Source organism: Elephantulus edwardii, unplaced genomic scaffold (genome assembly GCF_000299155.1).
Source record: "Elephantulus edwardii isolate Elephantulus edwardi_28Jun2011 unplaced genomic scaffold, EleEdw1.0 scaffold00077, whole genome shotgun sequence".
NCBI lineage: Eukaryota > Metazoa > Chordata > Mammalia > Macroscelidea > Macroscelididae > Elephantulus > Elephantulus edwardii.
The window spans coordinates 11,561,919-11,626,765 of NW_006399827.1; the positions used below are offsets into that span (position 1 = coordinate 11,561,919).

The window sequence follows — 64,847 nt, forward strand, 5'->3', positions numbered from 1 at the left end:
GGGAAACCTTGCTACTCTGGTAACTCCTCTCCCTCGATGGGCTCAGAGGACACACACAGCCACCAATGTTTCTCCACTTCCCAGGAATGCCATTCCTGTTCTGTTCCTGACTCGTCAACTCAGCCTTTCTGGTCTCTCTTCCCAGGCTGATGTCTGACCACTAGCTGCAACAGAATCTTCCAGCAAAGACATTCCAGTTCCGTCTATTCTACCTCATTGGGTTATTTCTTTTTCCCTGGTTCTATTTGCCCCAAATCTCCTGAGGTGGAGCATGACTACTCTGGAAGGAGGGGCAGATCGTGAAGAAAGAATCTCTACGGACGGATGATGCTGGTGCTTCCTAAACTTAGTCTATAACCACCAGGGGGCGCCCAAGGCATTTCTAAAGGCAACTACTCAGTTTTAATCTTGTCGTATGGAAGGCAAGTTGGGAAATTCAGTTTAACAAGCATTTATAGAAGGTCTACTGTTTGTTTGCGAGGCACATGCCCTGCTTAAGCTGGAGACTGAAAGTACCTCCAAAGCCTCTACAAAGAGGCTTCTTGAGAATAGCCATTTGTGGGTAATCCTTGTCTACAAATGATTGGAAAAAAAAAATCAGAGATTTGTAAACGTTCATGCAAAGAAAATAGATTACAATTTTTTTAATAAAATAAAATAACCATTTACCCTTTCCAGGAATCTATTTCCAGCCTTTAACTACATGCTCCCCTTACTTCCTCTGTCACCACAGGCTTCCTCCACCCCAGCCTGTCTCCCCATTCCCCAGCCCCTTCCCACACCTTCCATAAGGGCTCTGGAGTGCACATTCTGTTCATTCTCCTATCTGCAGCCTGGAAGTGTCCCCAAGGACTAAGAGACTGTGAACTTCCCTGGGTGGACACTGCCTTCCTCTCTTTTCTGGGTCCCTGGTATCCTTCAGTTAAAGTCCCATGTTGATCCTCAAACACCCAGGGTATAGAGGTTTAGAGTCAGTGAAGCCATGGGATGGAAGCAGAGGCCCTGCCAGGGCTGCTGGATTCAAGAGTATAACTTCCTTCCCCTGGAAGCACCAACCCTGCTGGCAGAGACTCGGGAAGTGGGCGATGGCAGTGATAACAACAATAACAATAATAATATTAATAATAGCACTGGGGCCCACAAAACGGCTGTGAAATACCCTCTAATGATCCCTTATATTTATAGATTGCCTTCTCTTCCTAGACACTTCAGAGCCAGAGCCCAATTAACCCTCTTAGCTTCCCTAGGAGGGACAATTAACCCCATATTTTATGACCAGGGGAAACCAAGGCTCTGAGAAGGTGATGGAGTTGGCCAAGGTCACACAGTGCATTCGTGACAGTCAGAATTTGTATCCCTGTCCCTTTGAGCAGGACCTTCTCCTTTTCCTCTGAATCGACATATCTAAGAGTGTCTAACTGTATACACACACACACACACACACTATCCCAACTCTGGCCTGTAAGAGACCATATTGAGGGCCTAACTGAAGCAAAGGATGGCTGTGTGGGGTTAACAGAGGGGATGTCCCACTTACTACTGAGGAGGGCTCCTCAGCGTCTTGGCTAGAATCGGCCAAGACTTTAAGAAAATCTTTGTTTCGTTGGCCATGCCTCACAGGAGGGGCAGGACCATCTTCACTCTCATGTCCAGATTTCATGAGGAGATGAGGAAAGGAATGTGAGATTGTAGAGGCCCTAACTATGTGGCCCCTGTCCCCTCCCATACCTGCTGTAAGATCTGATCTCAGCACACGGCTATCTTCACAGTTCTGGGCAGGTGCACTCAGAAAATGTGAAAGTAGAATCCCATCAACCATGCAGGAGAGGGCAAGGGAACTCCCAGCAAGTGAAGAGATGTGGCATCCAGAGGGAGGGAGAAAGGAAGGAGCAGGTGAAGGCTAGAAAAAAATGGCAACTGTTTGGTCCCCTGAAGCTGAAGCCGAGGACATTAACAAGAGAACGAAATGAGAGATGTGCCTGGAGCATGAGGTCTTTATCAGGAAAGTGCAAGAAAAAGGAAGAAGCTTATTTCTTCATTAAATGCAAACCTAGAAAGAGAGTTTGTAAGAGGATGCAGGGTCATTTGGTTCAAAACCTGCTTATACCAAGCTTTGCACTGGAGCAGGCTTTGTGCTGGAGCAAGTGATTGAAATAAATGGAGCAGAAGATGAATTGCATTGACACTGCGGGCCTGCAGAGAGAGTGCCACTTAACCTGGAATCTGGGTCTGGGGAAGTTATACAAAGGTGGCTTGGGAGTCAGGAGAGAATATGCGGATGGTCTGTAAGGATCCTTGTTTTGAGGTGCCCTCGATGAAAACCAAGGTAACCACAGATGGACTGGATTCTTCAATTCACTACTTCTTGGCTTTAGCCCCAGCTCCACTCCCGTCACGCCCCTGACCCTTCCAACCAGCACTGGCCTGTTTCCACCCCCAACTCCTGGTTTCACCTGGGCAACTCCAAGGCTCCACATTGCTGAGATTTTACTAGGACTCCCAGCTGGTCCCACCTTTGATCTGGCTTCAAAAAATAAAAAGCAGTCACAGGAGAGCAATTTGCCCGACCTGCTGGGGAAGAAGGCAGGCTGGAGGCAGGTCCTGACCAGCCCAGCCCACTCCTCCTCCAGCCTGCAGTCAGAGGTGGTGGCAGGGGTGTCCAGGGAGTAAAGCCATTCTCCTTTGCTGACACCCTTTGCTCCCCTCTAGAGCACACACCTCCAGGACCAGCGGAAGAAAGGCCGGGGCTGCCACTGCTGGGCTTCCTCGTCCACCACTCAAGCTGCCTTCCTCAACCTCTGATCTATTGGGCTGCCTGATAGCTAGCTGTGTCCTTGTAAAGGACAGTAGCCTGGCCTTCTCCTCCTGAGCCTCTGGCCTGTCCCTGAGGAGCCGTGACCATTCAGGGTGGGGCCTGGCAGGGGGCAAGTCTGTGCCCACCTGGCTGGGCACCCGAGACATTACTCAGTGGGTTGTGTCAGCACCAGCTTCTGGTCTTGGTCTCAGGAAGGCTGGACTGGAGGAAGGGTGGGTCAGTCTCTATGAGGCTTCCTCCCTCCCTTCCCCCCTAAGCTGAAAGCCCTGGCCCAGGATTTCCATCTTCCTGCAGTGTGCCCACACCCCCCTCCAGGTTCAAAGACTTTCTGACTGCTCACCTGTTCTTGGGATGCTTACCTGGGCCTTTTAAGTGTTTAATAGTGTACACTACCACCATGGAGCTGGGGTTCAGGGCTTCTCTATGCTGGTGAAAGGGACATGGTGGGGGCAGGGTATGGGCTGCAGTCTGGAAGGAGGCAAAACACAGTATCCCTAAAACAGTTGAGAAGCCCTCAGTGGTGATAAGCCCTAAATACAAGGACCACTTACTGCTAGATAGCCCCTCCATGGGTGGGGAAGGAGTCTGCAGTGTTTTGGTGGGCAGCAGCTGAGGGCATGGGGCTGGGGCCTGCACCATCCTTTCAGAAGGTTCTCAGCCCAGTGTGGAGTTCTTTAAGGGATGGGGTGCAGTGGAGGGTGCCCTGGGCTTTCTGTGTCTCTGGGTCTACATTGTGCATCCTTGTCTCCTTTTGGGAAACTCTGAAGGCTTAGTGGGTCAAGAGTCATCCCAGCAGCAGGCCGTTTAAATCGACCACCTGCTCCATAGGACGAAGATGGGCAATAGCCTCGTGGGGAACGTACGGCCTCTAAAAACCCGCTGGAGAATGGCACTGAGTTTCATTGATTTTTGTCTCCCTTTCGAGTGCTTGGATGTCACAGCTGATTAAGACAATGACTAACAGGGTCAGGATTCTGAATCTGCCTAAAGATTCTTTGGCATAAAGGACTGGCCTTCTAATGCTGAAATGTCAGATATTAAAATTCTGTGGAACACTGTTCTTCCTTGGCACTCATCAGGTCACCATGACTTGGATTCGTGTAAGAAGCTGTGCTGCAGTCCCGAAGGTATGAGGTTTAAATCCCCCAGCTGTTCCAGGGGAGAAGGATGGGCAATCTCCCATGTGATTAAGTGCTTCTGAAAACTCACTGTAGGGTCAGCCATGATTCAGTTCCAACTCAACAAACACATAACAACAACAAGTCCGCAGACAAGCTCTGAAAATATTCTCTAAACAATGGAACTCTCCTGGAATTGGGTACCCCGCCCTACTCTCAGGCCTTGGGGCTTTGCCTGAGAAAGGGGTCAGAGAGCATGAGCCCCACTGTCTCCACAGGGGGCCCTTCTAGAAGGTGTTCCCCTGGCCCCAGGCACCTCTCCCTAACCAGGGGCTGAGAGAGGAGTTCCAGGAGGGGGAGGAAGTGGGGAGTCACCTAGTCTCAGGTCCCTGCTGGGGCGGGTCCTTAATGATAACCATCTTTCCGGCAGCTCCAACCTGTTCTATTGGTGAGTAATTTTTTTTTCCTAGAGGAGAAAGGTGAAGGTCTTGGTGGGGAGTTATTCTGGCTGTGAAGTGTCTTAGCAGCTCCCTGGGCACCCCCAGACCTTGTGCAAGAGTTGTAAATATTTCACCACCCAGAGGCCTAAGAGGGGGCAGGGGCTGCTGCAGCCAACTTTCATGTTGGGAGGTTTTATGCATTTGCTCCTTGGTCTGGCTCCACAGCTCCTGCCTGGGGCCTCTCCCCAGCCTGTAAAAATCCAGGCCCATAAATCTCCGCTGCCCCCCTAAGGGCCAGGCAGCGTTCCTCCTACTCCTCCCCTCCCCCCACCTGTAAGCATCTCTTCCCCTTTGAGACAGCAGGGAGGAGAACAGCAGCCATTGGGTGGGACCTGAGGGGCTTCCCTCCCCTTCTCTCCACTGGCAGCCCTAGCCTCAGCCTTGCTGGGTTTGGACGTTTCACATGAAGTCTGCTGCAGGCTGCCTCCAACGCTGAAGGGAGCCTCGGGGGCGGGGTCCCTGGTGGAGGCTCTTTGCCTTCACTACCCCAGCATCCACCTGAGCCTCCTGAGACAGGTGGCTGTCTGTCTGCCAAGTCTCTAGGTGCAGCTGGAGGTGGCAGGCAGCCCAGTGACTATGCAGATGCTGTTTGCATCCCTGAACCAAAAAGGGGAACCTGAGGGGTGGGCAAAGGGGCAGTAGTAGCTGAGGCCAGATGGGTCACAGATGATTTGATCAGTTCCATGGATGCCCATGGTGAAATATACTTCTCAATCTGGTAGAGGACACTGGGTACTCAGTGGAAATGGGACAGAGAGAAGGCGGAGTTGGTTGAAGGCAGGGGATGGTCTCAGGGCTGGGGCAGGAGAAGGAGCTATAGGGATATCTGGGGAAGGAGGGTACAAAACAGCTAACCAAGGAGGAAGAGGTGTGGGCTGAGAGGGAAGAGCAGGTCCTCCAGGGAGGAAACTCTGTTCAGGTTCCCAGAGGGAGAATGAGCTCTGGGGAGGGCAAGGGGAGCAGGTTTGCCAGGAATGGTGGGATCCCATGGCAAGGCGGGCACTGGGATAGCATAGTGGAGGTGTCAGGCCTTGGGGGATTGGGCTGGCTCTCAGACAGAGACCTTCTCATCCAAAAGTATCAGTCACCCTCCTGGCTTAGCAGCGGTCTCACTAGCAGAGGAAGGGATGAGAGCAAACCCAGATGCCCTGCCCCAGAAGTCACCTGCTTCTTCTCAGATTAGCCTGATTTACATTCCATCTCCCCACCACACACACATACTTCTAGGCATTTATTGAGTGCTTACTATGTGCACTTACTCTGGCACTGCTGTGAGCATTGCATGCATTTCACTCCTCATATATACCCTGTGCTTTGACTACGTAGTGAGCCCTTCTTTATACACAGTGAGATATGGGAATTTGTTCAAGGACACACAGCAGTATAATGGCATAGTCAGGATTTGAACTCAGGCGATCTGACTCAAAGCATGGTTCTTCACCACTGCACCCTACAACAGAAGGAAGAGGTGCTGTGGTAGAGGTGAAAGGCTGTCCTGGAATCCAGGGAAAGCCTGCCCTGCTGTCCTCTTCCTTCAGACAGAGAGCATAGATGGGCTCAAAGTCTAGCCCCTTCTGTGCCATACCTGGGGTCCATTGCCTCTCAGGTTGCCCACCTTAGAGGCAACATGAGGGACTGGCTCCTGGCACCCACTGGGTGCCCAGCTTCCGCCTTCCGCTAGCACCCAGCAACCATTGGGGAAACTGGGCAATCACAAAAGTGAAACTGACTCAGCCGGTTTCCGCCCCCGCCGAGGGAAACGGGGAGCAGCCTCAGCTGGACAACAACCAATTAGGCACTTTTTATTGCCCACGCCGTCATAATCCTCTGCGCTTGGCCAGGAGGATGAAGAGGAAATGGGATACAATGGTATTCCAAGATGCCTTCAGAGCGCAGCCCTGCCACCCTGCTGCTCCAGGCACGACAGTGCAATGCTGTGCACGAGAACTGTCTGTCTTCCAAGCAAGGTCCTGGGCGCCAGAAGTCAATAGGACTTTGTATCTAATAAGAGTCCTTCAGTTATGGGAGGGGCTTTTGAGCCAACAGCTTTGTCCTTGTCTGTTGTCTTTGAGCCAACAGCTCAGTGGAGAGGGACCCCATCTCCATTTACTCCCTACTGGAGTGAAAGCTCCTCAAGTTGTCTTCCAAAGCAGAGTCATGCCTCCTTTGACCTCTGTCCGGTCCCTCTGCTGCCCCATGTAGAGCTCTGTCCCCAGTAGCCAGTCTTATCACCCACAGAAGGGGAATGTGGCTTTGGCATGAAAAGGGCTGCATTCTGGTTAGAAAGTAGAACCACAATCAGTGTTCTATCCTCATCTGTGAAGCGAGTCAATAATAGGACCTATATCATGTTACGATGATTTAAAAAGAAAATGTAAATGGCTGGCCCATAGCTTTGGGGACAACTGGCAACAGGAGAGAGATTCCTTCCCGACCCGGATGAAGGAGGCCAGCAGGCTAGGCTCAGAACACCAACCTTCCGAGTGGGAGGAACTAGGTACCCTGGCATTTGAGGGGAAAAGGGGCAGGTCTGCAGGAGGCCCAAGAGGACATATCTGGCCCATTGCGTCCAGGAGGCAGCAAGGAGAGCTGTGGCATAAGCAACCCCAGGGGCTCGGAACAGCAAGGGCAACAGTGAATATGGATTTCAAGTTGGGACCCAACTGTCAAGGCAGAGAGGAGAGGGAGGTGGTGCATGTCACTGCCTCAGGGATGGTGGTTGTCATTCCAAAACCTCCATAGACACTTGTCTAGGATGTTTGGGGTCGAGATGTGGGCAGGGAGATGGACACAATGACCTCTCTCAGAGAATGAATTTCCAAATCACCTGAAGGAGGGGACAGGACACAGAGAGGTGCACACTCCACTGACCACACACTCATCTTCCCTGTGCTGGCTAGAGAGACATGTGCCTGGGTTCAGAGTGGTCCACAAGCTGTTCACATGTTGCTATGCCTTCCCTAGGGTGAGGAAGGCTGAGGCAGCTGCTGAGAGGAAGAGGTGACACTGCTTCCCCAGCCGGTTCTGTCCTGAGTAAGGACCCTGGGTGTGGCTGAGCATGGTGACACTTGGCATGATGCCATGGCCTTGGGTGGGGCAGACAGGTGACAGGAGGAAGAAGGAGCGCCATGACATTATGAAAGAGATGAGAAAGATCCCATTGCCTCCTGGGCCTCTGAGGAATAAGCAAATGGGAATGTGAAGAGGGCAGGAGGACTCTGCAACTCTCGGGGCCAATTGATTTCTTTCCTTTTGTCTTTCTTCCCTCTTTTCCCACTTTTAACTTCGAAGCCGCTGCCTCTGAGAAGCCTTACCTGTTTGTTCCCATTGCGCCTCTGAGAAACCTTACCTGTTTGTTCCCATTGCACCTGAGCTTATTCGTGCTAAACGCTCACAGCTCTCTGTTGGAACAATCTGTTAAGCATGTAAAAATCTAAAGTGCTAAGGCAGCAGCACTCAAAAGCAAAAATCTATTTTTACAAATCTTTCACGAGTGAAGAAAGCGATGTTTCCCTCTGCCTGACCTCTCCTAGTTCACCTCCAGTGGCAGAAGCCGGGGTTCAGTGCTGGGTGTAGATCCAGAAGCGAACAAACGCTTTCAGAAAGCTGCTCTTCGGGTGGGGGAGACATAGTTCTTGACCACAGAGATTTCCCAGTCTGCGGGGGAGGATAGAACACACCCCTCCTTCATCAACGGGAACCCGAGCGAGGGCAGAAGGCAAAGGAATTCTGGAGCTAGTCCTAGAAGAATGGGAAGAAAATATAGGGAAGGGGTTTGAGTGGAGTCACTGGGGCAAAGTGTCCCAGAAGAGGATGTGGGGGGAGAGCAGTGGACGCCACTTATCCTAAAATTACATCCATTCAACCAAAGCAGAAACTGCCTGAGACTTCTCAGTGAATGTGAGCCAGGATTCTAAGTCACCTCTCCACCCTGAGGGATAGGGTGCTGGAGTGAGATGGTTACATCAGGAGAAGTGGGGGTCAGGATAGAAGACAGACAAGAGAGGGGTGGGTTGAATGCCAGGGGGAGGGGAAGCATGTCATCTTGGGGAAGTTCATCCCTGGCCCATGGATGACCCAAAGTCACTTAAAAGAATGAGAGAGGCAAGTTGAACAGGTCCCAGTCTAGCCTGCCAGCCGCTGTGAGTCAGGGAGCCGGGGCCGTCTGATCCCATGAGCCAAATCCCCGAATCTCTGGGGTTTTAAAGGCTCCCAGTGTCCAGCCTCAAAACCAACCACAGTATGGATCTGCCTCCTCCCTGATCTCTTTGTCTTCCTGACCTTTTTGTGCTCTCTGACCTCTGACCCTGGGGCTCCTGAAACCCACTTTCCCTCCCCTTACTCAGAGAAAGACCTGGAGGGAGACTGCTGAGTGAAGGGACCTTGAGAGCAAGGCACAGGGCTTGGAGAACCAGGGGGGCAAGAGGAGCCTGGAGTCCTCAGCCAAGGAGGCCTGTCCCTGGGAGGCTGCACCATAGCCGTGGTGGGGTGAACCCTTCATAGGAGGGCATAAGAGTGGGCTTATGAAGGAGGGTGATGTGTGCAGGTAGAAGGAAAAAAGATGGAGGCAGAGAGAAAGAGGAATTAATGTGGATCCCAGAGTCCCCTTTATTGGATACTAGGGCCAGACCTTGAAGAAAGGCACCATGCTTGGAAGGGTAGAAGGTCAGTATAAGAAAGGAAGATTATTGACAAGATGGATTGACCCAGTGACTGCAGAAATGGGGCCAGGTGTGTCAGACATGGGCTCAGGACAGGGCAGTGTTGGAGCTGTTGTTCACAGGTCGCTGAGTCATAGTCGACTTGAGGGCATAAAACAACAGTAACAATTGCCCTTAGACCAGAAAGCCAAACCAATCGCCAGGTTGAATTGATACCAACTCGTGGTGACCCCGAGTGTTAACGGAGTAGAATGGTACTCCACAGGGCTCTCTCTTCCTTGTAATCTTGTTAACAGAAGCAGAACACCAGGCCTTTCTTCCAAAGTGCCTCTGGGTGGAGTCTGAACCACCAGTCTTCCCTTTAATCAACTGAAAACCAGTGTTACAATGTGAGATTGCAACTAATGTCACAAAATGTGTGTGACTGTTGAATGAAAAACCAGTTTGCTCTGTAAATGTTGACTCAAAACACAATAGAAAAACTCAAAAGAAAAGAAAAATACAGCTTGCTGTACCATCCGGGGAGCTCTGGTGGCCCAGTCTGTCGGGAGCTGAGCTGCTCATCTGAAGGTGGCACCGCCAGCAGTTCGAGTCCCCCCAGAGCAGCTCTGTGGGAGAAATGTGGACAATCTCCTCCCTGCACATATTTTGCAGCCTCTGAAAAACCACAGGAGGGTGAGCTATGAGTCAGTTCTGACTCGACAATGAATGAGGTTTTGCACAACCTAGAGGACTTGACTGCTCTCACAGGAAGTTTACTAGAAGGAAACAATCCGGAGGCTAGAGGTCAAGACTCTTCAGATCCAGGCCCTGCTGCTTACTGACATCAGGGAACCCCCAATCTTGATAGGCCCATTGCAGGCCAGCCCAGGGGGTCTCCTCAGGGGTTTTCCAAGTCAAGGCCCTTGAAAGCTCCAACTTCTCCCTTGAGGTGTCACCCAGCTGTCCACCTGTTCCCAGGCCCATGCCTCTACCCTGCCCATGCTCTGATGTCTGCTCAAAAGAGGGCAGGACATATGAGGCAGAGAGTATGATGTGCACCCCCCTTTTGGGAAGCAGGAAGGGAGTGGGTGTCCCAGGCTCCCTGGATACTAGTCCACCCCATGCATGGCACAGGAGTCTACACTGAAGACCTGTGCCCAACTAGCAAAGGTAGGGGGTGTTCAGAGACTGGCTGAGCCAGGAGGGAGGGAGGAGGGTGGCGAGGGGGTGGGATGTCTCTTCCGCTGGGTAGATTAGTGACTCTGAGACAGGAGAGGGCCTGTCACCAGGCCCATAAATAAAGCAGCCGAGTCTCTCCCTCCATCTGTGTTTATCTGTCTGGCCTGGAGCTTCCGGGAGGGGAGAGGAGATGGCGCAGCACCCCCAGCATCAAACACCAGGCGCTTGAGGGGAGGAGGGGCAGCCTCCCTCCTGCTTCCCTGCTCTCAGCCTCCACTTCTGCTCCTCAAATCCCTTTCCTCCCATCCCTCTCTCTTTAGTCCAAACACCCACTTGATTGATTCCAGAAGACCCTCTGAGACCAGGGGAAGTGAGAGAAGTGTGGTCTGGGGTCTCTACCGGCTCTTCTCAGGCCTGCTCCTGACTGATGGGGAAGGTCCAGCAGAAGGACCTGCCAGATGACAGCCGGGCTCCTCTGCATCCTGCCCTTCTTCCCAGTACCCTCCGCTTCTTGTTCTGCCTTTCTTGGGCCTTGGATCTCCAGGGTGTTCTTGGAACTCAGGATGTGTCACCAATGCTTTTCAAACTATGTCCTCACCACTACACCTACATCACCAGGGAAGGGAAGGGGGAGAAATCTTATTTGAATACAGCTTTTTGTGTCCCTATAGTTTTATGGAAACATGAGAGGCCTTGAAACCTTCATTTTAATGAGCACTACAAGCGATGGTGGGGTAAGTAAAATTTAACAATCATCCGTTGGAGCTGTAGGAAGGAAGGTGAGGATTCATGCACTCTGCCGTGTATGTCTCCAGCAAGCAGCACAGGGCCTATTTAAGGAATATCTCAGGGCTGGTTGCATTTCCAGACACTGACAACTGTGCCTGTCTCTCCAGAGCTTCTTTGCCCTCGCCATCAAGTTCAAAGAGCTAAGGTGGTAATGTCATCATATGCTAGTCAACCTCCCATTATCACAGGTCTTTAAACAAAATACTTCTGTCCAGTCGCTGATACTCATGGGGACACTCTAATGATGGGTAGGGACTTTAGGGAAAGGACAAGGGTTAGTGGAGAGCTAGCCCTCACTGGGGCAGGGGAAGAGAAGATGAAAACCACAGCGAAGAAAAACACCCAAAACTATGAAAGACGAGTTAGGCCTTGATGAGGTCTAGGTGCAAGAGAGGAGCACACTTGTTGCATAACTCAGGCCAGTAGCCCCAGGAATTTTTCAAAGCACCAGACGTCTCAGCCAGGAATGTGTCCAGGGGTCCTTCTATCTCTGCATCATTGCATTTGCATTCATATCCAGGCCTGGGCCATGTAAATGTGACACTCAAATCATATAAAGTAGGTGGGCAGCTGGAAAGTAGGGTGTCCTGCTGTCGTGAAGATGGATCAGACAAGTTGTCCTGGCAGGAAGTACAGGGAAAGAGCAGCAGTTAGGCTGGCACCTCTGGGCTTACTTCACCAGTCTTGATGAATCCAGCACAGAAAGGACAATTCTGGGGCTTCTAAAGTTCCAACACTCTTGGCTCCAAGAGGTCTGAGGGGCTGTAGGGAGCACTAGAGGTTGAAATATCTGCAAGGGCATATCTGAGGGTAGAGTCAGAAGAGGGGGTGGTGTGTGTGTGTGTTGGGGGGTGTTTTCTTAGGGTGCCTGAGGCAGGAAAGCCTGGAGCCAGTTCAGGAATGCAGGGACAAGGCAGATGGCAGATGGCAAATTCTTGCCCTGAGGCCCTAGAGATCTGATAAGGCAGTGGAAGGCTGGGGACAAGATGAGGAAGAGGTAGGTTCCTGGCCTTAGAGTTTTCTAAGGAAGGAAGCTGCAGGATTACTCCTGGACAGCAAAGGGAGGTAGCAAAAGCTGTCACCATGAAGATGGCAGAATTTGGGAGGAGTCTAGAGAAAGGCTTTGAGGGGAAAGCTGAGAAAGAGGTCTGTGGACACCTGGCAGGTCATCCAGGTGCCTGCGGATGGCGCCAGCTGAACCAAAGCTTGGGACAAGTCAAGGAGGTCGACTTCATCCCTAGAGAAAATTTCTAATCTTCTGGTGGAGCTCTGGTGGCCTAGTGACAAGAAGCTGCGCTGTCACCAGCTGCTCTGCGGGAGAAGGTTGGGCAATCTCCCATGTGATTAACTGCCTCAGAAAACCCACCAGAAAAAGGTCAGCTACGGGTCAGTTCCAACTCCATGATACACAGCAACAACATGGCAGAGACACAGTCACACTCTGATGGGGGCTTTCTGTCCTCAGTAATTCCTGATATGTTGGGAAGACAGCCTACATCCCTGGAAAGCCCCCAGGCTTATGAAAGACTCCAGCCCATGGATGGACAGAAGCTGCACTCCTCCTCAGCATTGCCTAAGAGCTCTTACTAAAACCACAGTGCCTCTCCTGCACAGAGGGGACCACACATAACCAGGGGAAGCTTCAGGAAGTGATCTTGGCATTAGATTTTTTTAGATGGAGAAGGGAAAAGGTTAGGTGATCCTCCTTTAAGGACCTGGAGCTGGAGGGAGGGCAGAGTCAAGGAGGGTGAAAAAGAGGGGCAGTCAGGTCATAGACGCTTTGGCAGTAACACTCTTTAAGATGGCATGTGAAAGAGTCTGTTTCTTCCCCCCAGTGATGATCATTTAATATTCAGGGAAACTGAGACTTAAAGAGAAAAGACTTGCTCAAGATCACCTAGCAAGGTAGAGGCAGAGCTGAGACCAGATTTTCTCCCCCCACTGGCCCTGATAGCCTAGGGCTGTTGTCAGAAGGTCCCAGAATCCTGGTGGGCCTACTGGGAGGAGAGGCTCTCTTAAGGCCTCTTTCCCCCCTTCTGTAGTCTTTCCTCTAAAGAGGTTAAGTCCTTTGAAGGAAAGTCAAAATGAATCCAACATATTGGCAGGACTTGCTCACAGTCTTCCTGTAGTGAGTGGGCTGGGGTGAGGCTGAGAAAGAGAGAAAGGCAAGGGGTGGTGGGAGACCCCTCAGCCCATCACACAAACTCTTCTGCCAAACTTGCAGGATCCCACAATTTGGGAAGGAAAAAAAGACTCAAATTCTCCTTAATTTGCATAGCGTGTGAATTTCAGGCAGGCTCTGGAATCTCCCAGGCTCCCCTGTCTGTGGTTTCCCCACCTGCCTGACAGCCTCCCGGTTGCCAGTTGTGTGGCCACAGCTGGAAAGGGGACTTTCAAATGTTGGCCACTGGTTTTTCCAAGACCGACACAGGCCCTCTGCCCTGCTCCTGTCCCCGCAGGGTGCCCAGGAGGCCACCCGGAGGCCTGGGGGGTGGCGGGGGCCGGCTGAATGATGGGTGTAATCAGGCTGCGGGCCTCCTACCTCTGTGCCTGCCCCAACCAGGACCTCCTCTAAGGCGAACCCAGCGGGAGTCCCTCCAGGCTCTACCCCTGCCCTCTGGGGCCGAGGAGAGGGGTCCCTTCGCCCCCACCCTCGCGCCCTCCGCGGAGACCCGGGTGTTCAGCTGCAGTGGGCCAGCGAAGGGCTGTCCCCTCCCACTGGAGCCAAATAATTGCCTCCTGCTTTGTTGTGTGGTGTCTGGGGCCCGGGGCCTCTCATTTGTGGGGACGTGCTGTGGCGAGAGCCTCCCTGCGTAATTACCCTCCTCCCCATCGCCGCCGCCGCCGCCACTGAGCCTCCTGCGTCGCTGGGCCTTACTCACCCCCGCGCCCGACGGGCTGCAGCTAGCTCCCCCCACGGCCAGGGAACTCCCCTCCCTGTCCCCGAACTGTCCTTTCCCAGCAAACAACCGCTCTAGCTTCCCTGAAAGTCCAGCTGGGGAAAAGCAGGCAGCGTTGGAGGTCAGTCTCCGGGAGAAAGAATATCTCTATGCACGCCTTCAGCCACCTCTCCATGCTCTGTCCTGGGAACCGAACCCGTGAAGGGCCATGGGCACGCGCCTCGCATTGTGCAATGTCTGGTCGGGAGCTGCACCTGTCGGGACTCATTCCCAATTAGGGTTGGACCGACTGACTGACCACCTGCGACCCTGAGAGCAACACACAACAGCCTCACTCCACTCCGGATTCTTTTACTCTGCATGTCCCATTTCTTAACCATCTATCTATTTTCTGTAAAGGACACTAAGAGAGGGAAAGAGAAAAAAATATACAGTGCCCCAAAAACACTCACCTACCAAACAAAAAGAAGAAGAAAGAGATTTCCAAAGTTCTAAAGAAACCCCAGAAGAGAGCCGAGGGGAACTGGAGAAAGTTATACAGACAGCCAGAAGCACCTTGGTACAAAAAGAGAAATGCAGGGGTCTTCATTTAAGAAGAAATAGTCTGGACAGGCATGGAAATATAATCCAAGGAAATGAACCACTCTGCATTCTTTTTTTATTAAACTCTTGGGTAGCTTTTGGAGAATGAACCAATGAATTTAAATGAAGGCTAGACTTGGAGGGAAGAGATCCAACGTTGAGAGGAGACTCTAAGATGAGCCACACTCACTCACCCATTGCCAGTGAGCAGAAACTGACTCATAGCTGATCTCCAGTGGGTTTTCAGAGGCTGGAAATGGCACTGTAGGAGACTGGCCATCTTTCTCCTGCAGAACTGGTAGGTTTAAACTGCATACCTTTGGATTGGTACCACAACCTGCTGGGCCACCAGAACTCCCTGAGATGTGCTAAGACTGTCAAATGACGAAAAGACAATTACATGCCATGATGTTGGGCACACAGTGGAGGTTTAGTAAACAGTGACGGAGGGGGGCAGATGACACTTCTTTTTAGTCCAAAATGTTTTGCGAACACCAAATTTTAAATGACAGCAAGAGGGAGATGAGAGGGACTTTCATATCCTAAGAATTATTTATGCATTCAACAAATAGTTACTAGTTCAGCTGCTAACCAAAAGATCAGTGGTTCAAATCTATCAGCAGCTCAGTAGGAGAGATACAAGCAGTCTCCTCAAAGATCTACAGGCTTGAAACTTGATGGAGGCTTGCTATGAGTCGAAACCAATTCAATTGTTGTGTACCAGACACTGTTCTTTCTGGGTGCTTGTAATACAGTGAATGAACAAAACAGATTTCTGGAAACACTTGAGGTGGAGTTACAGATGCTGCCTGTTGGGAAGTTGGTTGGAAGAGAATCCCTGTTTCAGGCAAGCTGCCTTGGGAGGATGAGTTGAGGAATTTGCTAGAAAACCAAGCAAGTCTAACTGGCTCAATGTAATGAGAACTTCAGGCCATCAGTGGAGCAGGCATGGGCTTCAGAGCATGAAGGATGGATCCCTCCTGGGGTCACACAGCAGAGACAGAGTTTCAGTGCCTGGTGGAGCTGTGGGCTCTGGACTAGCTTAGAAACCTGGACATTTAAGATCCCTGCTGGGGAGGACACTTGGTGGAAGGCGCATGCACCACCATCACACTCATGCTTGAGCAGGTGGGTAAGGGCTTTGTTACAATGCAAACTTGGAAGTTTCAGGACCCAGTTAGGTGAGCTTCTGCCCTCTCTGCCCCTACAAAGCATCCTTCATCGCCCTCCTCAGTCTTTTTTTCCAACCCTCCCCCATCTCCCCTGCCAGTTAAAGGAGCAATGGTGGTGAAGCATGTTAAGTCTTGGGCAGCAAAATGAGGTCACTTCCTCCCCTTAGGATTTGCAGTGTTTGCTGAAATCCCTAAGGCCACAATTTGAATCCACCAGATGCCCCGCTGGAGAAGGAGGGGTAATCTCCTCCTATACCAGTTTGATCCAATTCGATGGTACACACACACACGCAAATAATAAAATAAAAAAGAAATAAAAAGAATAAGATTTACAGTGTTGGAAACCCAATGGAAGGTCACCAGGAGTCAGAATTGACTGGATAGCAGTGGGCTGGACTGAGTTTGCCATTCTGGTGGTCAGTTCTCCAAAGGCCCGGCTCAATCCCCCCTCCCTCAGTGGCAGTAGAAGGAAACAATGCTCCCTGCCCTTTTCCTGGGTGGAGGGGAAAAGTAGAGATGTCATATGATGAGGTGGGGACCAGTGGCTCTCCCATAAACATTCCTCTAGTATGGCCTGAAGCAGAGGAGAGAGATGAAAGGGACAGAGCTGATCTTGGGGAGGAAAGAGTGAGAGCCAGACCGGAAATGGATTGCAGGAGCAGATAGGGGAGCTGGGGCAGAGGTCCTGGTGGCCTCATGTGTCAAAGCACCGATCGGCTTGGCTCTGGCAAAGTGGAATTGTTTAATGTGTTTGCGTGAGTGTTGGAGTGGTGGCAGGAGACAAGGTTCAGACAGGTTCACATCCTACCCTCTCTCCATACATCCAGACATCTTCCAAGACTCTGGGTTCTCTTGCCTCATTCTGGAGTGAACCCTGGGATCTTCCATCTGAGGAGAGAGAAAAATGTGAGAGCCCTTAAAAGGATCATAAAACACAGTCTTAGCTTGACAATGAAGTATATGCTAATAAAACTTTTTTTTTAATCTGACATACATTACAGAAAGGTGCCCAGATCAGAACTATAAAATTGAATGTATTTTCATGAAGCCAAATATATCTGTGTAGCCAGCACTCAACTCAAGGAAAGAAATAGTATCTCTAACTTCAAACTCTCATTATCCCTCCTTTCCATCAGCAACCTCCCTGCAAGGGAAAGGAACGTCTAGTTTGACTTTGAAGAGTGTAGCTTAGGGTTGGTTTGTTGTGGATGTTGCCTTTTCTGGTTTTGATCATGAAACCGTGCACCTGATAGTCTTTTACATCTAGACCCTTTCACTCCACGTGTTTGTGAGAGTCATCCTGGACTTGAGTTTGAACTCATGCTTGTGAAGGGAGGAACGGGATGGAGTCATCCTGGACTTGAGTTTGAACTCATGCTTGTGAAGGGAGGAACGGGATGGATCCCTTTCAGGAACTCAAACGTGAGATCCCTGGAGATGCCCTTGAGGAGGACCCCTCTCAGAGCTGGTAGCAGCAGCCCCATTTTGCTAGACTTCCATAATCCCAGAGAAGATGAACACGCGGGAAGATCTTGTCCTCCTGGGGCTCCTATCCAAGTTGGGATCTGAGAATGACTGGTCCCAGACCACACCCCTCCAAAGGGACTCCAGAGGAAGTCCCCGACTTGGGCAGGGTTAATTAGATGGCGCTTTGAGATCCCAGGATGAAAGGACTGCCTCCGGCCATTGTCCTTGGCCTCTTGTCCAGCTTGGCGGAGGAGGGGGAGGGAGTACACTGTCCCCTCAGGGCTGCAGGGCAATGGGCTATCTATCTATCAAGGTTGGCATGGCAAAGTTCTGGAGGGTTCTCTGCACTGAGAGACTCTAGCTGAGGTGGCAAGGGCTCAGAGCTGAGATATCACAAAGTGGGGACTCATGCCCTTGGGGTCTGCCTCCCCGCCTCCTGGGCAGCGCCCAGACAGCCCGGCTCTGGTGCCGTGTGTGGTTTCAGGATAAGCTGCCGATGCCACCCAGAGCGCCCTGCTGACAGACAAGGATCTCGCCCGCTTTCAAAGACGCCCTTTCATCTGCCAGGGCTAATTACACCTGCAGAGTGGGGGAGAGGGCACTGGAGCCAGCCCCCTCCCTCTTCCTCCCATCCCAACTCTGAGCCCCCTGACTCAGGAACACTCCCACCCCACCCCTGCCTGCTCCAAAGCCCCAGCAACACCTGCCAATTACGGTTCCTCAAGTGACAAGTGACCCTGTCTCCCTGGGGAGAGGGGACTGGAAGATGGGCCTGTGAGTGTGCGTGTGAGGAGCTGGAGGCTCTGGGCGTCATTTGGAGAAGGCGAAGACCTTGTGAGAGGATAGTTCAGGGCTGCGACGGCACACCTGGGCTGGGCCTCAGGCACCTCTGGAGTGGGAGCTGTGTCCCACCACCTACTGTGTGAGCTGGCTTCTCATCTCCCTGAAGCTCAGTGTTCTCACTTGTGGAATGGAAATATTAATACCTACCTAATTAGCAAATTGTGAATAGTAGATATGGCAACACTAGAAACCCCTATGGTGTGGTCAAAGTGGTTGTCTGCTAATCGAAAGATCAGCAGTTCTAACCCACGAGCTGCTCCACGGGAGAAAGATGTGGCGGTCTTCTTCTGTAAAGCTGTGCGGCTTCAGAAGCCCTCCTGGGCGGCTCCACTCTACCCTGTAGGATTGCTCCGAGTTGGAATCTACCTGATGGCTCTTTGGTTTGGGGTTGTAGGTAAAGCATTTAACCCACTGTTGGGCACCTATATAAGGGCAACATATCATTTTTTTTATAAGCCACCTCAGCCCCAAGAAAGCAATAGATGTTTGCTAGCATTTAGCGCACTGCTTTGCCACAAGGTAAGTCTGAGTTTCCCATCACCTTTTGAACAAACTCCTTGAGGGATCCTCTGCCCCACTGTGGACACCTGTATTTGAATCTCAGTGTTACCGTCGTGGCTGGAACACAGTGGGTGCTCACTGCACACCTGGTGAGCCACGTAGTCACATGTGGAGGAGTGTGTGAAGGAGGACTCTCCATAAATAGGAGAGGTTGTCCGAGGGTAGCAAAGTCTCCCGTCACCATGAGAGAGTGTGTGATTGACGGGGAGGGGTGGTGTGCATACATGCGAGTGGTTGCTGTAGGCGTACGAGGTTCAGAATGAGTGCGAAGTGTCTGTCTGAGAACAAGCCTGGATGATGATCCTCTCAATGAATGATGATGACCCGTGATCTACGAGGTGTGAAGAGTGTGTGTGTGTGTGTGTGTGTGTGTGTGTGTGTGAGAGAGAGAGAGAGAGAGACAGAGAGATGGTGACAACTGCTATGAAGGTAAGGGTATGTGTGTATGTGTGGTTGTAAGATCTCTCTGTAGGAGGCCCTTGGCCCATCTGTGTCTGAGGAAGAGTCTATGTAAATGGGAGGGTAAGGGTCAGTTGAAAGATAGGACCAGAGTGCCTGTGGATGAGGGTCTGTTTAGGATTTCCAGCGGTATGAAGTCTTTAGAATCTTCCTTCCTTCCCTGACCCTTCACATCAAGGCGGGGGTAGAAAAAAAGACAAGGGTCCATCATCACCCCACTGGTGGAGCAGGTGGGATGCAGCCACTAACAACACTACTGTCTTCCATCTTCCTCATGGTCCAGCGGTCAGAGGAGGTGCCGGTGAGCTGGTCAGGAGGCTGCAGCAGGTTGGGCAGGTTTTATTAGAGGCCTAGGAAGTTGGGTGGATCCATGGAATCTGGAGTTGGGAGAGTCAGAGCCCCCACACTGACTGTAGGCATGAGGGGTGATTCCAGACTTCCCATCAACCCTCACCATCAGGATGAGGTCCTTCCTGATCTCTAACTTGAACCCTCTATCCCACTTGGGCCTTCCACCTTGTCAGGCTAAATGTCTAAATGGACTAAATGTCAGGGGTCAAAGACTTCATGGTTTCTCATTTTCCTTCTAAGATTCACCACTTCCCTTACCCTCCAGACCCGCTCTTCAGACTCTGTTCAACTCTGGAAGAAGTGATTAATTCTCTAAGTTTATCTGAACAAAAAATCCTTCTGGGGTTTTAACTGACTTCTGGAATGTTCTCAGGCTCTGTCTGAGGGCTAGGTACAAGGGCACTCAATGGAGCAGCGCAACTGAGATGGGGTCTGACATCCCAGCTGAAGTCACTGGCCGTCCAAGTACGTCAGTGGTGGGTGTGTGTCCCAGCCAGCCACACAACCTCCCTTTCATCCTTTGTTCCTGCCAGCCCACCCATTCCCACTGCGGATTCTCGGATTCCCAGCGTGGCGTGTCCGATGAGCCAGAGTCTTCACCCGGACAAGATCCTATCCCGGCCCTGCCCTCTGCTCACCTCTCCTCTCTGCCTCCCTCCCAGCCACAGGAAGCCACTTTCAGTGGGGGTAGCAGCTACCAATCTCCTTTCTGCCCCTCTCTTGATCATGCCATTCCTGACCACCACAGAAATTGTGGTTGGACCCAGAGTACATCTCTGAGGGGTGTTGTAAAGTTGGGCATAAACAGCTGGTAGACGCCACTTGGCCTGAGAAAGAAATACATATGGGATGGGGTGGGGGTAGGGTAGAGGCATGGGTGGGGGTGGGCAAAAGGGTCTACAAAGAACCTCTGACTTCTCCCGACTTGACCTCTGATGCCATCCCCAAGCCTTTGTGCTCTGTAGCTGTCTGGCTCCCGCCCTCTGATGCCATCCCCAAACCTTTGTTCTCTGTAGATGCCTGGCTGCTCCGGTCCAGCAGCCCAGTCTCCAAACATTTCTCCATTCATCCTGGCTTAAAGTTGGGTTTCCACATCACTAGAGCTGGCTGCTTGTACTTGACCCTCCCAGCAGCCTACCTCATTTCTGTCAGAGATTTGAGCCAGTGTCCTGAATCACAGGCATCACAATGTCTCCCCAACCTAGGTCCATCTTCCTTCTTATCTCCAAGAACTCTGGCTTAGATTTCTAGCTCCAAAGAGCTCCTCATAACCTTCATTCCTCTCTGCCTGTAGGAAGCCTTCACAGAGGTCCCTTGCTTGTCCCCTTCTTTCCAGTTTTTCTCCTTAACCCCACACTTGCTGCCCATAGTTGCGTCCATCAGAGCCGGCCATCGTCTCTCCTGGGCATCTGTGTATGTCAAGTCTGCCTAAGGTAATCCAAGAGCTCGCCAAATATAGTACCTATGTCTCCCCTACCTTGGGATAGAAACTCTCTAGGACTAGAATTCTTCACCTTTTCCCCAATTCCCAGAAAAGCCCATGGACCAGGACTTGAGGAAGTAAGGTGAGGATGTGGGCAACTTCCAGAGGAGGTGATGAGAAAGAACTGACAAGAGTTGAAGCAGAAGTGAGAAATGGGTCTTCTCTGATCGCTGGCCCTGAGTTTGAAAGTTTAGTAGGGCAGATGGGATGAAAAGAGAAAAATTATCACTCCTCTAATGGGTCTAAGGGGAGGTTGTCTGGAAGAGTCTGCCAAAGCAAAAGCCGGGAGGGGCAAAAGTCCCTTCTGTGAGGGAGAGGTGGGGATATGATTGTTTTGGATGGAGGGAACCTGCTCCACAGTCTCTTTCCTACCTGCCCAGCCGTCATACTTGGACACTTGCTAGAGCAACCCAGATCCATAAAACATGCTAACAATCTTCCCCAGGCATCCTCCACTCTTGGCCTGGAAGCGAACTCATTGGGTTCTAATCCTGGATCTGCCATTAATTAATTTGCTGAGTGATCTCTGGCAAGTCCCTCAACTTCTCTGGGCTCCCTTTCCTGTCCCCCTCCCCCCCCCCCCATACTGTGAACAGGTGCCTGAGGGAGGGGGTGGAGCCTCTTCCCGGCTGGCTCGGAGGCAAGAGCTTGGATGACGAGAGGACCCTCCCAGAATCTTCTGGTCAGGGTCAGGGGTAGGTATCTCTGCCATCTCTTCTGCTGATCAGTAAAGGAGGGTGGGGAAAGGGACACTTTGGGGCTGTTTTTACCCCTGGTGAGAACATTAATTTCTTCACACCTTCTTTTCCTGCCCCTTCTCAAGGTACCTCCTCAGGCATCCCCTCTAGTACTCACCTGGCACCTCCCATCCTCCTGCCCACCGGGGCCCTGTGCAGGAGAGGAGCAAACCCTCAGGAGAGAGACCAGCCCAGCACTCCTGATGAGCAATAATTTGTTTTATGACAGAAAAGGAAATTGTCTTCAGTTTCACAAGAGCGAAACGAAGTCGTTTGAAGTAGTTTGCCCTGCGGCAGGCCGGAGAAGGTTTCTCTCTCGGGCTTGCCTTCGCTCTCCTCCTCTCCCCCTCTCTCCTTTTCCCCTTCTAATTACTGCAGCTTCCAAGCTGTTGGCATGAGTCGATGCCAGGCTGTCAGATGCCAACTGCCCTAGGATCTCACTCACCTTTTGGCTGTGGATGGGCGGGGAGTGACTGAGGCACAAGAATAAGGTGGGATGGCTCTTGGTTCAACCTCTACCATGCCTGAAGCCTTAGCTGGGGCCATTAAATGAGGAAGAGATGGGCCAGGGCAGAGGGCATTATGCCAGGACCCAAGAGGGCAGTGAGCTCCAGGTCTTTGGAGACCACTAGCTACTTGTTGCTCAAGGAAGAACCTGTCATGGCTGGAAGGCTTTCCTGTGTGGACCACACATGTGGTCAACTCTCCTGCCTCATCCTCTGACTGCAGCCTTAAAGCTGAACACCTTGAGGGAGGGTAACCCCTGGTAGTATCTGGGCAGGGTCCTGGACGGTGACCACATACTGGTGTCAAGATTCAAAGTTTCACTCAGTGGTTGTTAGGCTGGGGAGGTAGCACCGGAGGGTCGTTGGGACCTTCACTAAGGAGTCCAATGGCCTTTTGTGCCTGCTCTTCCAGGCCCTTCTTTCTTCCTTTCCCATTTTCCCTTCCTCTAACCCTTCCTGCCACCTTCCCTTCTTTCCTCCTTTTCCCTTTCCTTCTCTCCCTCCTTTAAATCCATCCATGCTTTCATTCATCCATTCAGCCAACTTACAAAGCCCTTACCAAGTGCCAGATATGGTTTCAGATTCTGGGAGTAGGGCAATGAGCCAAAACCACTACCTCTACGAAGCCTCCATTCTACTGGGGAACAGGACCATGTTAGCTACAGGGAGAAGGGACTGAGCCCAGCATGTACCTAGAATAGAGTAAAAACTCAGAAAGTCTTGGACAAATGAAGGATTTAAATTCTTAGCCTGAACCAGAGGTGACATAACAAAAGCTCATCTGATGTGGCAGAAGAATCCCTTGCTTAACCCCTCCTTTGTCATGCCCCTCCCCAATCCTCTCTTCCCTCTTCCTCATGCCTTCCTGCGTGGTCCCAAACTAGGATGAGAAGGGGCACGGGAAAGCCAGCAGATGTCAGGCTCCAGGGCTGCCAACCTGGCACCGCTGCTTGGCGCTGGTTGCCTTTTAAAACAACAAACTTCATGTCTCTAATTCAGCACTTCCTGTTTGTCTTGATATTATCGCCTGTCCTTGAAGCCCATATGCCCAATCAGAGACTGGCAGAGCTATGGAGATGCAGAGAAGGAGATGCAAGGGTCCCCTTCTCTACAGGCCTCTAGACTCTACCCCAGGGTACTGGGCAGAACTCTGATGCCCCCGGGGACACCAAATAAGGAGCCCAAGTTTCTTCTGCACCCACACTGTGAGGAATTCCAAGGTTCTGGATTCTAGTTTCCCTAGATTTTAGGCTCATTGCTACTCCTCTCCCTCTACGACTCTGAGTTTTCTGAGCACAGCAGTGAAAATTGAGGGATAAATTACCAAGCCTTGCTACTGCTCCCTTTTCCTAAACCCCAGCATGCCTAGAAAGTTCTTCTTGATATCTAACATCAATCCTTTTACTGCATTTGGGAACTTGATTCTGGCCTTGCTTTACCATTCACATCTTTCTTATGTTTCAGGTTTTTTAATCAATACAGTCGCTGCTTTACAGATGAAACTTCTCTGAGACTTTGAAACCTCCTTGGGACCAATTGTCTCCCCAAAAAAGTAGCCTTTCTTTCACCAGCTGGGCCCCAACTCCCCACCATGTAAGTTCTCCATGCAAGGCATCAAGACGGCTGTCCTGTGGGCAGGAGGATCAGAACAGATTCCAGACAGGCCCCCACCCCGGCCAGAGGGGCAGCCTCTGCCACCCCCAGAGCTCCAGGTAATAACCCAGGGGCCACGCCAGGCTCGCCAGCACCTGAGCCACCGGCAGCAGATAATGACGGGGGAGCCGGGCAGGCAGAGCCAACCCCTCAATCAGGAAGCAAATTAAAAAGGGGAGGAATCTCCCAGACAGACCACAACAATGAGACCGACCCCCTTTCCAGGGCATTGCCTGCCCTCCTCCCTGCCTGCCTGATACTGCCTGCCAGGTCCTGATACCCACTAGCCCCCATGCCCCTCTTGTGGGATTCAGCTGAGGACTCTTTGAGTTACCCTGGACACAAGTTGGTGGCAGTGCCCACTTGACCAGGATGCAGTCCCTCATCTAGCTCTGACCTTAGATTCCTGAGAGGGTATTTGGAATGATGGTTGGTGGGAAAAGGAAGCATCATTTGGAGCATCTTGATGCCACTAGTCAAACCATAGATGATTATGACAAAGGGATTCCTAGAGAATCCATCAACCTCTAGCCAGGTGCCCATTGTCCTCTGCAAAGGGCACAGTTCAATCTTATGCAACACCCATACTTACTGCACACTTGGTGCTGGTCACTTCAGGAGATGCTCGTGTGTGTGTGTGTGTGTGTGTGTGTGTGTGTGTGTGCGCGCGCGTGCACGCGCATGTGCGTGTGTGTTTACAGTTGAACAGAAATATCGCCCATCTTTCGAGGGTCTCGTGGTCTGTCCCCATCAGACATCAGTAAGCCCTCCTGTACTTTAGGACTCTGGGAACATAGAAAGGGGAGAGACTAAGTCTGCCTGAATAATTAGAGAAGACTTCATAGAGGAGAAGACTGATGAGTTAGCTTTGATGAGTTGAGGACCAATAGGAGCTCATCAGGCAGAGAAATAGGAAAGAGAATTTTAGACAATGAACAATGTGAGATATGAAACTGTGTTAAAGGGCAGTTGGCATCAAAGCCCCCTATGGACTGGATCCTTGAGAGTGGGAAGAAATGATGCTGCGATAGTAGGTGGAGGCCAGATGGTGAATGGAGCGAAAATGTCAAAGACTTTCATGGTTTTTCCTGTGGGCAGTTGGGAGCTATTGACCATTTTTTTTTTAGCTGAGGCATGACACAAGTATCTCATCACTCCTGCAAGCATTTTAACTGTCCACAGAGGTACAAAGGGAATTCTGGTCTTCCTGCCTCTATTTTTCTCCCTGGCTGTCATTCAGCCACCCCTTTCTTCCCAGCTCCCATTTACTATTCATTCCCCTTTTGTTCCAAATCTCTAAGTCTTTGCTTAAGCAGGATAATAGAGGGGAGATCTTCACCTTCCCTTTGCCCTCATCCCAACCCTGCTCATCTCAGATGTCTTGCTGACCCCAGACTTGAGGTCCTTTCACTTCCATCACACAACCAGGGTCAGTAGTGAAGACGGCATCTAAGGCGTGATCACTTATTCATGGATGCTCAGGTTTCAAAGCTTGACCCAGGCTTCTGCCATCCTCCCTAACTGAGGAACTTCTGAGGATCTCAAGAAGATGTCTCTGACTGATGGTTTATTCATCCCTTTCTCCAGGAAAGGCCTTGGACTAAGGAGAGTGTGGGATGAAAGAGACACAGTCCTAATCCTCAAGGATGCTACTGACTAGTAGGGAAGATAAGAAAACAGGGAATGAGGCAATAAACACTAAGGAGGTTCAGAGGAACAAGTCAGTGATGTGCTGATAAGAAAACACTTCCTAGAAAAAGCAGCCCAAGAGGCGGAGTTAGAAGATGATGAGTGATATGGACTTGAAGGATGATGTGCTTTTCTGAGGCAGGGACAGAGTCTCAGGGGTAGAAACTGTTGGAGCAAAAATAGGAAGACTGGAAATGTTTGGTGAACATCGAATCAGATGAGATGAGCTAGGAAGACAGGGGTTTTGTGTAAGGACCAATGAAAGTGGAGATTACAAAGAGGCTGGAGGCCAAAGGTGGCCTTGGACTCACAGTTAGCACTGTGTGTTAGAGCCACTGAATGTGTTTGAGTCAGATTGAAAGTGCTAAGATGAAGTGTATTATAGAATGATTCATCTCTGGACAGCTTCTGTGGATGGGGACAGAAGTGGCAGGTAACCCGTAAAGGAGACCAGAAGAGTGACATAAGCAGAAGAAATTTCCACCAGACAATCAGCACTTCTCAGATTTGTCATAGACCAGAGTTCACTGAGTTAATTTATTCATTCAATAAATATATATTGAGCACTGGCTAACAAGAACCATGCTAGACTCTTTCTTCATTCCCTTTTCTCTAACTTGTGGATAAGAAGGAAAAGATATCCACCAGAATCCACCAGATGCTCTGCTGGGAAAGGAGGGACAATCTCCTTCTGTACCAGTCAGATCTGATTTGACGGTACACAGACACACAAAATAACAATAAAATAAAAAAATAAAAAAAAGAAGGAAAAGATAAACTCTCACTGATACATGCTTGAAAGAACTTTATAGTCCAGTATCTCCTTACTCTGCAAGCTAATGCAGCAGTTTCTGCCTTTAGACTATGGGCTGTGTTACACGTTGGGCTGCTAACCAAAAGGTGAATGGTTCAAATCCACCAGCTGTTCTCGGGAAGAAAGGTGAAACAATTTCCTTCCTTTAAGATTTCAGCCTTAGAAACCAGATGGATGGTCACTAAGAGTCAGAATCAATTTGACTCCAGTAGGTTTTGAGTTTATGTGGAGAAAAAAAAGGAGAGAATGAGGTGCAATAAGGATTTGGAGAATAACATGAAGGAGGAAAGTCTAGGGGTGGGAAGGAGAGCAACTTGGGGGGTAGGGAGAAACAGGAGAAATAAAATTTCACAGCACAGTAAGGGAGAGACCTGGGAGCTCTGAGAGGTGGAGCCTGATGAAAAGGGAGAAAGATGGTGGGGAGAAGAAGACAGGCCTCTGGGGCTGCAGATGGGACTGAGAGGGAGGGACAAATTAGAGAGCTGCAGAAGGAAGCAGAGTCTTAGCAAGTGAAGGGTGGGAGGAGGCTGGGAGGCGACGGCAGAGGAAATGGGCCCAGGCACTGGAGACAAAAGTCTGCGCGTCTGAGCCTCTCAGGAGCCACCTGGAAGGTGCAGGCAGCGGCAACATCAAATCTGGGATCCAAGGGGCTGGCTCTGAAAGTGAGCTGGATTGGGAGGGGGGCAGCTCCAGGGAGAGCAAGGAAGAGGGGCTTGAATCTGCTATTAACCTTGTTGCGTCTTGAGCTTCCTCCAGCCCCCCTTCCAGGACTCCAGAGTCCCCACTCACCACTCTGCCGGTATGGGTCACACAGTGTTCACCCTCGGCTTTCCCATCTCATCCTCCTGCCCAACATAGGTGGTGAAAAGTACATCACTTGAAAGTGCAAATGGAGGAAGAAAGAGGCTATCCTCCAAAGAGGGTCCTGCTTGTGTTAACTGCTTCCCACAATCTAGTCAGGGTCTCTATACAGCCCGTATTGACCCAAAGTCTCTGGGAGAGGGGTATGGGCCAGCAGGTCTAGGCTAAGGGCTGGGTCCTTTTCCTTCCCCCAGGCCCACCCTCACCCCAGGATTCTCCCATCTTTTGGACTGGACCTGCTACCTAAGCATATGGAACCGATTGAAAGAATTTGTATGCTCACCTTATAATTTATGCAAATCAACTCTGTAATTAACTATAATTTGGAGGCATCCTTTGGTATTTGAGACATTTATCCATGAGGAAATGCCCTAGTGATAATGCTCCCCGTATTAACATTATTTACTCCACCTGTGTGGTCTCCTCAGCTTGTTCTCCCCCCCACTCTGGTTTTCAGGGCTGGAAGATGGGGAGGGCCAGGGAAGCCCCTCCCTGGAGCCAGCCTCAATCCTGACGCCTGGGTTCCCCTGGGAGTTGTGCATGGCCCCATCCTCCTAATTTTGCCTGGGACTGAGGGGAGGGGTACAGACCTGCCTCCAGAGCCTTCCACCACTCTACTCTCTCCTGCTTGATGGGTGGCTTTCTGTGGAACTACTTAGCTCTCTTAAGGGCCTCAATGTTCTTACCTCTGAAATGGGGAGAGGAAGGACCTGTCAGGGCCTTTAGGAGATAATTACTGAAAAACTAATGAAGGAACTGGGAATCCCCAGTTTAGAGACTGCTGGGGGTAAATGGGGAGGGACAGGAAAAGAGTTCAAGGGGAAGTCTCTTGGATTTACTCTGTAGGAGACTAGTTGGGGGAGAAGCACAAAACCCTTGGGCTCTATATGGTAGTGGGAGGCAAAGGGGTGCATGGCAGTTTCATTTCTCAGTGTCATCTGTTTGGGGCTTGGGCATAAAAGGGGATATGATCACCTGAAAAGTTCCCAAGTTATTCTTCTATGTGGGTCAGAATTCCCAGCTTCAGAGAGCTTTGGGAAACCGGTCTTAACTCTGTTTCATCTCCTTTCTCCTTCCTGGTCTTTTGTCCCTCTCCGCTCCAGGACATGCTCCTGTTAACCAACACATCCCAACCTCCAGCCACCCTGAAATTAAATGCACATAAATAGTTGGAAGTGTAGGGCCTCCACCTAAATTCACCTCCAGGCCCCTTCTCCCATTTCTAGGCTGTGTTCCCAGCCCCTCAACTCTCCTGGAGTTCCAGGAATTCTGAGCTGTCCATAAAAGTGGTTAGCTGAGCTCAGATGATGTCTTTCTTGTCCAAGGCTGTATGTCCCTCCCCAACTGAAGTCAGGGAGAGGTTCCTCCCTCCTCATGAGACAAGGGGAGACCCAGATCCAAAAGGTGGATTGCACTGGGTCCTTCTGGACGATCCAAGTTGGGAAGCAAACATCTAAAAGTGGGATAAGGGGAAAGGAGATGGAGAAATGAAGTTCAAGGGGAGGCAGGAGTGACCTACTGGAGTAACCCACAGGAGTGACGAGTGACAGGGAGCCCTGCACTGGGGACTGACTGGTCTGAAGAGTGTGTGTGTTTCAGATCTTAAAAGTGTTACTTCTTTCTGGCCCACAAGTCCATGGAGGACACCTCAAAAGAAGGAGGCTAGAATTTGGAAGGTTCCAGTCAATCCCTGGCCTCTCCCTCAGTAGATCATGAGAGCTCCTGGCAATGGTCTTGTTTCCTCCATCCTGAGAGCCACTTTAGCTCTTTCCCACTGTCCATTCAACCTTGGAGGAGGAAGGAAGTCCTGTGTACCTCCCTCCTGCTACCTCTTCAAGCTAAAAAATCCTCCTTTCCTGGCAGACCTGAGTTTCAGATCCCAACCCTTCCCCCAAGAGAGCTGGGGGCCACTGCTTCCTGGATTATCCTAAAAGCTTCCGAAGAGGCCGTGAGGACTTGGCAGCATCGCTGCCTGCGTCTCTTGCCTACCCCTTTGGCTCTGACTGTCACCTCCTTTATAAAACCTGGCTCTCCCATCACCCCCACTAGCCCCTCACTGCAGCTCCCAGCTCTGGGCTCCATGGACTGGTAAGGGGGCTATTCCCTGTTCAATGCTAGGGGCAGGCAACTCAGGACTCCACTTTCATGTGGGGATTAAGAGGAGGGTCTGGGAGGCTTGACTTTCTCTGAACTTGAGAGATGGATAGAAAAGATCTTGGCAGTCAAAGAAGCTTCTGTGGGGTGGACTGCACTGAGATCTTGGAGGAGAAGTGAGGTGGAGATTCGCTGATTAATGGGCAAATGGAGACTTAATGCTAAAAGGATAGACAAACAGTAATAGACATACTGGGCACCCACAGTCTCACCAGAGGGACTTTTAGGATAGAATACACCTGCAGAGGTACTAAAAGAATGACTGTTCCTGTCCTGTGGGGAAGGCTAATGATGACAGGGAGGAGAGGACAGACATCCTATGCTCAAATCCATAGATGCACAGCATGATGTGTGCACATGTCAGCAGACATGCATACATGCAGTGACATACAGATGCATTATCCTCAGTGAAGCTCATCATTTCCACTGAATGCCAGCGATATTTAGATTTGAAGAATCGAATGTATGTTTAAAGCAGTTTTTGTTTAATGAATGAGAGAATGAATGTGTGTTCATATGGCAAGTGAATTAGCCCCAGTTGTGGACTCTTTGCCTAGTTGTCCAAGAATCTGGGAGAGAAGCAGGTGATGGGGAGAGAAAGGAAAAGTGAAAAAGACTTCCATGTCCAGAGCTCCCAGCTTGAAGTCTTCAAATTGCAATGTGGAGGTAGCAGTGGGAAGGACAGGTGGTCAATTACAAAAGCAGGCACTAGAAGACTCAGTGGACTTTGCTCACACTCTGCCTTTCCTTGCTGTGTGACTGTGGGTAACTTGCTTCGTTTTCTTGGGGTTCAGTTTCTCTTTTAGGAAAGTCTTTTTGGTGGGCAGAACAGCTCTGATACTCCCACAGTGTAATCTACATGAAGGGTGACTGTGGTTTGGAAGAGTCTAGAAGTGTAGACTGTAGCTTGTCACAACCATTCACGATAGGACTGGTTTGTCATATTAGACTCAGGCTGGCGAACGGCTTTGATGGGGACTCCATCTTAAGAATTCTGTGCCTCTGTCTTCAGAACCTGTGAGAAAGAGGCTGCACACGGGATATATCGGCAGGTAGATGTGAACTCAGCTCTGTCTCTTAACAGTTCTGTGATCTTGGGAAAGTCATTTGACTTCTTTGATCTTTTGTTTCCTCACAAATGTAGATAATAATGCATACTTTACTTCTTGAGCATGAGAGATATTTGTGTAAAGTGCCTGGAACACAGTAGGTGCTCAGTGAGTGCTGGTGAGAATGAACTTGGAGACTAGTGAGATTGCTGTAGATGCATAGTGGGATCACCTATAAATGAGAAGTGAAAAGCAGGGAAGCAGGGATGGGAGATGGATGGACATTTGGGAAATCTGCCTATGTTTCCTACTGGAAGGTAAGAGGAGCATAAAAGGCCCAAATCTTGGGCAGATCTGAGGTGGGGAGAGATGTAGTGGACAGTGTTGTTCAGTTGCCAGGAGGGACCAGTCCTTGAAGCACATCGTGCTTGGAAGGGTGGAGGGTCAGCACAGGAGAGGAAGACCCTGGATGAGATAGATCGTGACTGTGGCTATGGGGCCAGGTGTGTTGGAGAAGATAAGGTTGACTCAGGATAAGTCAAGGTTCAGAAATATTGTTCATTGGGTCGCTATGAGTCATAGCCCAATGGCACATAACAACAAGAATGTGGGCAATGGGCAATGGCGACCTTGGCCATTAGGCTACAGCCACCTCAGCAGGAAAACACTGGGCAAGTGGGAAGCCAACCCGCTTGGAATTCTGCCCAAAGGCTTGCAAGCAGAGGGGACTCAGGAGGAAAAAATAGCATCGAGGCTCAGAGGCAGACATCTGGGCGGAGTGTGATGAGGTTTAAGCGCCCGGAGTTCCCCACGACTGTTGCATTTGATGCGCATGGATCACAATCAGATGCAGTCTTGGATTGAGAGCCTAGAGAACCCCTGGTGGCTGCAGATCTGCAAAGAGTAGAGTTAAAGGTGGGGGGCTTCCTTGGGAGAGCAATCAGGGGCTGAATTCTGTTTCCCAGCTGCTTCCCAAGGAGAGCTGCAAAGGGCCAGGAAGCTAAGGCAAACTGGAGGCTCCACAAGTGAGGGATACCACGGTAAACTGAGTCAAGCCTCTTCACTGGCCTTGGCATCAGAAGAGCAGTGGGCAGGAGAGAGTCCAGAAGGCCGGCAGGCTGCTGGGAGGAGGAGCTGCGACTGCTCAAAGGTAGAGTCACTGCTTTAACGGAAGAACCGGATTCCACACCATTCCACACCTGAGCCAATAATCCAGACGTGGCTGTGGACTGGGATGCAGACCCTAAAACCGTATCCAGTGGTAGGGTGGTCCACCGAACCGCTGCCACAAACATCCAGAGCAGTTCTTAGCGCATCTCGGGCGTGCTGGGAAGAGGGGAAAACCAGCTAATAAGAGAGTATCCTCCTCGAGTCCTGGGCAGCTTCGCTGCCTCGCATCTTGGTCAGGGCTGGCTCCCATCTCGCTGTTCTCATTACATTTCCCAAAGGAGGAAACTCAGGTTTCCAAAAACCTTGACCCGATCGGTGGTGGGAGCGGAGCTTAAGAAATTTACTAAGTAGCAAAGCAGAAGCTAAAATTCAAGTGCATCAGCTGCTGGTTCAAAGCTCTTTATGAATATATCTTACTCCAGCAAGCACTTATCAGGTACTGATTTACTTAATAATTCATAAAACAACGATGTCTTCCCATATTTCCTTGAAGCCCCCCAAAACCATCCCGATCTATATCCACGTTGTGCCGATAGAGAATCCCGGGGGATGTTAAAAAAGAGGGAGATGGACAGATGTCTTTGTGTGTGTTTGGGGCAGCGGTCCACACGCACACGCAGACGCACAGAAAGATTAGACTGTAACTTGGTTTGTGGACTCAATGTGGCAATTTTATGGTCATAGTTAGAACATTTCGGGGGATGCGGACCAGTTAATCAGTGGAGGAATTGGCGGCTGTAGGCAATAGATTAAATCAGCCTGAATCACACGGTCCCCGGGAGCGAGATGCAAAAAGCGAAAACGAAATAAAAGGGCTCTTGGAGAAGCAGTGGGAAAGCCGATCTGTGCATCAAAGAAATCAGGAAATTAATCAGAAATCTCCTGGAGGGGAAAGGAATCACTTAATGAGGCCAGTGAAGCAGGCCCACAAGCAGTTGGCATTTTCTGGGGACCCCGATGACCCGAATCGTGAAAGAAGCACCACGAATGCCCCAAAATGTTATATTGTGTAGGTGCTCCCCAACCCCCTGTAATTCAATACATTTTAAAGACCTTTGCCCAAGTTAAGAATCTCGGGTCTGGATAATCAAGTGGAAATCCGGGAAGCTTGGTAGCGAGGGGCCACTCGATTCTTTCCAAAAAGATCCCTTCCCAAGACCCTTCAGACGCCTTCTTCAGATTTCAGGGGCCAGGGTGGCGGGCTAGTAACCCAGCAGGTCCGGACCAAGAGGAATGGGCAGGCAGAGGGGGGCTGGGGCAGGGTTACCCCTGCGGCGAGGAGAGGGAGAAGGTAGTGAGGAGACGCTGGAGTGCAGGCAGGGTGAGGAGTGGTCAGAAACGTCGGAGGGGGTCACTCAGAAGGGCAAGTGGTTCGGAGGGAGAACTCCAAAGCCAGAGGGAAGAGGCGCTGGAAGAAGGCCTGAGCGGGGATAGAGAACACATTTTAGATGAGCTTCTCCCGGTCTGGGCCTGGGGCTGGACCAGACGCGTAGTTGGCGCTCTATTCCAGGCAGAGCGGGTGGGTCGAGGGCTGCCTAGGCCACCGGCGCCGGGAGCATGGCCCAGCATCCCCCCCAGGATCCGACCCCTCCTCCTTTCCCCTCGGCTCTCAGTCCTGCGTCCCCAGCCTGACCACGCCAGCCCGAGGGCAGTTTTCCACTCCATGGGGCAGGTCTCGGAACCCAGGAAACACCCCTCCCGGGTCCCCCGCCCTGAGAGTTGAGGGGACAAGGGAGGAGCGATGGAAGGGGCAGACCACGGGATTGGCGGCCGCGTTAGCGATCCACCCCCGCCTCCGCCTGAGCCCCCCCACCCCTCCACCCCAGCCCGCTAGGGTTAAAGGCGGCCGCAGGTGAGGTGGGCGGGGCCGGGAGGCCGCGGGGAAAAAGGAGCGCGGTGAGAGGATGCAGGCAGAGCGCGGTGAGTCACCGGCAGAGCTGGCCTCGCTGCTAGCTCGCTGGCTCCCGCCCGCCCGTCCTCCGCCCTCCAGCGCGCTCTCCGCCGCGGCCCGCTGCCGCCTCTGGTTCCCTCGCTGCCGCCCGAGCCGCCGCAGAGCCGCCGCGTAGGGCCCATGAGCGCCCGTCTGTAGCGCGCCCGCCGGTCGTGCTGGGAGCCCGAGCGCAGCCTCCAGGTAGGAGGGAGCACCGAGCGGGGAGAGAGGGCTGCGCGCCGCCTGGGTCCTCTCGGAGAAGCCCGCTCTGGACCGCCTCCCGCCGGGGAATGCCTAAAGAATCTGAGGGTCTTACAGCCTCGAAGGAGGGAAAACTGGCAGATGAAGGAGGCAGAGGGTCCGGGAAGGCTGGAAACTTGAGCGGCTGGGACACTCGGGGGACCGAACCTTGAGAACTGAAAGCACAGTACGGAAGGCCGGGCCACCTGAGCGGCGAAGGTCCGGAGAGGTGGCCTCGGGATGAAAACTAAGGGTCTCCACCTGCCTTGACTCTTCGGGGAGTGAAGCGCCCAGGGTCGTCCTGTTGCCTTCTTATCTGAAACCTTGTTGGCAGATCATCTCGTCCAGGACCCTGCTCCCGGCTCTGTATTGGAGAGGGGGAGGGTTGGCCACTCTGGAGCCAGGGTCGTCCTAGCCTCCCCACCCCCAGCCTCTGGGGCAGTTCTCAGGCGCCAAAAGCTATTAGGGTCCCAGGTCTGGCTGCTCCTGCCCAGCCCCTGCTGGGCTGCCCCGCCTGGGCCTGCGGCTCCATTCCTGCTGTTTCGCCCTGTTTCTTTCTTGTGGTGAGGCAGACAAGCCAGAGTAGGCGCCCCAGTCCCCCCCCCCCCCCCCCCCAGACTACCAGTGCCACCTTTTTTCGTCTCAGACTCAAAGATGTGTAGGTCAGAGACCTACTGTAGAAAAGAAAAACCTCTGGCCCTAAATCACTGAGCCTCCTCTTACCTCACCCTATGGGGAAGGTCAAGGCACAGAAACACAAAACTCAGACACTCAGCTTAGAGAAGAGATTGTGAGAAGGGAGAGACCTTGGAGACCAAGCTATGTTCTTAAGAAGTGGAAGGTTTTAGGTTTGCAGTTATTTAATGAAAGTCACCAGGTACACATACAGTACATACAAACGTGTGGATTGAGTAAACAAATAGAACTCTGCTGAGGTCACCTCTCCAAATTCAGCTCCAGATTTCTCTTTGAAAGTGGAGGATTTATCTGGAGCAGTGGTTCTCAACCCTTGGCTGGATGTTAGCACGGTTGGGAGAGCCTCACTCCCCTTAGGTAATCACTCACTCTGGGTGATCCTTCCTGTTAAGTTCTGTGATTCTGGCTTTGCTTGTTGCCCTCCTTTTCCCTCATTCTGACCCTTCATCCCTTAAGGTAGTGATGATTTTATTTCCCAGACCTGGCTGGCACCCCTTTCTCCTGGGAAAGTTGATGCCTCCCGGCTTTACGTCTTCATCGCCCTCAGTTTGAGAAAGGTATGGTTGGCAGCCAAAGAGATGCTGGCAGTGGTAGGTCAGAGAAGGAAAGGGGGCTTGGCTTTCTCTGCAGGGGGGAACTCCCCTGAAACTGGCAATGCAGCTGCACCCCAAGAAGGTGAAGTCCCTGCTGGAGGCAAAAGGGTGGGAGCGAGGGCGTAGGAGTGAGTTTGGTGGGGCCTGAGGCAACCCTGCCAGGAGGTGAGGGGAGTATGCTGAGAAGTGAAATGCTCTTCCTACATACTTTGGGCTTTGGGAAGGCAGTTCTTAAGCTTTATATTTAAAAAACAGACTGTGTGCCCGCCTGCACCAGTGTTCTGAGTTAAACGGAGAAATCCAAAGTGGGTCTAGACTCTCCATTTAGACTAGCATTGGACCTGAAGAACGAGGGAAATGCCACACTGTCCCTTGCGCTAGCCTGGGCAACTGGCATGGAGGTGTGTGTGGTTCAAGTACTGAGCAAAAGATGTGTCCTACCTACCAGCCTGGGACCAGCCCAACTCCCAGGGGACCTGGGTCCTGTGAGAGGGATTGCCTGGAGGAAGGCTGAGCTACATTGCTCACTGTCCATGGCTGAAATCCTCTCCTTCTCAATTCATCCACTCCCTCATTGCCATGGACTTAGAACTCATTCATAATTGACCCTCCAGTGGGTTTTCAAAGGCTATCAATTGCACAGGAGGAGATTGCCCGTGGTTCTGCCAGGGCGTTGCTGCTGGATTTGGACCATACCTGCCTTTGGATCGGCAGCACAACTTCACTAGGCCACCAGAGCGGTCTGAATAGCACCCTCAAATCCTCGTAACTTCCCATCTAGAGTGGAGTTTCTCTTTTCCACATGGGGAGCCCGAGAGGTGCACTTTGCGGGTAGAATATTAGGGTTAGGATGGAAAGCTGGCTGGTTATTTTTCTCACTTGCCTCTTTTGACCCCCTTAGGTTCCATCTGAGACGCCCCTGACTGTCCCTGCCCCCACCCCACCCCGGACCCCGGCAATGCTAACCGCTGTCTGTGGATCTCTGGGCAACCAGCACACGGACGCGCCTCACGCCTCGCCACCGCGCCTGGACCTGCAGCCCCTCCAAACATACCAGGGCCACACCAGCCCGGAGGCCGGGGACTACCCCTCCCCGCTGCAGCCTGGGGAGCTGCAGAGCCTCCCGCTGGGCCCGGAGGTGGACTTCTCACAGGGCTATGAGTTGCCAGGGGCCTCCTCGCGGGTAACCTGCGAGGACCTGGAGAGCGACAGTCCTTTGGCTCCGGGACCCTTTTCCAAGCTCTTGCAGCCGGACATGTCACACCATTATGAATCGTGGTTCCGGCCCACCCACGCGGGCACCGATGACGGCTCTTGGTGGGACCTTCATCCCGGTACCAGCTGGATGGACCTCCCCCACACCCAGGGCGCGCTGGCCTCCCCTGCCCACCCGGGGGCGCTTCAGGCAGGTTTGGGGGGCTATGTCGGAGACCATCAGCTCTGCGCTCCTCCGCCCCATCCGCACCCTCACCACCTCCTTCAGGCCGCCGGAGGACAACACCTTTTGGGGCCTCCCGACGGGGCCAAGACCTTGGAAGCGGCCGCTCCGGAGTCCCAGGGGCTCGACTCCAGTCTGGACGGGGCGGCCAGGCCCAAAGGCTCCCGGCGGTCAGTGCCTCGCAGCTCGGGCCAGACCGTGTGCCGCTGCCCCAACTGCCTGGAGGCTGAGCGACTGGGGGCTCCCTGCGGCCCCGATGGGGGCAAGAAGAAGCACTTGCACAATTGCCACATCCCAGGCTGCGGCAAGGCCTACGCCAAGACGTCGCACCTGAAGGCTCACCTGCGCTGGCACAGCGGCGACCGGCCCTTCGTGTGCAACTGGCTCTTCTGCGGCAAGCGCTTCACGCGCTCCGACGAGCTGCAGCGCCACCTCCAGACGCACACCGGCACCAAGAAGTTCCCCTGTGCCGTCTGCAGCCGCGTCTTCATGCGCAGCGACCACCTGGCCAAACACATGAAGACCCACGAGGGTGCCAAGGAGGAAGCTACCGGGGCGGCCACGGGCGAGGGCAAGGCGGGTGGAGCGTCCGAGCCCCCAGGAAGCAAAGGCAAGCGGGAGGCCGAGGGCGGCCAGGCACCATCCAACTGATCCAGGCGAGGCCCCCAACCCTGGTCTCCACTGGAGTGTTGGATGAAAACCCCCAGGCTGGACGCTCTGGGGGGTGGCTTGAGCAAGGGAGAAAGGTGGTTATTTATTAAGGGGAAGGAAAAGTGGTATGGGCACGACGGGGAGACAGGGTGTTAGGGGGTGACTAGGGCTGGAGAGGGCATGTTTGGTGGGCTGTACAAGCCCTTCTGTTCTCCCCTTTCTCACTGTTACACTCATGCCCCTGGATTGGGTTTTAGGTGGGGTACACCCTTGCCCCTACTGGCAAGCTGGGGACAGGCTGGAGGAGACACCATGTCCGCGTCTGTCCAAGAGCAGAGAGCAGTGGGCCCGGCCCTGGGGCGCTGAGGGTAGCTGCCTGGACACGTCCTTAGTGCCTGGGAACCAGGACATAAAAGCGCCTCCAGAGCCGCCCTGTGTCCCTTTCATCCCCCTTATAGTGCTTCTGCCCGTAGGGTATCCGGAAGGAGAGTTAAGATGGGGTGGAGGGAGCTAGGGGTCCCTATAGGGTCGGGTCTCTATCTGATTTGGTCTATTGTTAGGGAATAAATAACTATGCCCTTCCTCATCAACCCTTTTAGACTCGGTCTGATCAAGCCATGAAAGAAAGGGGGAAGAGGGCCTGATTCTGGACAGCTTTTCAGTCAGACCTGTGGGGTGGGAGAGAGAGCCCTCTCTCCTGAGAGGGGAGGGTGAAGGGCAATCCTTTCCTAAAATAAGAGAACAGGGATTTGGTGGGAGAATGGAAGGCACTAACTCCTTCCTTCTCCAACTCTGATTCAGTTCCTAGCTCTTGGGCTTTGTAAAAAAGTAAAGCTTGGTAGCCCAGATCTTCCATCTGTTACTCCATGGAGGCTTTGAAAGCAATTGGAAGTCCCAGCTCTAGGGTTGACATAGTTCCTCACCCTAGGTCCCTATCATGTGCTTTCCTTTGGGGATAAGAAGGGGGTAATCTCAGGTAGCTGCGGGCTGCCTCAGGAGAGGGGCTTCCAGCGGTTCCCTTTCCAAATCACTATTGCCCCTGACTGGCCATCTCTGATCACTAATAGCAGTTTCCTTCTATAACTTGCTCTTCCTTTTCCTTTTCTACTTACCTGCCTCACTCCCTATCTGTAGAGTGTACTAAGGATGGACTAGGGGCCCCCAGGAGGAGACTTTTTGCTCCCCAGTCCTACAGGGAAATCCACTTACATAAGAGGGTAGCGCTCTCCCACTGGAAGGGATTCGCTCTTCTGAGGTGATATCCAGGAAGCTGTCTATCCCTGTGTTCTTCTTTAGATGCTAGAAATAGGTTTTGTTGATGCTCATGGGGTGGGGGTGGGAGGGTGGGAGGGGAGAATGCAGTGGAGGATGAGCCAGGTAGAGGGGAAGGAGCTGACACAGAGAAGGTCCCTGAAGCTGGTGAACTTTCCTCCAGACTGGAGGCAGGGACCTTAAAATTCCTCCTTCCCTCCCCTCCTCTTTGCCCACACAGAGTTCTATGTGGGGGTTAGCTGTGTATTGATTTTTAAGTTATAAGCAAAGGGTATTTTATTTAATATTAGGACAAGTGTATGTTTTTGTGTATATCTCTGTGTGTTGCCTATGCATATGGGATGTGTGTGTGTGTGTGTGTGTGTGTGTGTGTGTGTGTGTGTATGTTGTGTGTAGTTCTCAACTGAGCCTGGGGTCTCTACTCAGAGAGACCCCATCTTGTTCACCCCATTCAAGGTCCTGGGACCTAGACACACAGCATCTCTTCCTCCCTTGGAGGTGCTGAAGCCCAGTCCGGGGACTGGGAACTCTATGGGAAGTGGGAGCTGGGCTCGGGGTGAGAACATATGTTTGTGTAGAAAGAGGCCCTCCTTTAAAAGGGACAATGTGCCTTCTTCCTGAGGGACTCATGGGCCTGGGGTAGTTTAAGAAGTAATGTTCTTTTAAAAAATTCTTCTTTTCCATGCCTCCTCTTAGCCCAACTCCAAGTTCCCTTCCCTGGGGGCAGGAGGAGAGTCTGTAGTGCCTGCAGGTGGAGAGAGGAGAGAGGAAGTGGGTGCTGGATGCCTGTCTCCTCCACCCATCGAAACCAGCCACCCTCTCCTTGAGCCATTAGGACAGTCTTTTCCAGTGACCATTCTAAGGGGAACTCCCAGATGGGTGTTGGTGGGGGGTGTCCCCCATAGAGGCTGAGCTCTAAGGTGTGTGGGTGGGAGCTTTGAATAAGTTTTCTTCTGCTCCCCTCTTTCATAGATCTAGATTGCTTGGCTGTTTGCCCCTTGAAGACAGCGCCCCTAGAGGAGAAATGTAGGATTTTTTTTTTCTCTTTAACTGCTGTGAACCCATTTTGGGGGGAGAAGGAGGAGTAAGAAACAGCCTGTGTTTTTTTATGCCACAATAAAGTTGTCAACCACATCATTGCTTCATTTGTCTTCCAGTTCAGTTTCCTTTTTAATTCAGTGTCCCTCAGCAGCAAGGACCGGGTTTGCGCTGCAGGGTGGGGTGGACACATCCTTTGATCTCGCAGCCCCTGGGCTGTCTCACTTCTGCTTGGTTGGGGCTGAGCTGAGTTGATTGAAGGGTCTGATCCTGCCCGGGAGGTGGCTGGCGTAGAAGGGAGGAGCTCACTGGTTTGACAGCTGAGCTGTCTGCCCCTCCCTTGTCCCCCACCTTTGGGGACAAGAAGGTTCTAGATATTTTCTTCCTCCTCCACATATAACCCCCTCTCTCTCCTCCTTTGCCAAGAACCCGGGTTCCCTGGCCTCTGCTTTCTCACCACGCCCAATGGGGGTGTGTGAGGCAGTCAGTCCCTCTGGCTGTAAGCAAGGTGGGGGTGACTGACAGTGATTTCTTCACCCAGGATGATCCCTATCAGGGACAAGGTGATGAAAGGCAACCAAGATATCTGATGGGCTTCTGCCCAGCTGGAAAGTATGAAGGAAAGGCTCCTGTGTAACTCACAGCGAGAGACTCGCCACAGTTACACAACCCCGTGTGCACAAACACCCTTGCTGGACCTATCAAGTGTGCTAAAATGCCCATCAGTTCACATTTCCTAAAGGTCCAAGTCCCAGAACACAGTTGGTGCCTAATGAAGGTCAAGTGGCTGGAAACCTTATCATTCCAGAGCCCTACAACTATAAAGGATCAGTTTTTCACCCCCAAAGACCAGGAGTAAAGTACTGTGTTTTCTCCTGCCCATTCTATTTTGTTAATGATCAAATTTCTTTATCCTTGGTAGGGTCTCATTGTCCTCCCCATTAACCCTACAGAACAGTTCTACTTTGTAACACATAATCACTTTGAGTTGGGGGGTGGAGAGGCCTGGCTCTAAGGCAGTTAACAGCCCCCAGGCAGTTCCTGACTCAAATCTGGTACCCAAGGCCCATCCCTTTACTTATTTGCAAGAGTCAGGGGTTGCAAGAAAAAAAGTTGAAAACCATTTCAGCATGGGGGCATCAGAATGATTTAGGGATTACAGAGGAAACCAGACCGGTTTGGGGGCCAATTGTTTTTATCCCTAGGTTCCTGGCTTTAGAAGCCTGGGAGGAGGGGAAGGTGGGTTTTCCTGTAACCTCATGCCCTTCCCACTCCTAGGGGTTCCTCTTTTGTCTTTCTGGTTCTGGAGAAAGTAAGACCCCAGGACCCTGGTCTTCCTTCTCCTTTCCCCCATCACCACCCCCAAGGACAGGAGGGCAGCTTTGGGCCTGGTAAGGCCTGTCTGGGCAGGGCCAGGACCTCCCCTCCTCCCCTCGCGGCTCCTCCCGCTGACCTGCATTCTTAGCAGGGGCCTTTGGTAGAGCTCTGACGCCCCTGCAGCAATGCTGCCTGGTTGGCCTGCCCCCCTGGCAGAGACCAAGGCTACCTCTGACCCCTCAGATCTGGCGCCAGAAGGACAATACCCAAGGAGCCAGAAGGAGGTTAGGGAAACCAGATTATTTGGGTTGAACCACAGGACAACTTCTCTCCCCTTTTCTGGGAAGTGAGAGAAGAATCCCTCTAGGGTGGATGGGTGAAATCAGGAATGGGAAAGTGACGCAGAGAAGGTAGCCTGGGAACCGCAGCCTCGGGCTGTGCTGGGTTGCTCTTTGCCTCTCTTACTGCCTACTCCTGCCCCACAGCGGTCAGATGGGGAAGTGCAGGCCTGCCTTGGGTGCCCAGGTTTATGTTGGCACCCAGCGCTGGTGTTTGCTTCAGGAATGACATCCAATGGGAAGCTCACGTGCTTCCCCCAACATTACATCAGTAGCCACTTCCACCTTCCCATTTAGACTGCCCAGCATCTTAGCAGTGTAGACCTGAAAAGAATCCTAGAAACCAACTGTCCAGTTGTTCTCACCAGGAAGGGGTCACTAGAACACCAGTGGAGTGTTTCAAAATACCCCAGTTCACTCCCTAACATCCCATTCAGTTGTCTCCTTTTGGACTATATTAGAGCAAAGCCTCTTAAATATCATATGGAAGAGTTTTGTAACATACAGGTTCTGATTCAGGAGGTCTAGGGTGAGGCCCAAGTGCCTGCATTTCTGATAGCCTCCAGAGGCTTCTAATATTAGGGATTCGTGGACCAATTATACTTTAAAAAGAAAATAAAAAATTAACTTATTAAATTACAAAACATCTTTTCTCCTTTCCTAAAGTGTTAGAAGGAAAGTTCACAAAGCAAACTGGTTTTCCATTCAACCATTTATACACCTCTTATAACATTAATTACAAAATCCACAATGCAAAGAGCACTTTCTCCACTTCCTCCCTGTAATTCTCTTTTACAGAAATCCTTCTATTTCACCCTTTTCCATCTTCTGGTTTTGATTCTTGGACAAATCCTGGGTGTTTTTGTTTTTTTTTTTACTTTGTATGCTTGGTTATTCAAAGCAGTGAGCACCTCCCTGGTGGTGCTGGTCACTTTATAGCTCTGTCTGTTATTACTTTATGTTGAGCCATAAGGGTGAGTTTTGTTCAAGAGTGACCAAGAGTCATGGTTTTGGGGGTTCAACCAGTTTCTATTGGACCAGTAAGCCTGGCTTTTAACAATTATTTTTAGTTTATTCCACAGTCTTCTCATTTTATCCAGGTGATTTAGTGGGCAGTGCTTGTAGCCAGGCACCATCTAGTTCTTCTGGTTTCAGTGTCATGGACGTTGAGGTTCACACAATCCATAGGCCTTTGAACTAACTTTTTTTTAAGGGAAAAACAATCTTTATTAGTTGACCTGAACTAATTCTTTCAGTACATCTTTGCTTTTCTTTATTCTTTATTTCAAACAGGGAAAGACCAATAGTTGCACCTTAGCTGCTTGTAAGCTGTTAAGACCCCAGTCACTATTATGCAAGTAGAATGTAAAACATTGTCTTCTTTGTAATCTAGCCAACACTTTTTAAAAAGTAGAAGCACTAAGGTTTTGAGGCTATGTTAATGATAGTGGAATGACTTGGAGAAAGATAGTAACAATGGTTGCACAACTTGAAAAATATAATGAATGTTTACTGAACTGTATATGTAGAAATTGCTGAGACGGTACACACTTTGTTACATCTCTATATATTTTCACCACAATACAACAAAGTCAGGGTAGACAGTGAAGAAATTGAGATTGCAAACAGCATCAGTTTTCTTGACTCCACAATTAACTGAAATTAAAAGATGAATTGAAAAAAAAAAAGATGAATTGCACTGAGAAAGTCTGCTGTCAGGGACCTTTCCAGAGTACTGAAGAACAGCTATGTCAGTCTGGAGACTAAGGTGCACCTGATCCAGGCTGTCAGAAAGCTGCACAATTATTAGGGATTATAGAAGGAGAACTGATGCCTTTGAGCTGTGGTGCTGGAGAAGAGTATTGAAGATATCATGGACAGCTAGGAGAATAGACCCTTCCATCGTGTTTGGGAGGGTGGAGGGACAGCACAAGAGAGGAAGATCCTCAGTGAGATGGACTGACTCCATGGCTGGGGTAATGGGAGTAGGTGTGTCAGAGACAGTAAGGTTTGCACAGGTTAGAGGAAGGTTTAGGGCTGTTGTACATAGGGTCACCATGAGTCGCAAGCAACTCGACGGCACATAACAACAAAAACACAGCAAAATGTTAAAAAAGCACAAAAGCTTTGATGTAGTAGCACCAGCATAAGAATAAAGTAGAAATGAGAGCTACATAGAGATTATAATGGCTAGAGAAATAAAAAGGTGGGGAATAACAAAACAAAAGTATTTGCCAAGGGAAGTTTGGAGTACCTCTCTTCTCATCTCATTTAACAAGGATGTCCAGTGTTGACAACCCTACAGACCACACTTTGAACAGCAGAGTATTAAAGTATCGGGTTGTACAGTGGGAGTTATGTATAGTTGGGGGGAGGACATTATTCTTCCCTTCACCTGAGTCCCAGTAGTGTAGAGGTTAAGAACTTGCTCCTGACCAAAAACTCAGCTGTTCACTCCACAGCAGCCCCTCAGGCGGAGGTGTGGCATTCTCTACTTTGGAAACCCTATAGGACGGTTCTACCGCATAGGGTTGCTGTCAGTCACAATTGATTTGATGTGGATTTTCACCCCACCTGCAGCTGAGAAGCACTGATTTAATCCAATGTTATTTCTCTAGCAGTGGGGAAACAGAAGCCTTCCCAGAGACTTAACAAATAGTAACTGAGATGCTGACCTGTGGAGTTAAAAATCATCCTTTTCCCTCCAGCTTCTTCCTCATCTCTGGTCTGGTTTCTTGGTCATTCTGTGTAGCCCCTTTTTTGAAAAGGTCTACCTGGAGGCAGCATCTTCCTGGAAATCAGTCTTGTATACCCAGAAGCAATTCTAGAAAAGCTCAGATTTCAGATCCTCAGTAATCTTACCTGGCACATTTCCTCTGGCCATTCCCCACCCCTGGGGAAGCCAAATTGCCTCACCTCAATCTTCATTCCCACCCCTGGATGACCACAGTCACAGCTGCTGTGGCCAGGGCTCTGAGCTTCAGCCCTGGCTGGTTGGCAGGATGGTTAGAGAAGAAATACACAATCTGCAGCAACACCCCTGTCTACAATCCCGGAAGACTTCATGGAGTAAAAGGGAGTGAGATGCATATGTTTGAATACTGGTGGAGTATAAAGGTAATTGAGCTGGAAATCTGAACATTTGGATGGAAGACTCCCTCACTGTGTCCCTCTCCTTGGCCAAGACTGTTTCTTTGCTGCTTCGGTTTCACTCTAGTTAAAGACACTAAATCTCTGACTTAAGAAATTTAAAAATTTCCTTTCAAGTCAATATTCCTATGAATCTGAACTCTCTGGAACAGACTAAATCTTTTTGGGCCAACTGGTATTTTTTTTTTTAAAGAAAAGATTCTTTCATTGTTTTACAAACCCTCCCCCAGGTCCCCTCCACCATGCAGCCCTCGCTCTAGTCTCCTGTGATGACAGAAATACCCAGTTACATCTCTCTTTTAAACGGTTCTCTCCCTCCTCTGTTTCAGTGCAGTATACATTATTGAACCCATCTTACTCAGTCTCTCCCCAACCCCAAGGACAGTCCCATTCTACAACAGTGGCATCATGTAATATTTGTCCTTTTGTGACTGGGATATTTCACTCAGCATAATGTTCTCCAGAGTCAACCATTTTGAATAATATTGCATGAGTTCCTTGTTTTTTAATGCAGCATAGTATTCCATTGTGCGAATATACCACAGCTTCTCTAGCCATTCGTTTGTTGATGGGCACTTAGGTTGTTTCCAACTCCTTGCTATTGTGAACAAAGCTGCAATAAACATGGGTGTGCATATATCTGCTTGGATGTCAGCTATGGTCTCTTCAGGGTATATTCCCAGTAGTGGAATTGCTGGGTCAAATGGTATCTCTATTTGCAACTTTTTGAGAAAGCGCCATACTGCTTTCCACAGGGGTTGCACCATTTTACACTCCCACCAACAGTGAATCAGGGTTCCAGTTTCTCCACAACCTCGCCAGCATTTGTTGCTTGCTGTTCTGTTAAATTTTGCTATTTTGACTGGGGTGAAATGATATCTCATAGTTGTTTTAATTTGCATCTCTCTTAGGGCTAGGGATTTTGAGCATTTCTTCATGTGTTTGTTAGCCATCTGAATGTCGTCTTCGGTGAAGTGCCTGTTCATATCCTGTGCCCATTTTTCTATTGGATTATTTACCTTTATCTTGTTGTGGTGCTCAAGTATTTCATAAATTCTGGATATAAGTCCCTTATCTGATATTACCGAATACTTTTTCCCAGTCAGTGGCTTCCCTTTTTACCCTACTGGAGAAGTTTTTGGATGTGCATAGGGATTTGAGTCTTAGAAGGTCCCATTCATCTATGTTATCTTCTCCTGGTTGTAGGCCAACTGGTATTTTTGCACATGTGCACAAAAGATGCATGAATTGAAAATATCTTTGTCACCAGATGCTCTGCTGGAGAAGGAGGGACAATCTCCTCACGTACCAGTTAGATCCAATTTGATGGTACACACACACAAAAAAAATAAATAAGATAAAATAATAAAATGAAAAGAAAATCTTTGTGCTTTTTGGCCTATGACTGTTTTGTTGTTGGGCTGGGGTTTTTTTTTTTAATCTGAATGAAAGTTTAGAGAGTAAATTGATTTTCTATTTACTAATATAGATTTTATTTTATGACATACTTTATATAACCACATACTTCTAGTTCCCTCTTTGTCATTCCCTTTTCTATTAATCTGTGACCACTTTCATGTGTTTTATTACCCAGACGCCACCACTCGCGTGCTTTTGGGATACAAACAAGGGTCTTTTCAGCCAAGTTTTTTCCTTCATTTCCAAATTCTCCCCAGGCTCCACTCTGATAAACCACCCGGTTTTTTCTTTTCTCCCTTACCACACAGGCCCCCAGCTCCAGGTCATTGTGAGAATTCCTCCCAACATTTCTTCAGATTTGAAGGGTGCCTGGAAAAGGCAAGAAGCTAACTAAGGAAGACATGGAACGCAGGCTCCGCTCCGAGGAGTGGTGCAGGCGCGCTCCCTGGTGGAAAGTGGGTAAACTGCAGGTGCTCGGTGGCGGCTCCGCCTCCGGGGCCAGGGACCTTCCAGGTCACGTGGGAGCCCCCGCCCGCTGGGACGGACGGAGCCGGCGCGGAGGAGGTGGACCTTGAGAGAGAGCTGGGGTTTATGCAGGGAGAGAAGGTGTGGGACTAATATTGCTGAGAAAGTCGGCAAGGAGCCGTGTTTAGGGGTGTACTCTTGGATTCTTAGAGGTGGGTGGGATTGCGAGAGCGACTGCGTGGAAGGAAGGTCTCTCATTACCGTCAGGGTTTTCGACGCTGTCTGGGTCAATGTCCACCAGCTACCGCTGCTAACCAAATAGTGTGTGCGGTATTGAGTGCCCAGAACCCAATGGCAGTGTCTTCCCTGAATGTCTGTGTGCTTGTACTGGGAAAGGGATCCCCTAGTTTGGCTAGGATTGCTAACATAGACACCTCAACTCTTCCCAGACGATGCCACTGACTCCGGACCCTCCAAGTTCCTGCGACTGCTTTGTCTCTGTGCCCCCGGCCTCTGCCATCCCTGCAGTGATCTTTGCAAAGAACTCTGACAGACCCCGGGATGAAGTGCAGGAAGTGGTGTTTGTTCCTGCAGCCACACATGCCCCTGGGAGCCGGCTCCAGGTGGGTTGGGCCTTAAGGGGTGCTGAGGATGTGCCACATCCAGGCATTTTTGTAAGCTCTCTCTCTACTCCCTAGCCCTGGGAGGCCAGCCACTAGATGTACTGGGAAGAGCATGGGCTTGGAGCCCACAGATCGGGGCCTTAGCTCATAATGTATGTAGTCTCTGTGGTCATCAGTTTCCTCATCTGTAAAATGGAATGGGAGGTGAAAGGATTGGCCCAGTTCTGAATGGCCTCTCCCTTTCTCTTCCCTAACCTCAGTGCACCTACATTGAAGTGGAACAGGTGTCCCAGACACACGCTGTGATCCTAAGCCGCCCTTCTTGGCTGTGGGGGGCCGAGATGGGTGCGAATGAGCACGGTGTCTGTATTGGCAACGAGGCAGTGTGGACCAAGGAGCCAATTGGGGAAGGCGAGGCCCTGCTGGGCATGGATCTTCTCAGGTGCGGGTAGCGCCTTCCTTTTCTCCTCCTCACAGAAATCTTGAGTTTTGGCCCAGGTTCACCTTGCCTCCTCCCACAGGGACCTCTTATCTCTGCCCTCTTTAGCCCTCACACCCTCCCATGCAGAACTGCCCTTGCTGGTCCTCTCCCACCCCTGGCCCATCAGTCTGACTAAAAACCTCAAACTTACTGTCATCAAGTCAAAACTGACACATAGCTGACTCTCCAGTGGGTTTTCAGGGGCAGTAAATCACACAGGAGGAGACTGCGCATCTTCTCAAGGAGCAACTGATAGAATCCAAACTGCCTGTCTTTAATTGGCAACTCCCTACCCACTAGGCCACCAGAGCTTCTAGGAGCCCCAAATACAGCCACCTCTGGTCTTTCTCAACCCCAAAAATAAAGTAATGGTTTAAACAGTTTTGGGTGGGTTTTTTGTTTGGTGTTTTTGTTTTTTGCTGGAGTTAAAACTTTTTTAAAAAAATCTCATGTGGAGTCTGTTTATAAAGCATGTAAAAGTGGAGAGACTCTAACTGAAGAGGGTTGAATTTCTCAGAGCACAGTTTGAAAACAACTTGTATGTCATGCTTGACATGCCCAATGTCCACAGATAGGCCGAGCGAATGTGCCCAATGGAGCCTCATATCCCCATGGCCCTTCTGTCTCCTGGATTCTCTCTTTGCAGATTGGCTTTAGAACGGAGCAGGTCAGCCCACGAAGCCTTGCATGTTATCACAGGCTTACTGGAGCGCTATGGGCAAGGGGGCAGCTGCCGGGAGGATTCCACACCATTCTGCTACCACAATACCTTCTTGCTTGCTGACCGAACTGAGTCATGGGTGTTGGAGACCGCTGGGAGGCTGTGGGCTGCTCAGAGGATCCGGGGTAAGGGCCTGGCAGAGAGACCTGCTTCCCAGAGGTGTTACCTCTGCATCAGACTTAGGAAGGGGTGAGAGAGAGAATAAGGACAGGAAAATTCCCCCTTCACCCTGAGGGAAGCCTGTCCCAGTCCAGAAACAAGCCTTTTGAGTAGATGAGACACTCTTGGAAATGAACGTCTCTACCTCTTTCCCTTGATTTGCTGCTTCTTCCAGGAAGCCCTCCTGGGCTTCCTTAGGGGGTCACATAGCCTCCTTGCATGTTAGCAGGTGCCTCTCTTCGTTGCACTCACCACACTGATCTCACCTTTATTTTTCGTGATTGTTTTGCATGTCTCCTCCACCACAGTGTAGGCACCAGGAGGGCAGGTCTGTTCTCTTTCCTGTCGTGTTCTTAGGTCCTGTTGCAGTGCTTGCTAGCACTCAGCAAACATCCCTGATGAAGATGAATCAATGAACCCCCTTCCACTGTCTCCTTGACAGAGGGGGTCTGGAACATTTCCAACCAGCTGAGCATTGGCACAGACATCTCGGCAGAACACCCTGAGCTGCGGTCCTATGCCCGGGAGCAGCACTGGTGGGATGGGAAGGACACCTTTCACTTCTCCCAGGTCTTCTCCCTGGTCCAGCAGCCCGTGCGCATGGAGGCTGCCAAGGCCCGCTTCCAGGCTGGGCGGAAACTACTGCAGCAACAGCAAGGTGTGTGAGTGGCTGGATGGGAGTGAGGCACCCTCCCCTCCCCCAGCTCTAGGCGGTGGGGACTTTGGTCTGTGACTAGAGGACCCCTGCTCTCCTCTTTGTCAGGCAGCATCACAGCGGAGGTGATGATGGGCATCCTCAGGAACAAGGAGAGTGGCATCTGTATGGATTCTGGAGGCTTCCGTACAACAGCCAGCATGGTGTCTATCTTGCCTCAGGACCCCACACAGCCCTGTGTCCACTTCCTCACAGCCACACCAGACCCCTCCAGGTGAGGCTGGGGATGGCCAGGAATGTGTACCTCTCAGGAGGAACTGAGGGATATGATAGGTCCCAATCCTTCTGTGTCCCATTAGGTCAGTGTTCAAACCTTTTATCTTTGGGGTGGAGGTGGCTCAGGCCCCCCAAGTGCTGTCCCCCACGTTTGGAGCACAGGATCCTGCTCGAATCCTGCCTCGGTTCCAGACTCAGGTGGATCGCCGGCATACCCTCTACCTGGGACATCAGGTGGCCTTGGGGCTGATGGAGAGTGAGCAGGTAAACTCCAGGAAAGAGGGGCTGCCTGCGGGGATGGTGCACCTCCTCTCCCCACAACCGTGACTCTAGAATCTTCAGAGCGGGGCTAGGAATGGAGCAGAGACTCCACTGTGATTTGGGCAAGAGGTTCCCTTTTCAAAGCCAGGCTACCTGGACTACTGGTGATCTGTCCTTTCTCTTGATTGTGTGAAGGAATACCCCCTTCACCCCAAGGGACACCTGTCTCTCCTGCAGGATCAGGGGCAGCAGCTTCGGCAGCGGCAGCAGACACTAGAGCAGGAAGGCCTCGAGGCTGCAAAGAGTCTGCTGGCTGGGCAGCAGGCCACACCACCCCAGGCATGGGGCAGCATCTTCCAGACCTTTGTGGAAAGGGAGAGCCGCATGTATGCGTGAGTCCCACAGCAGAACTTTCTGGAGTGTGGGCAGCACGCTGGGCCTCAGCCTGGCCTCCAGTAGCCAGCTCAACCTTTGCTTTAATAAAAGAATTTTTTCTGTGTCCTGTGAACTTGGTCCAAAGTCCATGGAGATGGGATAGCCACATGAGGGTAAAGGGTAGCCCTAAGCTGGCAGCCAGAACCTTGGTGGCCTTGCTGGGAAGTTCATGTTTAAGGCTTAGGTGATGGTGAGGTTTGTGGAGAGGGCTTCCTCTAGCAAGTGCACATACTTAAAACAATGCCTAGCACACTCACTCTCATTGCTGTTAATTCAGAACCAACTCATAGCTGACTCTCCAGTAGGTATTCAGGGGCCGTAAATCCCCTGGGAGGAGACTGCCTATCTTTTTCCTGCAGAGCAACTGGTAGACTTAGGTTATCAGCCTTTGTCAACTCACCTGCCTTTGGGTTGTCAGTGCAACTCTTGCCCAGCACACTTGGGCTACTATTAGGGGAGACTTGGAACCTTGGTCCTTGGCCTGGAGCTGGAAGAAGTGGTAGTGAGGTTTGGCCCACCATGCGATGGCATCTCTTATGAGGTGATGTCCACCTCGTTTGGCTTAAATGGGTCAGGAGGCCAGGTTGGAAAGATTGGACATTTGGTCATTAGCTTCAGGCTGCTCCTTAAAACTTAGTCTTGGGGGAAGGATTGGGGAGGGGGAGAGAAGTGCAGCAACGAATGAATGGAAATCCAAAATCTCTGTAAATGCTCATTAAAATTATTTTTTAAAAATTTTAAAAAAAGAAACCAAACAAAAAAAAAACCTTAGTCTTTTCTGTGCCTCTTCCAGAGCTTTCTCTGAGATGCCCCTCCAATGATACGAGACACACTGATATTCAGAGACACTTTATTGAGGATGGGTTCCTGCCATGGGTGAGGGGTCTGAGAGCATCTCCCTCATTCCTTTTGCTTTGCTGACAGACAGATCATACTTTACTTCTTGGTTTTCTTGGTTGTGCTGAGGGCCCAAGACAGGGAAGCCTTGGGAGCTGCAGCTGCCTTGGCCCCCTTCTGTGCCTGGGCAGTGCCTTGCTGGCCCAGATGTCTAGAGAGGAAGGCATCTTGGTGATAGAGCCTGTCAGGGGTAAAGGGATGGGCTGAGTGGCTGTCTTGGGTGTTTTCTTCTCTTGCCCATGTGAGTTGGACAGACTGCTGTCTCCAGCCATGGGCTTCTCGGGCAGCAAGGGCAGGTTCGTGAGTATGAGCTGGGTCTCCATCCTCTGGAGGTGCTCGGTCAGGGCTGCCTGCTGCCTGTGTTCCTTGTGCCTGGTTATCTCCTGCTCCAGGTCCTCGAGGAAGCCTGGGAAGAGGCGGGGTGGTAGATGTGCCTTGGTCACCTGCATGGCCAGGATGGATTGCTGCCCCAGCTATCATGCTACTATCTCTGGCCAGATGCTCATCTGCACTCCGAGCCATCATCTTTGTTCTCCCACCCGCCCAGGGCAGGGGTGGGCTCTAGGAATCTGCAAGGGCAGAGTGTCACCTTGCTCTGAGCAGAATGGGCCACTCAGCTCTGGGAACTCGTCATCATCTTCATCATCCAAGACTGCCTCCTCCTCATCTGAGGCCCAGCGCTCTGGCACTGGTTTCCCGTCCAGGTCCAGCAGCAGAGCCAGGGCCCCTATGACCTGCTCCCTGCAGGGTGGAGAGAAAGGTGGCTATCCAGGAGGGCTCCCAGGTGTGGAGCCTGAGGGGATACAAGGACACAACCACCATGCTCCTCAGCCCCAGGAGTGGTAGTTCTCAAGCTAGGAGATGGGGTGTGTGGGCCAGCCCCAAATGGCCAGGGCTGGGTCCCTGTGGAGTTACAGGAAGGGAAAGAGAAGGAGCAGAGCTGAGTAGGGGAGATGTTATGGGTGGGGGGGCCCAGGTTTGCAGGCAGACTGGGATGCCAAGTGGAGTCAGCAGGTGGAGCCCAGCACCTCTTTACCTGTATCCATTCTGTTTGGTGCAGTTGTTTCCAGTCAGGTTGAGGATGAGAAGGCTCTGGGGGAACTCATCTGTACACACCAAAGAGAGGCAATGAGGTGCTCACACCAGCCTGCCAGCCCAAACACCTCTTTGCACAGCCCTTTATGCTCCTGGAGAATGAGGTATTTAGGCATGGGGTGCAGGTCATGCATGCCCAGAGATGTCAGAGCAGAGAGGAGGGAGGGCCCCACCTGGGACTTAGTCCCTCAGCTAAGGCATTCCTACCCAGCTTCAGTGTATCTATCTGATTCTCAGAAAGGTCCAGAAACTGAAGGTGAGGCAGATCGAGAAGGTTTTCCACTCTCTTGATGCAATTTCCCGCCAGAGACAGAAAGCTGTAGGAGAGGAGAAGGGGCAGAGACAGAGGCAAATCACTGAGAGCAGCTGAAAGGAGGGAGGAGGGCACCAGGTGTCCAGGTCTCCTAGCAAGGCAGCCAGGTGATAAGTGGGGACATGTGGCCTTTTGAGATGAGGGAAATAGAGCTAGGCTTGCTAGATTTTTGGCTGTCAAGGGATCAACTTGGTGAGGTCTGAGCTAGTTCCTTGGGGTGCTGCCAGGTTCCCCCACCCCTACCCTTGCCCTACATACCGCAAGGAGGGGATGCAGGCCAGGTTTTCAATTTGCTGGATTTTATTCTGTTGGAAGAAATCAAGGTGGATCCGCCAAGCTGAAGTCAGATGGATGTGGCCCTTAAAGGGGATAAAACTTCCAGGGCATGTCTATCTACTCTTGCAGCTAGAGACTGAACACTTTAGAAATTATCACCCCACTCATTGGCATGGTTGTCAACACCATGGGGCGATATGCTTTCTTCAGGTGGCTGTTTAAAGGTGTAAACTTAGGTTTGGCTAAACATGATTAAAGCATGCATACTATTCAGAAGGAGCACTGCTGGCCTAGTCTGTAGAGAGCTGTGCTGCTAACCTAAAGCCCTAGTGTCTCCAGTGGTTCAAATCCACCAGTGGCTCCTCAAGAGAAAGGCTGACAGTCTCCTCCCATGCAATTTACAGCCTCCCAAAACTGGCTGGAGGGTCAGCTATGAGTTGGTTCAGACTTGATGGCAATGAGGGCTTGTTTTTTTTTTTTAACCTATTCCAAGCCCACAACCAAAAAGTGACCTGGAAATTAGAGAAGGAGACCAAGTAACCTCAGAGATATGGTAAAGGCTTTGGTGTCCTGTAAACAGGTAGGGAACAACTAGTATGCTCATTTCACTTGTAAAGTGAGGAAAACTTATCTGAGCTGGTTATACTCAGCAACAAACAGCCTTCAAGGTCCTGAAAAGTACAGAAGGATCTACTCTATTCAGTTCCTTCTTCCTACTCATTAAAATAAGATATAGGTTTCATCTGTATAACCTCTTTGCAGGAGAAGATTTCTTCCAAGAAGAAATTTAGACCAAGAAATAAGAATGACATTCAAGAGGCTATTCAGGATCTCTTTTATGGAGTTGGGGAACATACATCTTACAATTCAGGAGAAATCCTGATTCAGCTATGGACTATTTAAATGATCTCAGGCAGCTACCTGAACACAAAAGAGTGGACAAGATGGCCTGGTCTTTCATAATTAGATAGGTTAAGCTCACGGTGTGGGGAAAGTAAAGGGAGGCAGGGAGGCAAGATAATACCGACTGCAGATAGAGGCTGTGAATATTCTGGAGGCTCTCTAAATTCCGGATACAGGTTATCCCCTCTCGATCTAGGCGGACAGTCTGCAGTTCAGCAAGGGTGTGAAACCTGGGAGAAAAAGGGGTTAAAGTGGTGTCACCGAATGCCATTTCAGTGGACTCTTAGCAGAAAAGACAGGAAAAGGGTGAAGGTGTTTTAAGGATGGATGAGTTTGAGGTTTTGGGTTTTTCCCCCCTCTGAACTGTGATAAATACACAGGTAACAAAAAAACATTTGCCATTTCAACAATCTTTATACATACTATTCAGAATTGTATATGCTCTTCGTGTTGTTCACCAATAACCATTAGCTATTCCCCAAATTTCCCATCATTCTTAAATGAAGCTCAGTGCCCGCTGATTGTGATTTGAGTGATTGTGATCATCGGGGCATTACTCTTGATGGAACGTGTGGAGTAAGCAAAGAAAGAAGCAAAGCTGAGCTTGGGTCAGTCTTCAGTCCCCTTTCTCTTCCACCCATTCATTCTTACATCTTCTGCGATAGGTCAATCTCCTCTGGGAAAGTCAAGTTCCTTTTAGTGATAAGGTCTTCAGTGATGCACATGTCTCCTTCCTCTAGACTAGGGGCAGGATTAGCTGTGAAGAAGTGAAATTGCCACATTTCCTCATTCCTGGAGGATCGATCCTACTGTTCCTCTACCCACCATCCCACCTCCCTACTTACTTTCTGGCATGATCTAAAAGGCTGCCGGCCTGGGGTAGACGAAGAGGCAGAACAACTTAAGAGGGCTAGTGGGGTGGTTGAATCCAGGATGTTGTGAAGAAAAGTCCAGAAACTTGGGGAATAAGGCAAAAGAGTTGGTGTGGACTAAATTGCTGGGATAGGGTGGAAAGAAAAGTAAACTGATGCGCAGCGTATAGGACTTCAGGGTGCTAAGCAGGTTCGTTGGCAGCAACGGGAAGTGAGCTACCAGAGCAGAAGAATTCGGGAAACGTTGTCGTTGCTAGGAAACCAGACGCCAGCAGTGGGCTGACTCAGCGCATGCGGGCTTTGGCCAGTGGCGCCACAAGCGGCTTCCTGCTCCTGGTTAGCTGCCCCACAATCCTTAGCGCCTTCCTTCACCTTTCGGCTTCCGTCCATTCCTTCGGCAGAGATGGCTGCGGCCGTGGTTGGGATGCTGCGAGGGGGTCTCCTGCCCCAGACGGGTAAGGACTCGGCCGTCTTTGTCTAGACCCCTACTCTCTCGTCTTCAATGACTAATTCCTTCCCATAATCTCTCCATAACCTCCAACCCATACAGCTCTTGATGACCCCTGACCACAGCTAGATCTCCGGCAGCAGCAATGACAACCGTAGGATTTGTTCGTTACACGCCAGACCCAGTACTGTCTTTGAATCTCTCTTGCCCACCCAGCCTTTTTCCTGCCCTCAGAGTTCCCTTTCTTGGACCACAGCCCTTTCTCAGTCTAGCGATACTAAGCGAAAGCGGGAACCTGTTGGTGCTGCGTGGTTTTTCCGGGTCCCGCGAGTCCCGCCTTTGACAGGGTGCTGTCATTACTGTCGTGTCTCTTGTTTTAGTGTAAAGTGTGTGCATTTTTCTTCTCAGGCAGGTATCCGCCTTACACACTTTGCGGCTTTTGCAAGTCTTGCTGTATCCATTTTAATCCTTAGGGTCTCAGCTTTAATGGCATTTCCTCAGACCCTCCCTCACCATCCTCTGTAAATCATGTATATCCCATTTATATCTATCTTGACTTGATTCATTAACTCCGTAGTGTCTATCATAATTTCTAATTTTGCATTTGTTTTTTCGCTCTCTTCTCGATTAGACTGTAAACTCCACAAGGGCAGAGTCTTTGTTCACTCAGCATAGCCAGCAGGTGGTGTGGTATCTGACATTAGTAGGCATGCATTATTTGCTTCGTGGATGAATTTGAGCACTTGGTATTTATAGCAGGCACTGTTAGGAATACTTTACAAACATCACTCTAAGATTCGGGTATTATACCCTATTTACAGGTGAGGAAACTGAGGTTCAAAATGGTTGAGTTTGAATTCCAAAATCAATCTCCATAATAGTCTATGTGTTTCCTACTGCCAAAGGGGCCCTTTAGAGTAGTGAGAGAAGATCTTCACCCTGAAACCCACAGCGTCCCTTTTCAGCAGGAAGTAGCTAAGAGAATACGCCATCCCCTTTTCCTTATGACTCAGGGTGAAGTCTCTCTCAGGGAGGAGTGATAGGGAATGGCAAAGGACACACTGACAAAGAAGATTAATCAGAACTGGCTTTGACAAGCACTGTGGCATTTGGACAAGAACAAACTGGGAGGAGGGTAGAGAGAATAGTGCAACAATGAATGAATGGAAACCCAAAATCTCTGTAAATGTTTATGAAAATTAATAAAATATAGAAAAAAAAACCAAAATGGTTGAGTTTGGTCAAGGTTAGAGCTAGGAAGTGGCAGAAGAGAGATTTAAATCTGGTTTCATCTGACATCATAAAAGTTGTAATTATGGCTGTTGTCAGTATAACTTTTTGCACTAACAAATCTTTCTGTTCTCTGACTCTGTTGAGCCATTTTCTTTGGGAATGTTTTTTCCGAGATACCATCCCGGCTTTGGGGAGAACTGAAAGTGGAAAGGTGCCAGCTTTAGGTCTTGTGTCAAGAATGAAGAGATCACTTTGGCTCCGGGCTTTCAAATGGTGCATTTTCCATCTGAGGATTGTTGTCTAGTTGATGTTTGTGAACAAGAGGAAGAAGAAAGGGAGACTTGTTTGGAGGGGCTTTAAGAGTGATTTTTTAATTTAATTTTTTTTTACTTCCAATCAGGGGGAGGGGGACATATTTAAGGCAGTGGTTTTCAGACTTTAGCATGTTTAGCTTCAACAAACCTGAGAGCTTGTTGGTCACTGTTTTCTGGGCCCTATCACTTTGAGGACCACTGACTTAGACTAAGAGTTGTAAAGCTATGGCAGGGCAGGCAGCTTGTTTTGGCAGATAAAGTTTTATTGGAACATAGCTATACCTGTTTGTTGACACATTGCTCATGGCTGATTTCACTATACAGAGGCAGAGTTGGGTAGTAGTTACAGAGACTGCATGGCTCTCAAATGGAAAATACTTTCTGTTTGGGCACTTAAAATTTGTTTACCCCTTGTTATTTTTTATTTGTGTTCAATATAATTTCTCCTTTGTTCTTGTTTCTTCCATCTCTGCACATAAAGAAGAGCTGGAGAAACTGGAGCCTCCAAGGAACAATGATAGACCTAGACTCACCCATTAAAGGAGAAGAAATTTGAGAAGTCAGAATTTCTAGCAGACAGTCCTTTGCCCCATTCTTGTGCCGAGCTGAGTCTTGCTTTGTGAGCTGTAGTTGTCTCTACCAAGAGAGTGTCATTTCTTGTCTTTGGTAGATTGGGGCCTCAAAGAAGCTTCTCACTCCTATTGTCATCTCCCCTCCCAGGCCGGCTCCCCACCTGCCAGACTGTACGCCATGGCTCCAGGGCCGTTACCCGGCATCACCGGGTGATGCACTTTCAGCGGCAGAAGCTGATGGCTTTGACTGAGTATGTACCCCCAAAACCAGCCATCAACCCAAGATGTCTGCCACGTCCTCCCAAGCCTCCCCAGCAGGTAAGGGGGAGAATGGGTGTACATAGTCACATCATTACTCCACTTACCCACTCTCACCCCATAGTACTTTTTAAAAAGATCTACACTAGATTCTCTGTTGGCCTTAGGGCTCTGAATCAAAGAAGGCTACTGAATTTGCTTAGTTCTTTACCTGTCTCCAAAAGGTATGTGTGAAAACTACCAAACAGGTAGGATAGGATGGGCCAAGTATCTTTCTTCTAAAAGTCACCAAAGCCTCCACATTTTTCTGGAGGAGAGAGCTTCTCTGTTCTGTTCTGTTTAAAAACACACACACACACACACACACACACAACACAACAAAACAGACCAATAGAGGATTTACAACCTTATTCCTGCTACTATAAGGATCTAGTAAGTTCTCATTTTCTAGTTGTCTAGTACTGCTGGAGTAGTACTTCCGCTCTCCTATTTTATAAAGACTAGCACATGGGGAACTGAGCAACAGCTGTAGCCTGAGGGATTTAAGTCAGAGGTAAAATACTAGTAGAAATGATGAGATGAGTCACTTAGCTGGGATTCCTTGAGGACTAATCCCTCTGGAAATTCTTCACAACTTTGAGAAATGTTAGTTATCGAAAGGCTTCAGGTCTTTTGTTCATAGGGTTCCTATGAGTTGTGCTCAACTAGACAACAATCATCAACAACAACAATAAAAGAATAAAACCCACCCATCTGGGTCTTTTCCTGAAAGCAAAGAGCTGTCTTAACTGTAGAGGGTCAGCCTGTAGCAGTGCTTGGCAAGCTACATTTCAGTAGATTTTAACTTTTGCCCACCTAAAATTGAGTTATAGCCTTCTTCCACACCCCCAGCTCAGATCTAACAAAGTCATTGGATAAAATGTTGCCAGCTAAGTTTTTCTTGCCTACTTTTTTTCATGCCAGTAATGCAGTGCTACCTTATAAAGATGATGATAATCTAGACATGTCTTATGCAGTAGCCCATTATGAGGATGCATTATATCTGCACTGCCCAATGTAATAGCCATTAGCCATATGTGGTTACTGAGCACTTGAAATGAGGCCTATATGACTGAGGAACTGAATTTCTAATTGTAGGTAAATGTAAACTAAATATTATTAGCCACATACGGCTAGTAGCTATTTAGTAAGGGAAGATCAAAAGCACAATAATGAGCTTACCATTATTTTAACTTGTGTATGTTAATATTACCACAAAATTTTGCAAAGACCACCATGACTTCCAGCTGCTCCAGTGTTCAAGTTTTAGGATCATTACTTTAGAGAGAGGAGGGAAAAAATATTTTAAACAGTGTTACAGAAGTTTGTGAATGTATTTTGAGTCTGTAAGTTTTCAATTTTGAGAATTGCTGTCTTTAAAAAAATGAGGATTCTGTAAGATTTTGAATTAGCATGATGGCAGAGCTAGTTTTTGTTTTGACTTTAAAAAATTTTTTTTTCAGGGTGGTTTTATTATTAGTAAATCAAAGTGAATATATTTTCAGAAGGAATATTGAAGTAATGTTGACAACAACATTGTCAAATAATAATGATTGGGATAGACTGCTGATTTATTCAGGGGCACTGAATGTCCTCAGGTTTGAAAAACACTACTCTGAAGAGTGTGGATATCTAATGAAAGGGGGGGGGGAATGAAAAGGGTAGGAGTATAACACATCTCTGAGAATCAGAGGTCCAGTGATCCTGCCTGTTCCCAGATCTTTTGCACATTTAGGCATCATTGGATACCTCAGCATGTAACCGTGAGAGTAAGTGGTGCAAGGAGGAGAGGCATATGAGAGCTTGTGTCCAATGGCTGTCCTTTCCTGACTGTAGGAGACAGGTCTCATCAGGCTTCTCCGGCGGGAGATAGCAGCTGTTTTCCAAGATAACCGAATGATAGCTGTCTGCCAGAATGTGGCTCTGAGTGCAGAGGACAAGCTCCATTTAAGGCACCGGCTGCGCAAACAGAAGATCTTGATGAAGGTCTTCCCCAACCAGGTAGACAGTGGGCCCCTCTGGCTGGGATTGGCTGTGTTCTCACCAGCTTGGCTAACCTCAGACCCCAGTATGTGCTCCCTAGATGTGGCATTTCCTACTCTTCCACTCTACAAACAGCCCTTAAGTCTCTGGTACCTCAACTGCAAATAAAGAATAAAGACAACCTTGGGTTGCTCCTTGAGCCTGAGACCACCTCTGACCAGCTCAACTCTCCTCCCACCATTCCCACTAATCAGCCATTCTTTCCGGCTGTTTTAGGTCATGAAGCTCTTCTTGGAAGAGTCCAAGTACAGAAACCTGCTGCCCCTTTTTGTAGGGCACAACCTACTGCTGGTCAGTGAAGAGCCCAAGGTCAAGGAGTTGGTACGAATCTTGAAGAGTATGCCTTTCCTGCCACTACTAGGTAAACAAATAGACCTGCCAACTGAGGATGGAGGTGAATGGGAGTGGATGCTCCAGCAGCCATCTGCTGAGCGTGTCTGAGTAAAACTATGGACATCCTGGGAGAGAACATTATTTTCATGGATGGAGCCTGAGCCAGCAGCCCCTGAGAACTGACTGTGTCACTGTGGCACCTGTCTTATCTCACTACCCAGGTGATTTCTGCCTTGGAGAAAAGACTAGGAAAGGTGGAAGGAAGATAGAGAGGGTGCTGTTGTAGGGAGAATATGTTCAGATACCTTGAGTCTAATGATAGTAGTGGTAGGTGCTGAAACACACAGATTAAGATATTTAAAACAAATACCCCAAATAAAGAATGCTGAGGACCTGTAAGCAGTGTTCCCCATATTCTCCTGATGGTAAGATTTACTGGTCATACTACATCTAGATAGAATACTGAACATCAGGGAGCTCTGGTGGCCTAGTGGCAAGAAGCTGCTCTGCAGTTGCAGAGGTATGCGGTTCAAATCCACCAGATGCTGTGCTGGAAAAGGAAGTGCAGTCTCCTCCTGTACCAGTCAGATCCGATTTGACAGTACACACAAAAAAAAGATAAAAGAAAAAAATTTTTAAAAAAAGAATACTGAGCATCCTCTCTGGAAATGAAAATTTAATAGGTCTGTTTGGGGGCCCAAAAATCTATATGTATAATAAACTATCTTCCCTCACCCTGAATTCCATGATTCTTCTCTCCATTAATATTTGAACTAGTGGACTTGGGACCATGTAGATTCATTATCCCAAAGTTTTCTGGTAGATGAATTAGGAAGGAGAGATGGGAATTGATCCCAAGCAGAACGGCAGTGGGAGTGTTGTGGTGACAAGTAGGAACCAGTATTCCAGGAAAAGCTGGGAAGTGGACAAGGGCAATGGAGAGTATATCCCTAAGATTGCACTGTCATTTTTGGACAAGAGGGTTTTATGGAGAACCCATCCGACCTCATCTTTTTCCAGGTGGCTGCGTTGACGACACTATCCTCAGCAAGCAGGGCTTCATCAACTACTCCAAACTTCCTAGCCTAGACCTAGTGCAAGGTCAGCTAGTTGGAGGACTCAGCTTCCTAATGGCCCAGACCCACTCCCTGCTTCAACACCAGCCCCTCCAGTTGACCACCCTGTTGGATCAGTACATCAGACAGCAGCATGAAGAGGACTCTGTCAAGCCAGCCAATGAGAAGGTGGATCCTCCTGAATCTATTCCGGACTCATAGCCTGTTAAACCCAGCCCTGCCCATAAATATACTCTGACTCTATTGGTTGTGTTTCTTTCATTGGAGATGTGGAAGAATTTGGGTTGGAAAGTAACATTTATTACCTGGTTTCCACTGACAAAAGCATAAGGATTCCACTTCACTAGAGTAACAGAAATTATTATTCTTACTCTATTTGTCTTTGGTTTTTCTAATTTCAGGTGTGATAGAAACAAAGGCCATTTTAATTCTCGGTCCAAGTCAGAGAAACTGAGGAAGTGATACTACTCTCTGCTTTCTTTCTTTCTTTTTTTTTTCTCTTCTTGTATGTACTGTTGAATCAGATCCATCTGGCACATGAGGAGATTATCCCTCCTTCTCCAGCAGAGCATCTGGTGGATTCAAACCATGTGCCTTCGGGATTCCAGTGCAGCTTCTTGTCACTAGACCACCAGAGCTCCTTACTCTGCTTTCTTGTGTCCACCACCACAGCTCAGTTGAGCAAATGTACTAAAATCCTGCTGTGTATCTAGCTCTGCACCAAGCACCCTAGTTCCTTAATTCTTGACCATGTATTATCACTGGTTCATAGAGGAAAATAGTAAAGGGTCAGAGACATTAATAAAGTATTTGAGAAGTTAGTAGTGTGCACAGGCCTTGTAGTTAGCAAGTGGCAGAAAAGGCACTTGAACCAGCCTATCTGCCTCTGAAGGCCACACCCTGAATTTCTATACCAGAGTATTTTCTCAAATACCAAAAGTTGTTTCTATGTATGCTGAGAAGTTAATTCTCCACACTGAAATATTTCAGGAAGTACCATATGAGCAAGAGCCAATGGTAATGAAGGAGGTAGTTCAAGCCTCACTGAAAACATTGGCAAAATATAAGGCCCTAGGAATTGATGCAATACCAGTCAACATGTTTCAAATGGCAGATACAGCCTTGGACATGCCCACCAGGTTATGCCAGGAAATTTGGACAGCCGTCTAACTGGAAGAGATCCATATTCCCATTCTCGAGAGATGGTCCAATGTGGAAATAATTGAGCAATATTAATATCTCACGCAAACAAAATACTGCTAAAGAGAAAAAAAAAACAACAGGATATAGAGAACTGCCAGAAGGTCAAGCTGGATTTAGAAGAGGCTGTGACACCAGGAATTTCACTACTAATCTCAGATGGATCCTGGGTAAAAGCAAAGAATACCAGAAGACTTGTCTATTTGGGCTTTTATTTACTGTGCAAAGACACTTAACTATGTAGATCATAACAAATTATGGCTAACATTGAGAAGAATGGGAGTCCCAGAACACTTAATTGTTCACTTGAGGAACATACCTAGGCCAAGAGGCTATTGTGCAAACAGAGCAAAGGAACTGAATGGTTTAAAATTATGGAAGGTGTGTGTCAGAGTTGTATCCTTTCTCCATACCTATTCAATCCATATACTGAGAAAATTATTCTTGAAACTGAATTATAAGAATGTGGAGGAAACAATTCTGTTATAAGGATTGGAGGAAGACTCAATAATTTTCGTTGTACTGATCACACAGCCTTGTTTGCTGAAAATGAGGTGGACTTGAAGTGCTTGTTGCAGAAGTAAAAGCCTTCAATATGGATTGCATGTCAATGAAAAAAAAAATCCTCACCACTGGATCTATAGGCAACATCATGATGGGTGGAAAAACGATTGAAACTGTCAATGACTTCATTTTACTTGGATCAATACACTTGGTACCAGCAGTCAAGAGACACATTACGGTGGGAAAGTCTGCAGTCAGGGACACACCCCAATTATAGAGGAACAATCACATTAGTTTGAGGACTAAGGTACACCTGATTCAGACCATGACCTTTTTCAATCATTCGCTATGCTGCTGAAAGCTGGACAGTGAATATAAGGATGACAGAAAAAGAGTTGATGCCTTTGAGCTCTTGTGTTGAAGAGTGCTGAAAATCCCATTGACTACCAAAAGAAGAGAGATGGTTTGAAGAAGATAGAGCCAGAGTGCTCCGGAGGCAAAGATGTTAAAGCTTCATCTCACATACTTAGGGCATGTTGCTAGAAAAGGCTATTTCACTAGAAAGGGACATCATGCTTGGGAAGGTGGTGGGATCACGAAAAAGAGGAAGACCCTCAGGTGGATTGACACAGTGTCTGCAGCAATGGGTTCAAGAGTGTCAGATTGTGCGGATGGCACAGGATAGGACATACAAGATCTGTTGTTCATCGGTCACTAAGAGTTGTACCTAAAAACAATAAAGCATACTGTGTTGTTAGAAGTTTGAGAACACAGCTTCATTATTAAAATGAAATGCCTTTTACTTTTGTTTATAAGGTTATCCTCTGCAGATTTATCTTCTTAATTTTTACTTCCCTATTTTCTTTTTTAATTTTTTTTGTTATTAAGTCCAATGAAAATTTACAGAGACATTGGATTTCCATTCATTCATTGTTGCACTTTTCTCCCCTCCCAACCCTCTCGTACACTACCCTCTTGGAAAAGTAAAAGAAAAATTCTTTCACTGTTTTACAGTACCTCTGCCCAGGTACATTCAACTATGCAGCCTTCACTCTGGACTCCTGACATGACAAAAATACCTAATCACATATCACTTAAAAAAAATTTAATTAACATTTACAGATAATTTGGAGTTCCGTTCATTCATTGCTGCACTTCTCTACCCGCCCAGCCCTCTCCCCCTGCCCCCCAGTTCGCTCCTCTCTTTCAAAAGTAAAAGAAAGACTCCCTCCCTGGTACACAGTCCCCCCGCACACCTCCCACTGCCCCAAGTACATTCCACTATGCAACCTTAATTGTGGACTCTTGTGATACACATATCACTTTAAAACAGTTTTCTCATTTGTTTCAATGCAATATACATTATTGAACCCATCTTTCTCAGTCTCCTCCCAACCCCATGTCAGTCCTGTTTAGTATTTGTCCTTTTGTGACTGAGATACTTCACTCAGCATAATGTCCTCCGGGGTCACCCATTTTTAGTAATATTGCATCAGTTCCTTGTTTTTCAATGTAGCATGGTATTCCATTGTGTGAATATACCACAGCTTCTCTGTCCATTCATTTGTTGATGAGCACTTAGGTTGTTTCCAACTCCTTGCTATTGTGAACAAAGCCACATGGGTGTGCATCATATTTATTTTCTACAAAAGCCTTCCCTCTTCCTTATGTTGAAGCCTGTTACCTCCCCACACCTACTTTCATAAATGATGCCTCTTTTTTTCCTTATTACTACTATTAGTGAAAGTTTACAGAGACTTCGGATTTCCATTCATTCATTCATTCATTGTTGCACTTTTCTCCCTGTCCACTCCTCCTCCGCAGTTTGCTCTTCTCTTTGAAAAATTCTTTCATGTTATAAAATTCCTCCCCCTAAGTCCACTCCACTATGCATCCTTTGTTCTGGACTCCTGTCATGACAATAATACCTAATCATATATCCCTTTTAAACAGTTCTCTCCCTCATCTCTTTCAATGCAGTATACATAATTTATCCCATCTTTCTCAATCTCTCAACCCCCATATCAGTCCTGTTTTACAACAGTGCCACTATGCAGTATATGTCCTTTTGTGACTGAGATATTTCACTCAGCATAATGTCCTCTAGGGTCACCCATTTTGTAAAATATTTCATGAGTTCCTTGTTTTTCAAAGCAGCGTAGTATTCCATTGTGTGAATATACCACAGCTTCTCAATCCATTCATTTGTTGCTGGGCACTTAGGTTGTTTACAACTCTTTGCTATTCTGAACAAAGCTGCAATAAACATGGGTGTGCATATATCTGCTTGGGTAGCAGTTATGGTTTCTTTAGGGTGTATTCCCAGTAGTGGAATTGCTGGATCAAATGGTATTTCTATTTGCAACTTTTTGAAAAAGTGCCATACTGCCTTCCATAGTGGTTTCACCATTCTACACTCCCACCAACAGTGAATAAGGGTTCCAGTTTCTCCATAACCTCGCCAACATTTGTTGTTTGCAAATGATGTTTCTTGTTGCACATGTGCAGTTTGGGGATTATGATCACATTCTTCCAGTTGTGTAATCATTCTCACCCTCCTTTTCCAAACTCTTCCTCCCCATTAGCAAATCCACTGACTGCTAAGATTCCCTATCAACTCTTTCCAGTTGTTGTTTTCAGTTAGACTCCATTTGGATTTTAAAAAGGGCCAGACATTCTTTCCTCCTGAAGCTTAACTGTTGTTTGGTTTAAAGAAGACTTCAGGGGATATTTTTAATTTAAGGTTTAAAGATTTCTTACCAGAGGGCAGTAGTTCTGGTGGTTCCTCCAGTCTCTGTAGTGCCAGAAAGTCTGGATT

At 49.5% G+C, this 64,847-nt stretch overlaps 4 protein-coding genes across 4 annotated transcripts; 3 read left to right on the top strand and 1 right to left on the bottom strand.

Annotated features, from left to right (window-relative positions):
• Positions 1-35,912: 35,912 nt before the first annotated feature.
• SP6 (Sp6 transcription factor) lies at positions 35,913-37,043 on the top strand. Its single transcript, XM_006889355.1, has one exon. It carries the CDS (start codon positions 35,913-35,915, stop codon positions 37,041-37,043), a length of 1,131 nt encoding a protein of 376 aa, XP_006889417.1.
• Positions 37,044-46,494: 9,451 nt separating this feature from the next.
• Positions 46,495-49,614, top strand: SCRN2 (secernin 2). Its single transcript, XM_006889466.1, has 7 exons — positions 46,495-46,665; positions 46,926-47,107; positions 47,793-47,992; positions 48,469-48,684; positions 48,790-48,955; positions 49,041-49,221; positions 49,456-49,614. Exons 1-7 carry the CDS (start codon positions 46,495-46,497, stop codon positions 49,612-49,614), a joined length of 1,275 nt encoding a protein of 424 aa, XP_006889528.1.
• A 975-nt stretch (positions 49,615-50,589) lies between these two features.
• Positions 50,590-54,399, bottom strand: LRRC46 (leucine rich repeat containing 46). Its single transcript, XM_006889467.1, is given in 9 exon segments — positions 50,590-50,702; positions 50,705-50,956; positions 51,140-51,291; positions 51,587-51,656; positions 51,853-51,962; positions 52,217-52,263; positions 53,259-53,367; positions 53,789-53,878; positions 54,230-54,399. Coding segments are annotated over 9 exon segments (1,113 nt in total).
• MRPL10 (mitochondrial ribosomal protein L10) lies at positions 54,400-60,526 on the top strand. Its single transcript, XM_006889356.1, has 5 exons — positions 54,400-54,464; positions 56,725-56,894; positions 58,710-58,874; positions 59,133-59,277; positions 60,270-60,526. The coding sequence occupies exons 1-5, from the start codon at positions 54,413-54,415 to the stop codon at positions 60,524-60,526; spliced, it is 789 nt and encodes a 262-aa protein (XP_006889418.1). The 5' UTR covers positions 54,400-54,412.
• Positions 60,527-64,847: the final 4,321 nt, after the last annotated feature.

What these genes read in the sequence shown, in the direction of transcription:
- SP6 (XM_006889355.1), top strand. Translation starts at nt 35,913, where the DNA reads ATGCTAACCGCTGTCTGTGGATCTCTGGGCAACCAGCACACGGACGCG.
- SCRN2 (XM_006889466.1), top strand. Translation starts at nt 46,495, where the DNA reads ATGCCACTGACTCCGGACCCTCCAAGTTCCTGCGACTGCTTTGTCTCT. An exon ending in CTGGGCATGGATCTTCTCAG is followed by an intron (nt 47,108 to 47,792) that starts GTGCGGGTAGCG and finishes CTCTCTTTGCAG; the next exon opens with ATTGGCTTTAGAACGGAGCA. An exon ending in ACTACTGCAGCAACAGCAAG is followed by an intron (nt 48,685 to 48,789) that starts GTGTGTGAGTGG and finishes CCTCTTTGTCAG; the next exon opens with GCAGCATCACAGCGGAGGTG.
- MRPL10 (XM_006889356.1), top strand. Translation starts at nt 54,413, where the DNA reads ATGGCTGCGGCCGTGGTTGGGATGCTGCGAGGGGGTCTCCTGCCCCAG. An exon ending in GGGTCTCCTGCCCCAGACGG is followed by an intron (nt 54,465 to 56,724) that starts GTAAGGACTCGG and finishes CTCCCCTCCCAG; the next exon opens with GCCGGCTCCCCACCTGCCAG. An exon ending in GCCTTTCCTGCCACTACTAG is followed by an intron (nt 59,278 to 60,269) that starts GTAAACAAATAG and finishes ATCTTTTTCCAG; the next exon opens with GTGGCTGCGTTGACGACACT.